The 72,089-nt window shown below is 36.8% G+C and overlaps 3 protein-coding genes across 4 annotated transcripts; all 3 read right to left on the bottom strand.

Moving 5' to 3' along the window:
• Positions 1-18,006: 18,006 nt before the first annotated feature.
• Positions 18,007-50,994, bottom strand: cdh16 (cadherin 16, KSP-cadherin). The gene is given in 19 exon segments (XM_058783630.1): positions 18,007-18,430; positions 18,532-18,624; positions 18,627-18,647; positions 19,867-19,983; positions 22,988-23,227; positions 25,083-25,213; positions 28,248-28,489; positions 30,965-31,156; positions 34,344-34,420; positions 34,875-35,087; positions 35,177-35,327; positions 36,569-36,694; positions 40,446-40,642; positions 42,683-42,841; positions 46,186-46,315; positions 46,691-46,825; positions 49,997-50,092; positions 50,187-50,244; positions 50,849-50,994. Coding segments are annotated over 18 exon segments (2,478 nt in total). The 5' UTR covers position 50,244; positions 50,849-50,994; the 3' UTR covers positions 18,007-18,329.
• An 833-nt stretch (positions 50,995-51,827) lies between these two features.
• Positions 51,828-54,224, bottom strand: rrad (Ras-related associated with diabetes). Of its 2 annotated transcripts, none has more exons than XM_058783632.1 (5): positions 54,072-54,224; positions 53,610-53,966; positions 53,384-53,457; positions 52,849-53,053; positions 51,828-52,627 (listed from the first exon to the last, which is right to left on the bottom strand). In XM_058783632.1, the coding sequence occupies exons 2-5, from the start codon at positions 53,950-53,952 to the stop codon at positions 52,350-52,352; spliced, it is 900 nt and encodes a 299-aa protein (XP_058639615.1). In that variant the 5' UTR covers positions 53,953-53,966; positions 54,072-54,224; the 3' UTR covers positions 51,828-52,349. The 2 variants fall into 2 exon arrangements, with proteins under 2 accessions (XP_058639615.1, XP_058639614.1); XM_058783631.1 differs by having other exon boundaries at positions 53,610-53,962; positions 54,072-54,191.
• Positions 54,225-56,881: 2,657 nt separating this feature from the next.
• Positions 56,882-59,552, bottom strand: ciao2b (cytosolic iron-sulfur assembly component 2B). The gene is made up of 5 exons (XM_058782067.1): positions 59,290-59,552; positions 59,063-59,142; positions 58,843-58,968; positions 58,699-58,744; positions 56,882-57,452 (listed from the first exon to the last, which is right to left on the bottom strand). The coding sequence occupies exons 1-5, from the start codon at positions 59,414-59,416 to the stop codon at positions 57,352-57,354; spliced, it is 480 nt and encodes a 159-aa protein (XP_058638050.1). The 5' UTR covers positions 59,417-59,552; the 3' UTR covers positions 56,882-57,351.
• Positions 59,553-72,089: the final 12,537 nt, after the last annotated feature.

The raw sequence follows: 72,089 nt of genomic DNA, 5'->3' as shown, positions 1-72,089 counted from the left end.
GAGGCGTTACAGCAATCTGTCACTCCACATTAAACAGCACCAAAATGGCATTTATTTTTAATACTGTAATAAAATGGTAAGAATTTGAAATTTGAGACCTATCAAAAGTAACCAAGCACAAAGCTGATTGCAATTTATTGGATGGGAGGTGCGCTACAATGTTCTGTTCATTAACGGAAAACAGGCTAGATTAATCGATTGTTGGGATTTAAGAATGGATAATTGTTTCGTAAAAATTAGAATAATTAAAATCAATATTTTTACCCAGCCCTCCTAATAATACCAGCATTAAATGATTCAAAGCCTTCACCATCCACCCATCCCTTCATTAGACAGGCAGTGACATCTCATTTTTAAACCCACTGACTATATTTATATATGATTTCCTCTCCCCCACACATTTAAAAATGGTTTTGTGTGCATGCCATACACCCAGATAGAGAATATAGTTTATTTCTGTAATGCTGTGACTGTTGAATTCACTCAGGCCAACTCAGTGATGGGAAGAACAAAGTGGCCACCATGTCTGCTTTCTGTCAGTTGAAAAGCCGCCCTCTTGAACATGCCATCACATTAACCTTTCACCCAAAAAACAACACTCAGATGTGTCAGAATGGTCAGTCTCCCACTGCACGGGTCACTTGTCTATTACACTGTGCTCACATTCTCAACTGCTTTAAATTAATTAAACATGTTTGGATGTTCCGAAGGTCAGTAAGAGGTTTAGCTTATGTGTGTGAAATATATAATGGGTTCCTGTGGATCAAACAGCACAGCAACACTAGGTCATGGGTTCAGTTCCCAGGAAAGATGTGAACTGATAAAATATACATTGAATACAAATTTAGGCTACAAAAGTCACTTTGAAAGTGTCTGCCAGTGTAAGCTAAAAATAAAATCTTGCTATTAAATATTATTAAAACAAATAAATGTTTGGGCAATCAATTAAATAGTTTTAGTTTTAATTATTATTATTATATTTTATTACCCATTTATTGATCCAGGGTATTGTTTCACCTTATGTTTTATTTTATTATCAATTTATTGATCCATAGGGTGTTGTTTCAACTCATTTTAATATATTTTAACTAAGCCTTTTATTTTATTAATTACTGAGTATATTTAATGACATTTCGTCTATAATCTATAAGCCTCACACCACATCTTGCTCCCAATTACAATGCAATGTAAGTTTTTCCGCAAGTATCTGCCTTTGCATATTACATTACATATTATATTTTTACAATTAATTGTTAAAGCAATAACAATAAATCATTAAATAAATTAGATGACTTGCATGGACAATTAATTAAATACGTGTTTATTATAATAAGTACTAATAATAACTAATAAGTATTATAGTTCATTATTCCATGGTCTGTCTGAATACTGGATTCTGATTGGCTGGAAGGTATGCGGTAAAACCTTTTAATGCACAGGTTGTTCCATATCAGTTTAATCACCGTTCCATATTAATGCGCTGCTTTAATTGATGCACACAAACCCACACACATCACTCACACACACACACACACACGTTTGTTTTTGTGAATTGTGGGGACATTCCATAGGCGTAATGGTTTTTATACTGTACAAACTGTATGTGCTATTGCCCAACACCAACCCTACACCTAACCCTACCCCTTACAGGAAACTTTGTACATTTTTCCTCTCAAAAAAATCACTCTGTATGATTTATAAGCCTTTTGAAAAATGGGGACATGGGGAAATGTCCTCATAAGTCACCTTCTCTTTAAAATACCTATGTCATACCCATGTCATTATACAAATTTGTGTCCTCATATGTCACAAAAACTCGTGCACACACACACACACATACACAAAGATAGAGAGAGAGAGAGAGTCGGAGATCACTGATTGCGCTGTTGTAAATCTATATAGTTTTAACTGTTTATATTTAAACCTAAACTTCTTTTATTTCAGCAAATTGCCAAGGCATTTTCATTTAGCTTAACTTGTTGCACAAAACTTAAACTGAAATAAAAATCAATAAAAACTACAGACATATTTAAAATAAAGAAAAACTAATAAAAATAACAAAAAACATAGCATGTAAAAAACTTTTATTTGAATCAAAATGTAAAATATGAAAATAGTAACATTAAAAAATATTCATAAAAATAATAGTTTTGCATTATACTAAAATAACACTGTCTTACAAGGGTGAAAACCATTCTGTACAACTTAAGATTTGTACCTTTAAAAAGAAGTTGTTTTTTTTCCCATGAACGGGAAATGAATCTCATGCTTGTCACTGTCATATTGTCATTTTACTTGACTGTGAGGTTTTCCTTGAGGAACTCCACCACAGGAGTCCATTACCGCAATAGCATTTTATCATGGACGGCCTCCAATACATATACAGACTTTGGCTGCAGTGTCACTCACTCTGCACCAAGCACTATCTCCCAAAACCCCAGCCACACTCAGGCCATGGGGGTCAGTCATGCATCCATCAGAAGTTTCCATCAGAAGACCGGTTAGTCAAAAAATAGACCCCTCTGCCTTTTATAAATCAAAGCATCCCTATAAAAAGCGTAGCTGGTTGGTGGCGATGGTGATGAGGCCCTATCTTTAGCTTTATTTATGCACTGGTGTTGACAGTAGCACTTGCATGCTTTCCAGTCACCATTCAATAGGTCACATGTCTGCAAGGGCTTTGTTGCTGGAAAGCACCACCTTGCGAGAAAAGCTTTTGCACGTGTTTTTCACCAACAGTCGTAACCGTAACTGCACCAATTTTAACTTAACGACAAATCAGCTGCTCACATTCTTTCCATTCAAAAACTGCTTCAAATACAAAGTACTTAATTAGACAAAAAGTGGGGGATAATACTAGAAGTGGGGAGTTATACATTCTGACTGATGTGGTTTCTTTAGAGTCAAACATGTAAATAAAAATACATTTCTTAAAAATGTATTTTAATTGACAGGACAAAATTATATCTCTCTAAGATAAACCATAAATTAATGAATCAAAATAATATAATATAAAATATAAAAAATTAAAAAATAAAATAAAATAATATTAAAAATTAAATAAAATAATCAAACACAGTAATCATAAATGCCATCTATTGTTGTTCTGAGTCTAAAAAAAAGAGAGACATTAAGCTGTCTGCAATCGAAAAATGGATTCTGGCTGATCTCCATCCAGCTCTCTTGTCACCTGTGTCTTTATCTGTGTAGTCAATGCAATCAATTTTTCAAGTTTACAGAGAACGTGCTCAACAAAATAGCCAGCATCTTATCACCTGCTGACATGATACAGGAGTACATGGCAATTTCCGCAGCTGAAATCATGGGGCGCGAGTAGGGTTACTCCTGGCTCTTATTCTGTTTTTCAACTACAGCGTTTCCTTGGTAACATCTGAAATAACAGGTGACCTGAAGTCTTATTTATGGAATGCAGGATGGCCAGCCAGTCCAATGTATTGTACAGCTGATTTCACTGAAGTCAAGTCAAGTCACCTTTATTTATATAGCGCTTTTAACAATACAGATTGTGTCAAAGCAACTTTCCAATATCAAAATAGGAAAATAGTGTCAATAATGTAAAATGACAAGATTAAACACTCAATTTTCATTTACAGACATGTCATTTTTGAATTCAATGATGTCATCGTCCAGCTCAGTTCAGTTTAAATGGTATCTGTGCAATCAAGTCGATGATATCGCTGGAAATCAAGTGTCCCCAACTAAGCAAGCCAGAGGCGATAGCGGCAAGGAACCAAAACTCCATCGGTGACAGAATGGAGAAAAAAACCTTGCGAGAAACCAGGCTCAGTCCGGGGCCCAGTTCTCCTCTGAACAGACAAACCAGCAGTTCAATTCTAACTGCAGCAAAGTCAGATTGTGTAAAGGACTCATTTAGTTCCCGTGGTCTTGTCCCGATGGCTGTCTAGGTGACGAGGTCCTCACTGGGGATCTGTCTCTGGGGCTTATCTAGGTGTCCTGATCTCCGTTGACGTTCAGGGCTGTAGAGGTCATCTCTAGGTGCTGATCCACCATCTGATCTGGATCCGGGTGACTGCAGTCACCTCTGTTTTTTCAGAATTTAGCAGTAAGAAATTACTCGTCATCCAGTTTTTTATATCAACTAGTATTCTGTTAGTTTCTCAATTTGGTGTGTTTCGCCGGGCCGCAAAGAAATATAGATCTGAGTATCATCAGCATAACAGTGAAAGCTAACACCGTGTTTCCTGATGATATTTCCTAAGGGTAACATGCAAAGCGTGAAAAGTAACAGCCCTAGTACCGAGCCTTGAGGTACTCCATACTGCACTTGTGATCGATATGATACCTCTTCATTCACTGCTACAAACTGATGGCGGTCAGATAGTACTATTTGAACCATGATAATGCACTTCCACTAATGCCAACAAAATTTTCTAGTCTATTCAAAAGAATGTTGTGGTCGATAGTGTCAAACGCAGCGCTAAGATCCAGTAGTACTAATAGAGAGATACAACCACGACCAGATGATAAGAGCAGGTCATTTGTAACTCTAATGAGAGCAGTCTCAGTACTATGAAACGTTCTAAATCCTGACTGGAAATCCTCACAGATACCATTTTTCTCTAAGAAGGAATATAATTGTGAGGATACTACCTTTTCTAGTATCTTTGACAGAAAAGGGAGATTCAAGATCGGTCTGTAGTTAACTAGATCTTTGGGGTCAAGTTGTGTTTTTTTAATGAGAGGCTTAATAACAGCTAATTTGAAGGTTTTATGAACATATCCTAATGACAATGACAAATTAATAATAGCCAAAAGAGGATCTATGACTTCTGGAAGCACCTCTTTAGTAGTTTAGATAGAATAGGGACTAACATACATGTTGTTGTTTTAGATGATTTAACACGTTTATACAATTCTTCCTCTCCTATAGTAGAGAATGTGTGGAATTGTTCCTCAGGGGATCTATATTGTATCTGATGTGATACTGTAGCTGACGGCTGCATGGTTACAATTTTATCTCTAATAGTATCGATCTTTGAAGTAAAATAGTTAATAAAGTCATTACTGCTGTGCTGTTGGGAAATGTCAACACCTGCTGATACTTTATTTTTTGTTAATTTTGCCAGCACTAACTCTGATAGAAAATCAGCAAATTCTTTAATAAAATCTGTATGGTGCCCTGGTGGCCTTTATACAGTAGCCAGTACAAACCTCACAGGGGATTTATCATTAACACTTGTTTCTCTAGATAATGTTATGTGAAGCACCATTACTTCAAAGCAATTATACTTAAAGCCTGCCCTCTGAGAAATACTGAGAACATTGTTATATATTGTTGTCACTTAATTTCTAGCGATTATCGTCGATTTGATTGCACATATACTATTTAAACTAAACTGAGCTAGACAATGACATCTCTGAATTCAATAATGAAATGCCTTTGAAGTGCTTTGACACAATCTGTATTGTTAAAAGCGCTATATAAATAAAGATGACTTGACTTGACTCATAAATTGTAGCAACACCTCCCCTTTTGCCTTTTGGACACGGTTCATTTTTATAACAGTAATCTTGGGGGGTAGACTCGTTTAAAATAATGTATTCATCTGGTTTTAGCCAGGTTTCTGTCAAACAGAGCACATCTAGGTTATAATCAGTGATCATAATACAAAAAGCGCTTTCGTAGAAAGGGACCTGATATTCAGTAAGCCAAGCTTTATCATTTGTTTCTCTGTATTATATACATTTTTTATTTGTTGAATGTCAATTAAATTGTTACTCTTAAATTGGTTTGGACGTTTTTGAAGACAGAAACAGCTTATGGTTTAATGCTGGTTAAGGAGCAGTTTACCATTCAATATAATGCATTGGTGGGTGCTTATTTGTGACCCTGGACCACAAAACCAAAGTCTTAAGTTGCTGGGGTATATTTGTAGCAATAGCTAAAAATACATTGTATGGGTCAAAATGATTGATTTTTCTTTTATGCCAAAAATCATTAGGATATTAAGTAAAGATCATGTTCCATGAAGATATTTTGTAAATTTCCTACCGTAAATATATCAAAACTCAATTTTTGTTTAATATGCATTGCTAAGAACTTCATTTGGACAACTTTAAAAGCGATTTTCTCAATATTTTTTTTTTCTTTTTTGCACCATCAGATTCCAGATTTTCAAATTGTTGCATCTCGGCCAAATATTGTCCTATCCTAACAAACCATACATCAATGGAAAACCTAGTTATTCAGCGTTGTGTATTGGTGTATAAATCTCAATTTCTAAAAATTTCTACCCTTACGGTTTTGTGGTCCAGGTTCACATTTGTGCAACTCATTAACAAAACTCAACTGAGAAACTGATTAAATCAACTAAGAATTAACTTATTTGAAATTAAATTCATCATTTAGCTTTATAATTTGGAGTCCCTGTAGTTCTTATATATAGATTATCACCATGTGGATGAGCAGCCACCATATAGATGAGAGCAGGATGTCTGCTGGTCTCCAGGGTTTAGGAGGGAGGCAAAGGCAGGGTCCGGCAGGCTTTACAGGAGATCTAAGCTGAGCAGCTGTCCAACTGGCCTGTCTAAACTTTTAATGCAGCCATATTGGGGCTGTAGTTTCTGGAAGAGCACAGCAAGATTAAAACCACTGATAGTTCCCTCACAATGGGAGACAAAACGAAACTCTCCAGTTGAGCTCTCAGCCTGCCTGCTCGTAAATGAAAGGGTCAGAGGTCAACTGTTTAAGGGAGGGCCTGAGCAAATGGAAAAACTGAGTTGAAGCCATCTACTTGTCACATTTAGGAGCCATAAGGTTCAAGGCCTCTCATGGGGGACATACAGATGATCATGAAGGCTGAGTGGTGTTGCAGACCAGTGTTACTTTAGTATTATTTTTATGCTGCTCATTATGTGTGTGTGTGTGTGTGTGTGTACCTGTTTTTCTATTCAGGTGGGGACTTAAACCTGAATATACACAGACTCATGGGGACTCGTGTCACAATGGGGACCTAAATTGAGGTCCCCACGGGTAAACAAGCAAATAAATCACACAGAATGAAGTTTTTTGAAAAGCAGGGTTTTTATATAATGCATTTTAAGTCATTTTAAAGGCTGTTGTTGGCTTAGGTTTGTTTTTATAACCACAAAAAATATTATCTTAATACTTTTTTGTATATTATTATTTGAAGTAACAAAACCATGGTTAATTTGCGGTTACCATGGCTACAAGAACCATGTTTTTTGTTGTTGTTTTATTCGTGTTAAAACCATGCCTAACTTTCATTTGGGAACATGGAACCTCGGAGAGAATATTAGATGCGTTGGTGGTGGTGAAATCATTACCGACATTAAAACACGTTATTAACCTCAACACCCAAAAAAGTACACTATATGTATTGATAATTTACACAGTACACACATATATATTATATATACAAAAACTTTTATTTTGGATGCGATTTATCATGATTAATCGTTGCCCAGCACTAATAATTAGCTTTAATTTCTTTTTATTTCTTTTTTACTTTGTCATTTTAATACTTCATCTTACTAAACTTATTTTATTAGTCAAACCCGTAAGACCTGCACCACATGCATGCATCGTGGTACTCTTATGAATGCGCAGCGGAGAATGACATGGAAGAGAGGAATTGTTGAATAAAGTCATTATTTTTGTTTTCTTTGCACACAAAAGTATTCTTGTAGCTTCATAAAATTACAGTTGAACCACTGAAGTCACATGGACTATTTTATCGATGTCCTTACTACCTTTCTGGACCTCAAACATGGTAGTTGTCTATGCTCTCGGATTTTATCAAAAATATCTTAATTTGTGTTCCGAAGATGGGTTTGGAACGACATGAGGGTGAGTAATTAATGACAGAATTTTCAGTTTTGGGTGAACTGTCCTTTTAACAACAACACTGTTGTGGACGACAGCAACAATATATTGTGTAATGTAATTAAAGCAACAATTCACTCAACACTGAAAATTTTGTAATCATTTATTCATCCACGTTGTTTTAAAACCTGTATGACTTTTTCTCTTAAACACAAAAGAAGATATTCTGAATTGTTTTTGTCCATAAAACCATGAAAACGGTATAATTTATTCACCCTCACGTAACCGCTATATAAAAAAAAGTCAATGGGTATCAATGCTGTTTTGGACCCCATTGACTTTTATTATACAGGGGTGATAGTTTTCTTTTTTGGGTGAACTATTCCATTAGTCATTAGTCTTCCCATAAAATATTCAAATTTATGCAGTATGACATAATTAACTGTAAATGGGCAGCTTTATACTACTGCTCCATCTTGAGTCATTTAGAAAGCCAAATCGAACAGAATAATAAAGAATGAATCAGTGCATTATTGGAATGTAACAGCCAGTATCACAATGATAATGCACTTGGCACACATGCGTTCAGACTCAGAGTAGTGGATGTAATCCCACACATAGCAGCTATATGTCTGCTCGTGATGGCCCGCATTCACACCACCTAGTAAAGACTCAGACAGTGGGCGGTTCGTGTGGGTGACTGGGCATATGACTGTAGTAAGACTGAGCCCAGAGAGCTTCATTACCATTGGCAAGACAGAGTGGCCAGTGTGTGTAGGTGGCTATGCTGTTGCTTTCTACAATCTGGCTCACTCAGGAAAGAGTGATGAAAAAGAGCTATGAAGTGAAAAATACACATATTGATCTGAGGACAGAGCTGTATTTGTCCTGAGCACTTCAGCCTTGTTCTGTGTCACATGGTGCACATAATAATTGAGCTGTAGCTCTTCATGTCTGGCAGACAGTCAGGAATGAAGCTTTTCATTTTGCAGAAGGACGCTTTTTGAGCGCACTGTCAAAAGGTGTGGATAAACGCAGTTATTTAAGTGCTAGTTTTGCTCAGCAGGATATCTTCAGCACAAAAGAGAATGACATACAAAATAGCGTGTCGTTCAAAAGGAAAAAGAAAGAGAATCAATCTGAATTAAAGCCCCAGATTTGCGCTGTTTCTATGACAACCGAGACAATGCCGCGGATGTGCCCACAGAAAAATCAAACTTCCTATTCAAGGTACAGAAGAATAGCATAATTTTGCTTTTTTAGCATTAAGATCACCCCTTGAGTAGGGGTATTCACTATGCAGCACTGCCCATAAAAAGATTTAAACAGAACTAATGTCTGCCTCCTAATGTGGAATACAACACGTAATGAGGCTATTATGTTTGGGTAGTGCTGTGCTCTCACATATATCTTAGATTTGCTACTTCCAGCCAGGCTATGAATCACACCAAACTATTTCTCCAGCAGTGTGATCACGCCTTTATGTTAGAATCAAGCCAATCACAACAGCCACACTGTCATTGGCGCTTATGTCACCGGTGTTGGAGCTTATTTCATCAGTCATAGAAACAGAATACACAGTACACTTTTAACTAAAGCTGAACGTCACTAAGTTAGACTGAATAATGAATACAAAAAAGTTTTGTTTTTAATTTGATTACTCTTTAAAGAGTAAAATTCTGGCATACTTTGATAATACATAGAGAGGAGACTCTTTAGGGCCATACCAGCCAGTTAAAGGGATAGTTCACCCAGAAATAAAAACTCACCCTCATGTTGTTCTAAACCTGTAAGACCTTTGTTCATCTTCAAAACACAAATTAAGATATTTTTGTTGAAATCCGAGAGCTTTCTGACCCTCCAAAGACAGCAAGGGTACTACCACATTCAAGGCCCAGAAAGGTAGTAAGGACATTCTTAAAATAGACCTTGTGACTTCAGTGGTTCAACCTTAATGTTATGAAGCCACGAGAATACTTTTTGTGCACAAAGAAAACAAAAATAACAACTTTATTCAATGATTTCATCTCTTCCGGATCTTCTCTTCCGTTTAATAAAGTTATTTTTGTTTTCTTTGTGCACAAAAAGTATTCTCGTAGTTTCATAACATTAAGATTGAGCCACTAATGTCTCATGGACTATTTTAATGACATTCTTACTACCTTCCTGGGCCTCGAACGTTTCAGTCGTATTGCTGTCTATGGGAGGGTCAGAGAGCTCTTGGATTTCATCAAAATTATCTTAATTTGTGTTCCGAAGATGAACGAAGATCTTACGGGTTTGGAACGACACGAGGGTGAGCAATTAATGACAGAATTTTTATTTGTGGCTGAACTGTCCCTTTCAGAGTATACTTTCAAACAAACACGGCAGGGTAATCAGAAGTGTTACTATGCTTTACATACTATTATGGTATTTATTAATGTTTTGGAAGAGATTTTACATTTGTAGTTTTCATTTTTATTTTAGTTTAAGTTTCTCATTTTTAGCATTTTAGTTTCTCATTTATTTATTGTTTTTAAGTTTACGTTTTAGTAAATTTACTATTTATATTATTTTGGTTAGTTGACAAGGCAACATTTTTAATGTTTGTTTAATCACTTAAAAATGTTTTTCATACAGTATTTATGTTTTATTTCAACATTGTTTGAATGAATTAAAACAATAATAACAACACTGTTGATTAGAACCCAGACCTAGGGAAGCTTGTTTCCACCACAGGACAAACAAACACACAAATGTTTATTTTACACTTCAAACTTCTAACAATTCCGCATTTATATCTCAGAATTATTGTCTTCTCACAATTACAAGATATAGTCTCAGAATTGAGATGTTAACTCTTTTATTTTATCAGAACTGCAAGTCTGAATTGTGAAATATAAACTCACAATTGTGAGAAAAAGTCAAAATTGAGAGATATAAAGTCAACATTACCTTTTACGTGTTACGAGATGAAAGCTCAGAATTTTAGACAAAAAAAGATTGCATGAATGTTGTGAAATAGGGACTGTTACTGCATAGGCGGTACTGCTGTACAGTCAACCCTTCTGTTCAACATGCTGGCATTTAGAGATCTTGACAAAGACAGACCATCTGATATGTAAAGCATGTTGCATTCTCCACAGTGTAAACGCACTTTAATGCAGTTAGCATGGCCAGGCACCATTTTCACTGAACAGCAACTAGCCGACATCGTAATGCAATAACAGAAAGGTCTATTCTATTAGCCCCAAGTCTGTAGCTTTCTTTGAGCGATAACTAGGGCCATTAGCTGGCAGGCATTTTTAAGCAACAGGACCTCTTTCTGAAAATAGCAAATCACGCGACCACCTAAATCACAGTAAATGCCATCTACAATCTCATCATTCTAACTATAAAGTCTGCAGTGTCTTTATGACACAAATAATAATAGAGGTGCACATACGGAAGATCAGGCCGACAAGACAAGAAAATGTCATTTTATTTTAAATATAGGAAAAAGGAAATTACAAACCAATGCAGAGGTTCACATTCATGGCTTTTGTCCTATAATACCACTCCAACCCTCAGTCTATTCAAGCACTTGCACGTGTAGCCTAACAATTATCGGTTGAAGTGGCTCTGAAGTGAGTCTTTTTAACTGTAGTACATTAATAGTCGTTGCTAAGGACCTCTAGAAATTATAGTCAACACCCCACAGATGCAATATTAATCTGCCTGACATAGTACACTTATGCAGAAAAGTTAATGTTTGTACCAAAATTTATAAATATCTCAAATATATTGTTGAGTGCTTTAGCCAGTTATCAGTGTACATACACAACAATTAAGATTCTATTTATACAGTGGGGCAAAAAAGTATTTAGTCAGCCACCAATTGTGCAAGTTCTCCCACTTAAAAAGATGAGAGAGGCCTGTAATTTTCATCATAGGTATACCTCAACTATGAGAGACAAAATGAGAAAAGGAGGTTTTCACTCAAAATCTCACGATACATGGCCCCATTCATTCTTTTGTTTACACGGATCAGTCGTCCTGGTCCCTTTGCAGAAAAACAGCCCCAAAGCATGATGTTTCCACCCCCATGCTTCACAGTAGGTATGGTGTTTTTTGGATGCAACTCAGCATTCTTTCTCCTCCAAACACGACAAGTTGAGTTTTTACCAAAAAGTTATATTTTGGTTTCATCTGACCATATGACATTCTCCCAATCCTCTTCTGGATCATCCAAATGCTCTCTAGCAAACTTCAGATGGGCCCGGACAAGTACTGGCTTAAGCAGGGGGACATGTCTGGCACTGCAGGATTTGAGGCCTTTGTTACTTTGGTCCCAGCTCTCTGCAGGTCATTCACTAGGTCCCCCCGTGTGGTTCTGGGATTTTTGCTCACAGTTCTTGTGATAATTTTGACCGCACGGGGTGAGATCTTGCGTGGAGCCCCAGATCGAGGGAGATTATCAGTGGTCTTATATGTCTTCCATTTTCTAATAATTGCTCCCACAGTTGATTTCTTCACACCAAGCTGCTTACCTATTGCAGATTCAGTCTTCCCAGCCTGGTGCAGGTCTACAATTTTGTTTCTGGTGTCCTTTGACAGCTCTTTGGTCTTGGCCATGGTGGAGTTTGGAGTTGGACTGTTTGAGGTTGTGGACAGGTGTCTTTTATACTGATAATGAGTTCAAACAGATGCCATTAATACAGGTAACGAGTGGAGGACAGAGAGAGTCTCTGTACAGTTACAGGTCTGTGAGAGCCAGAAATCGTGCTTGTTTGTAGGTGACCAAATACTTATTTTACCGAGGAATTTACCAATTAATTCTTTAAAAATCCTACAATGTGATTTTCTGGATTTTTTTTTCTCATTTTGTCTCTCATAGTTGAGGTATACCTATGATGAAAATTACAGGCCTCTCTCATCTTTTTAAGTGGGAGAACTTGCACAATTGGTGGCTGACTAAATACTTTTTTGCCCCACTGTATCTATTTGTGTCCTTTAAAAAGTGATACTTTGCTTTAATATCATAGCAGGTGGCTGTTCGCCAGACCTTTCATTTAACATTTTAACCTATCATAACCTAATATATGAGCCCTTTTATTCTGGTTTTAAATTTAGTTTTGTTGGAAAGGAAAACATTATTTCTAACGAAACCTGATCTCATTAGCTGATCATATTAGCTGATATTTGTAAATGAAATGTATTTGTACATTTGGAAATAGACTGAAATATCAAAATATATATTTACAGCATTAGAAAAACAAATCTTAACAAACTTCAATATTACAAATATTTTTGTATAGTTATATTTTACTATTATATCTCAGACATCATCTGTCAAGGGCCAATTTACAGATACAGAGAATTTGTGACAGTAATGACCGATGCAGTATGTCTGAATTTCATTCATACTATTCATATTCATACTATATAGCACATAAGGGTGCAAATTCAAATGTAGTACCTACTCAGACAGTATGTGATTTCAGACATACCGAATGTGATCGCCTAAATTGGAGCTACTGATAATGACAACTGCCCAAACATCTTTTTTATTTAATGTTGAAAACATCACGGAATCATGGTAGATTGAAATGAACTAAGATCAATATCATAAATATTGTACTCCATTAACTAGCCCCTCTAATGAGGCATTTGTGTGGATTATGACCCGTTGGGACCCGATGTGAGATGCACCAATCAGAGAGGTTCCTGAATCTCAAACTATTTTTAATTGGTTAAAATTAATGGAGAATATCTTGTGTTTTTCTTGTGATCTGCATCTATGATTAGGACCCAGTACAACCCCTGCAGTGTGCCAGTGCCAGTAAGCACTACTTGTATTATCAGTGCTGGCCAGTATAAGGTGGTTAAATTTAGATCTGGCATTCACGTAGTTGCAAAGTCTAACAGTACGGAAACTCAGAAGTACATGCCTCACAGCATGTTGCAGAGTAAATATCTCATGTGCCTGACTGGTGTTAACTGTGCAGAACAGAGGATGACCTGTGGTGAACTAACTGTGCAGAACAGATGATGTGATTTTGTTCACAGACTATGTTAATAAAGGCTTCCGTTAGAAAAACAGAAATGAGAAAATCAGGAACGTTTGCTCATGCAAGGTATCATTTTTTTTTTTTGTGGATAATTTTAGCAGTGTTCACTAAAAAACTTAGCTGCCTAAGCTCAATAAGGCCTATGACCAGTCAGTTCCAAAAAGAAAATCAGTGCTAATTGAAAAAAAAAGAAAAAAAAAAAAAAAATAGAATGTAGCATGATGAGCATAACATTGGTTTACATGCAATTTTAAAAGGCCGGTCATATTTGACAGAGAACACCAAATTAGGAAAATGATTTTTAACAAAGCAAAAGCATTAAAAGTGATGTGGCTTCTTATCACAGAATGAGGCAGAACATAATTCTATTATGTAATAAAGTCGATTAGCAATGAATTATAAATGTATTTAAATATGAAAATACTCGAGATGGCTTGAAGGACACACATAAACGATACATCGTCGCAGTCGCGGGTTTATTGTCCTTATTTTTAATCAGTTCAATCGTTTCTATCTTTTTTTTATTTAGTCACAGGGATTAGGGATTTCCTGCAGCGTCATGAGTTCTATTATTATTCTGTGATGCATATGTGCAGTTTCCGCTTGAGGGACAGTAGTTTCAATGTAGCTAGCTACTTTTTGGCAGTAACTTGTAGTGTAGCTATACTTTTTCAGAAGGCTAGCTTGACTGTAGCTTAACTACTTTAACTTATGTGTATCTTGTAGATTATCAAGCTACAGTTTCAGAGTAGCTTCCCCAACACTGGTAATAACATTGGACATTTTAATGTTATTTTGACTGCTGAAATAGAAATGCCCTAAGCTGATTACCTTAATTTAACTGAAGGTAACATTGTTACATGTGCATACCTTACTGTTATGCATAACAGTGATAAAATGTGACATTAAGTCACAAGTCACCCCCGAAAAAAAAACAAACACTATCATTGGGTAATGAAAATGTAAATGCTGAAGAGGACAACTGGATGAATATACCACATGAGGTTGTGCTGCAGGGTGCAATAGGGTGATCTGAATCTGAATCACTGACTAAATTGGATTTCATGCTTGTCCCTCTTCACAAAGCTCCACTGGAGATTGCATCACTCAATGTGGCAAGATTAAATATGCATCAGATCAAGACAATTACAGGTTTTTCTGGTTGAAGGAGGCCTCTCCGATTTAGACGGCTAACCTTCACTCGCCTTTTCCAATCTCAGCTGCAGTAAACAAGATGGGTCGACAGGGAAAAGTGGAGAGAGGCTAAGTGGCCAAGGCCCTATTAAATTAATCAGGCAGGCGAACACTTGGCTCATTTTGGACAGATTAAAAAGGATTATAAATAGAAAGATGCAGTGCACTGCTGATGTTGAATCCTGCCCAAGTGTGAGCACATGGCCTGTGTGGAAGGGTGTTGCTGAAGCTGGCAGGGGCAAGAATGGCCAGTCTTCATGCTGGCCTGCTCACTGTGGCATCGCTTTCAGGTCACCAGTCTCAGCCTCCACATGTGTAAACAGCAAACGATAAGAGCTGCCGATGCGCTGTGATTGTGAACCTTTACACTCTCTGGAAAAGTGGTGAGAAATGGAGGAAAGGGGACACTGTCCAGCTCTGGAAATGACAAATATTTTCCACAAAGTCATTTTCCGCAGACCAAAAGCCTCATGGGTACTTCATCACCCTGAAACGTGTTTATATGTCTCATGTAGACATCACAGCTGCACTTTTCCTGGCCAAGAATAGAAGCAGGACTTACAGCTGACTGAGACATTTGGCAAATCACTACAGGACTCGTGCAGAAAGATATATATATATTTTGAACCCAGGCTCATTGGAAAAACGTGCCTGTGGACATTCCTGCAAAATGATATTATGCTGCTTCTTGCACATTTAGTGACACTATTAAAGTGGAAAATGTCCAGTGAGTGGTGTTAAAAGCAATTTGGAAATGAAATGTCTGTTGTGTGGTGCTAAAAGGTCAATGCTCCATTGTGTTTGAAAAGAATGTTCCACCTAAACTCTACCGATAGCCTTAACAAAAGTAATCATAAGATCAATACACATTTCCTGAAACATCCATGCCAGTTTAGCTTGCTTCTACAAAGCCTTTAAGCTTTTTTTTATTGTGATCCATGTCATGTTTCATGGGACTCGTACCCAAGTGCAATGCTAGGTGAGCTACTAAGCAAGCTTGTCAGAAAAGTCATACATATGGAGTTGTGCCAAAATATGTTAGTATACAGTTTGACTCTATGCAGGGAATTTGTTTGAAAGGCAATATGACCAATCATGATGCTGAAACTGACATTTTTGTCCGACAAACAAACCAGAGAGAAGAGAAAATGAACGATGGTGTGCTTAACTTGAAAAATGGTGTGTATTGACATCTTTCCGCGGTTGAAACAGGACACCTTCTGATATTAATTCATGTATATGTCATACCACAACTAGTAAAGAGGAAGAGATGATCGGTTCACTGCCGCTTGAACTGAGGCACTACAGCGATCTGTCGCGACACATTAAAAATTCACAAAATGCTATTTATTATTAGAATTTCTTAAAAAATTTGCAAATTTTAAAGCTGACACTTTGTTTCATAACTAAAGTAACCTGCTCTGTCTTGTCAGTTTCCCCTTTTTTCTCTGTGATGCATTTTTCACGGTGTGAGTACGTGATGTGTGGCGTGAGAGCACCATGGATTGTTATATAACAACAGTAATGAAGGGGGCTTTGCGAAGGGTCAATTATGCACTATGATTTTCAAGTCATAACATAGTATTGATCTATATATAACTATTGTTCTATAGGAACCAAACAAAAATATGTCTTTATTAATCTGTTTTAAGCTGTGATCATAATACAATTTTCAGTCTGTATTTCCCCTCTTTATAACAAAATAGACATAAATTTTACAGAGGTTAAAAGTTAAAGCTGGTTGATAGTTTAATCTGACCTGTTAGCCAGCTGTACCGATTTGATCCTAACAGAACTAAAACAAGGCCAAATAATCTAAATATAGACCCTGCCTTTCACAGTATTATTAGGCTTGACCTACGAATGACTGGGTCTTTTTGTAAACATTCTTTTGGGCTACTGCCCTTAATAATACGCAACCATAACCATTCATAACCCTCATGGGGTTGTTCGTATTAAAATAATGTGTTGACAGTTCCAAAAGCAATTCATATTTTGTAGCATTTGCGTACATGTTGTATTTTTAAGATTACATTAGGGAACATCCTGAAAACGTCTGTATTTGGTACAAATAACTTAAAGGTAAATAATCAGCATGTTGTTTTTGGACATTACAATTATTTCCTTACGCCCCAGTGGAATGAACAGCCCGGGATGTGATATTATGTTTCTATGCTTTAATAGCAGAATACTCATGAAAGAGATCCTGGGAGATTACACTGTTCATCTGTTGCCTGTGAATGAGTTCCTCGTGGCAAGATTTAGCAGCAACATGAGAGGAAGAGCATGAGGCAATGTGACACGCTTACCGATATTTGAAAAGAGCACCTAAGGCTGGGAACACGAGCAGAACGTAATAATGCCTGCTATACATTCAATGCCAGGCTTCGTTTACAGTCGTAGCGGGAAGGCTGCTGTTTGGCATCACTTAGCGGCATGGCTATTTTTGGCGCACTGAATGTCTATATATAGCATACTTGTAAGGTCATCTGGGTCACGTTCGCCAGTGTCATCTCAACGTAAACAGGAGATGGCTGGCTAAAAGGGATTGTGGGTAATCTTTCCTGTCTCACTAAATGTGAAACTGTTTCAGCCTGGTTATTATCCCGGGGGATGGGGTTATTATTCTCCATCTCTAAAACAGCTTGGCCTGAAGATGGCCTGAAAAAAACATGAATGAGGTTAAGCTCTCTCTTGCTTTCTTCTACTTTCTTCTCTATTTATATGAGACATCATCAAACATAGATTGTTTATTATATTTGAACTAAATCGATCATACTCCTCAGAGGCGAAAAAATATTTAAGTATCATTCCAAATGTTTTAATCGCAGGATATTCTAGTTAGAGTAGATTGCATACAAATAACAGAAAATCTGAAGCTCTGATGAAGTTCATTAACTTGAATTGTTTTTCTCAGTGTATATGAGTGATCAGACAAGAGCTTGTTTTCTGATTGTTTTTATTTCAGTTCATCAATCACACAACTCTGAGAAAAAAATAATTAACTGATCAATTTATCGATCCCACAAAGTTTTTAATCACCACTAATTATTATAAACTATGATTGCAATAAAGATAGTAACTACATAGATTAAAAACAAATAAATAACATAGAAATATCACATGTAGAGAGAAGTTTTGAATTCTTCACAGTGGTACTGATCTATATATACTGTCTAATATGTTACTTTTCACTAAAACCAAAAATGTATGGTATCAAAAGTTGATGCTACTTTCAAAACTGTAGTGACCAAATGGTCTGGAACGCTCAGATGTTAGAGAGAGACTTTAAGTGGCACTCGTTCCTGGCAGCCTTTGTTTGGTGGTGTTGAATTTTGGTAGGACAGTCTCACAAATATAACAATCAGTATGACGCCTGTAAACAAGAACATAAAATGTGATTGCAGGAACTGCAAATTGTGTTATCCTTTTCCAATCATTTCAGGATGTTCTGAATGAGCTGTGTACGTGTCTCACCTATAACTCCCAGAGTTCCGAGCAAGATGCCCACTGTTGACTGAATAGTGGGCATGCCCTGAAGCTGTTTTGGTGCTGTTCTACAGTTCCCCTCACATTGCATGGGCAAACCGTCACTGTGAGAGAAATAACGACCATTGAGCTCTTTTTAAATGCATTAGAGGGGCAATCGTTGCACACAGGAAAACAGGACATATTTATGGAGCACTAGGTGAGGGTGATTGCATCGGTGAGGTCTCGTGGGAAACCAGCATGAGAGTCAGACAAGATGAGACCGTGACAGGGAAAGAGAGAAAAGCCATGCACCTGTGGCCATGCCATGCATCACTGGAGACTGCGCGAACAGGATGTTTCAAGAGAGAATCTATTAAACCAATGAATGTGAATGCGTGACCAAGCAGACACAAAAACACACAGCATTGCTTCTCAACCTTTTTGACTCAAAGATAATTATTTCTGCTGTAATTACAACAACACCGCTTGTTTTATGAACTTTTTTATTAACTGGTAGTGTTGATATATTCAATTAAACATGATTCACTATATTTGATTGTAGATTATATCTTGTTTTTTAGCATTTCAATTGTTTTATTTTTTATATAATTATTAATTAATAATAAATTAATGTTAAATCATCCTGTGGACCCCTTGTTGTCAGATAATGTACTTAATATGCACATACAGTATGTTCAACATAAAAATGATCTTTTTATTCAATTCAAATGTTTTTATTTAATATAAATGAATCATATTTAAATGTACTTTTCACATGATAAGACCAATATTTTTTTAATTAACCTGTATGCATGTTTTATTTGTTTTTAAATGAATTAAACTTCAACTGCATTAATCCACTTTTTACAATGTAACTTCCAGAGAATATGCAAAAGGCAAAATCTAAATAAACATAGATTTAACATGAAAAAGTCTCACCTATTCTCACAACCTCACATCAGTAAGCTTAATGAGAAAACAAGGCTCCATCATTACAGATACTGAGTGACATTCGTGCCAAATTATTTGTTTCACAAATATCCTCTGACTGAACAGTCATTAAGCTTATTTGTACATTTTTAATAACGTGAATGATGTGACTCTGCTTGCTTTATCATGGAAATGTGGCTTAATTGCGTTTTTTATGTGTCGGGGGAACATTGTGAGAGATCTAAATTTAAAAATGTCATTTGTGGCATTACAGTCTCCAGTGAGCCCATTTAACACTGTGTTCAGACAGTGAAAGCAATGTATGAATGTAATGACGTACATGGTTTTGTTCTTTACGTAAATATGCTCTCTTTTCATTCATTCAGTTCTATGTCAGCCCCTGTGCGTTACCTGGCAGATTGATGAATGTGCTTCTGGGTGGAGAGCTGCTGTCTGAGATGGTAAAGGGTACAATGTAAACCTCTGGAGGCAGGTATGGGACATTCAAAGACAGGTTGGTGTGAGTGTCTGTGGAAAGAAATAAGATCCCAGCTTATATTTCCGTTAATTAGTCATAAAGGACAATGCTATTGCTCTGTTGACTTGACAATATTAGCAATGCACTAAAATATGCTAGCATCAAGTTAGTAGCCCTAATGTTACTAAAAAATGCTAGGTAGCAACATGCTAATAATGTGCTAAAACATGTTAGCAACATGCTAACATGCTAGCAATGTGCTAAAACAGCTAAACAATGTGCTACAACATTCTAATAACGTGTTACAATCTGTTAGTGACATACTAAAACAATGCTAGCAGCATGCTAAATCTTGCATTCAGTGCCAAGCTAGCAGTATATAACTATCAAACTTTAAACTTTCAGATGAGGCTTTGTCAAGCCAGCATCAAAATGTGTCTGTACAAACATTATTTTATCTAGTTATTAATACGAGTTATAATATTTACCCTTGACATTAACAAAACTAATTAGGTGACAGAACATTAAGCTAAGTCAAGCAGTCAAGTGTAATGCTGCTGAGTAAATGTAATGGAAAAACTCCTCACTCTGCCCAATCAGAATTTGGCCGTGTGACGCAAAAGCAAGAACTCAGTCCAGTAAACAAGGGGCTGTTATCAGTCTCTGCTCACTCTTATCAATGGTCCAAGAAGCCCCACTAGAGTCCTTTAATGTGCTAGTCAACAGGGGACTAAAGGGGTCACCAGTACTAAACTAGTACAGGATTATCTCTCACAGGTATCTCTCTTGTCAGAGGTGACCAATATGTTGCCCATGGCCTCAACATCAAAAGCTTTCTGGTGGAAGCACTTAAAGAAATTTATTTTACACAATATAGACAGTACACTACAACTATCTATTGGGCCTATTCATAGTTTTCATTCACGTGACTGGCATGGAGACCGGGAAAACTGCAAGTGTCTCAATTTTCAAATCTGTTTCAAACCTTGAATATTTAGATCACCTCTCAAACGAAGAAAAACAAATATATGTGAACAGACTTCATATTTTGGGCATGTGTAATCCATATACAGCACCTAGTATTTCAATCACTAAAAACAGCTGGACATTCTGAAACTCTTAACATGAAAAACACTTAACGATGAGATTTTAAAAGATCAAATTCAGTGTACACCTTACTGATGATGCATACTAAATACAGGCAAGCAGATGATTGAATCTTACAATTTTGAATCTTTTTTTTTTATCCTTAATTCAAATTCAGCTCAAATTCAGGAACTGAACTCCATCAGACATTAAAGAGGATGTGCTTGTGTCATGAGAGGACACACACATCACACAATCAAAGACACGTGATCAGGGTGAAATATAAATTGAGACCTACAGACGCCAGGCTACGTCATCCCTCACCATCATTCTCGACACGCTTTCATGATGGAGCATGTAAAGCTGGATGAGTAAACAAAGAAGAGAGAGAGATGAGTGTGGTAAAAAAAGAAACTCACTGTTGGATGTCTAAAGATCAATTAGATGAAGTCAATGGAAGTACACTTTTAGCCTCTCAACCAACCGGCCCCAGCTGTGAGATCATATCAATTAAAGGCAACATAATTACCCCATGTCACTAGAGGGAGCCTTTTATCCATTAAAGGGATACTCCACCCCAAAATGAAAATTTTGTCAATCACTTTCCCCCATGTCGTTCCAAACCCGTAAAAGCTTTGTTCGTCTTCAGAACACAATTTAAGATATTTTGGATGAAAACCGGGAGGCTTGTTACTGTCCCATTGACTGCCAAACAATTTTCACTGTCAAGGCCCAGAAAAGTATAAAAAAACATCGTCAGAATAGTCCATCTGCCATCAGTGGTTCAACCGTAACGTTATGAAGCTACAAGAATACTTTTTGTACACAAAAAAACAACAACAACTTTATTCAACAATTCATCTCATCTGTGTCAGCATAGCGCCATTTTGGAGAGTATCTGCTGGACGCAAACTGCACGGCTACGTCTTCTATGTTTGTTCACGCTTTGATTTGAACGAAAACAGCTTATCCTTGCGGCGCGGCTGACATAGAACAGCGTACGCAGTTTGACACAAATGAGACGAATTGTTGAATAAAGTCGTTTTTTTTTTTTCCGTACAAAAAGTATTCTCGTAGCTTCATAGCGTTAAGGTTGAGCCACTGATGACAGATGGACTATTCTGACGATGTTTTTCATAATTTTCTGTGCCTTGACAGTACAAATTGTTTGGCAGTCAATGGGACAGTCACAAGCCTCCCGATTTTTATCCAAAATATCTTAAATTGTGTTCTGAAGACGAACAAAGCTTTTATGGGTTTGGAACGACATGGGGGTAAGTGATTAATGACAAAATTTTCATTTTGGGGTGGAGTAACCCTTTAACAACAAGGCAAAAAAAAAATCTTGAAAAATACTTACAGACCGAGAAGAAAGAATTGAGCGTGAAAGAAAAGGAGTGAACAACAGAATCAAAATCTATTGGATTCTGGTACGTGACTCAGATGCTGCAACCAAGTCAACCTGCTCACCGGCATGAGCTTGGCACATTAATGATGCCTGAAGCTACCAGGAAGAAAGTTATTACGCTTATTACATCCAACACAGATTCGTCTGAATACACTAGACATGGAGGGCAATTTCCTTCTTTGTCAGTATGCTCTTTTCCCCAGACCAGCACTGTGTGTGATTCAGCAGGTGGAAAGCATTACACCCAGTTCTGATGACGTCTCAATTTGACTGCACGGATGTTACAGCCACAGAACATCAGTTTTCAAATCTCTAATTTTATCCACATTGACGTCATTGCTAGAGGAGTTCAACATAACCAGGCATGTCAGCGCAATTGTGATTATAGAAGGTTTGGGCCAATTAAGATAGTCTGACATGTATTTTTAAAATGACTGACAGACAAATAGATCCTTAAAGACGGGTCATGTAGTTCTTGGGCGATAGGGGAGATTTGTCACTTCACATTCAACTTATTCAATACGTAGAAGGGCTGGAAGTGGGTAAAGAAAGAGACAAACCATTGATGGGAGTGAGCTTCCAGTTGCGGCGGACAGTGGCATCACTGCGGAGGGAGAAGTTGAGCCTTCCTCCATGCTGGGGCCCATCGCTGTCCCGAGAGGCCAGAACCAGAGCCTGATCCTCCCAGCGAGGTGTGCAAAGATACTTCCAGGAGTAATCTCCCACCAGAACTGGGCTGTTGTCATTTACATCCAGAATGTGCACTGTCACCAGCGTGGAGGCCGACAAAGAGGAATTACCTGAAGGAGAGAAGAGGTGGCACAACATATTAATCATTTTCATCTTGAGCTGTATTAAGTGTGCATTTCAGTATGTTGCGGTTTGTAAACTCTTACATGAATAGCTCACTCAAAAATGAGGTGAGCATTAACTTCCACTTTATGCACAACAAGAGACTGAGATTTTTCGAAATATCTTCTGTTTCAGATAAAGAAAGTCATACACGTTTGGACTGCCATAAGGATGAGTAAATTAAGACAAAATGTCATTTTTCGGGTGAACTGGCCTTTTAGAATCCATACTATATGCCATGCCTCAAATGCTTTATTATACTGTGCTCAGCTGATCAAGCCATGCATTATTAATATACTGTCCATAAAGAAATATGCAACTTCAGCCATTGCTCAGTGGATTTGAATTGTTGGTATGAATAAGCTGCTGCTTGTACTGTTTCTTCACTATCTTCAGACATTAACCTGATGCTAAATACTGGTCAAGAGCTGTATCAAACGCTGTGCAGATTGAGATTAGTGCTACAAAGCCCAATGTCATCAGTCTGCGTTTAACCAAGAGCGAGCTACAGTATTATAAAACAATTAAAAACTGATTTGAAAAGAAATATCCAACTTTACATATTTATCTTGCAAATAACAGCTCTTACTGCCAGAATCACAACAGATGAAAAACTCCATAGACTACATGATTTTACAAACTGCATGCAAGAGGGAGGAGAAAAAAGATAAAAAGGATAAACCCTAATATTCCTGAAGGTGTTGAAAAATCAGAACATCTACTAGCGAGCACCAGCACACTAATAAATAAAACTGCAACTAATTTCAGCTGAACTTCTTTAACTGAGTGTTTGCATTTTAAGCCTGTCCTGCAAAAACATGCATATGGCCATACTTTATGTATTAACGTATTTTGTTATGACACCTATATAGCAAAGACATTAATATATTGACCTGAATTTTACCCTCTAGAATACAGTATATATATATATATATATATATATATATATATACACATACAAATATTCATGCACAAAATGATCTGAAAAGCATGTGGCATAATTTCCTTCCTACAGATTTGTAGCACTTTCTGTCTGTTTGTATGCATCTCTTTCAGCAGCTCAGAGTAAAATACAATTCCTTGAAGGTCAGAAGCTCTCAGATACCAAGGTATATTATTTTTGTCTATCATCTATAGTTTCTTTATTTCTCCCTCCTCTACCCTCCCTCTCATTTTCGACCTTGCTTCAACACTCAAGACCATGCAAGACAGGGAGTTGTGAGTCATATCTCTTGTTCTCGTCTCATCTCTCTCCTTTTTTCTCCCCCGTAAACATCTGTGACTGAGCATTCAGGACTTAACTGATTTCTCATCTGAGAGCGCTGATGGGAGCAGAAGGTAACTGGAGGGTGAACCGTGTGACCTTCACACCTCAAATCTTTGATCTTCGCCCTACGTTCAGGTGCAGAGGAAAGATTTGGAGTTCTATACCACACACACATACATTGCTCACACGCCGCAACATCTCAGCTGGTGACTCATTCACTGCTAGTTACAATGTCTGAGATTTCACTCACGGCGTGTGGATGTGGCCCAGAATTTTCAATGAGATTTAATACTGAATAGAGCCTGTCACAGCGTTTTGAAATGTCAAGTGTCTCGGCAGCACTGATGATTTTGAAAGAGAGAAAGCAGAGGGATGTTGATTTTCCCCAGATGTCTCACATTGATAGCATCTTCTTCTTCTGCTTGCTCTGTATAATAACTTCAGTTTGATGGACATGTTTATTCAAACAAACAACATGAATTGACAGCCCTCCACAGTGAATGCACAGCATGGGGAAGGGGTAAAATATCTCTTACGCCCATCTTCAGCCACCACCTCCATGGTGTAGGTGCTGTTCTCCTCTCTGTCCAAAGCCTGGACCGTCTTGAGCTCTCCTGAGTACTTCCCAATGGAGAAATATTTCTTAGTGTCTCCTCTCAGCGAATACCTGAGGAAACATCAGTGAGAATTTGAATTAACATATTGTCTTTCCTTATGAAGCAATTATAACATTATGGATTATAATACACAAAAAAGATGGCTTTGATAAAACAGGGTTCCAGAAATGTTACAGTTTTTCTCGATTGCTTAAACACATTTCTTGAAAGTATGCCTCTTTTTTGCAAAACTTCCCAAACTTTACCCAAACTTCCTATATTCAGGTCAAAATGAGGCTCTCCACTTAAAACAACTCAATCTTGCTGAAAAAACAAACTTGCTCTCAGACATGACACACAAACCCTACAAAACACACACACACTACAACACAGTCTTACACACTGATTAGATGAATTCAAAACATTTATACAAAAAACGGTAATAAGTGTTGCTTGTGGTCTGTAGAGTACAGTACAATACAGCAAACAACAGCAAAAATAATTATTCTGCGCAGCATCCCATCTTTGGTCTGGGACAGGCCAAAGAATCTCTTCAACATCACAGGCTATATTGGCCCTGGCCAGGCAGCGGTGGTAAAATCCTCTTGCATGCCTGATCCAACCCTGGTACTCATCAACTAAAATATACGAGACTGCTTGTTTTCTTGCCCTTGCCCTTCCTCTTTCTCTTTCTCTTCCATGTTGTTGTACTCCTCCTCCTTCTCTTCATCCTCTTTTTCCTTCTCCTCTTCCTCCTCTCCCTCTTCTTCTTCCTCTCCACCTCCTACTCTTCCTCTTCCTTCATTTTTTTCTCTACTCCCTACTCTTTCTCCTCCTCCTCTGTGGTGTCCTTGACCTCTTCCTTCACGTCTCTCTGGATCCATTGTTTCAAACCTGAATACAGTTTTTCTCAGTCGCTTTGGTGCATTTCTCGAATCATCCTTACTGTAATATTTGCAAAGAAGTATGTGCATTTCTCAAAACAATTCGTACAAACAGCACTACACAATGGATTTCCTGCAAAAGCCTGTAACTTACTCAAAATCTTTAGTTCATCTCTCAAAAGTAAGTATTTTTTCAATGAACATGTCAGTGCAATCAGAATAAAAAGTCCTTGTGTCATTGTTCACAAACAAGATGCTTAGTCATGTTGTCAATATAACACTGCACTCTTAGTATTACCTGATGTAAATTATGGCAAGAGTTTGGATGACAGTCACTGTATTGAAATGCAGAAGGCTGCACTTCTTATGCATGCCATATATCCATTTCAAAAGTACAAATTTACACATTACTGAATGTGGGCTATTGCTTGAAAAAGACTGGATATGATTCACAGTTACACTTTTACTTGTGGTCTGACCAAAAAAAAAAAACACATTACAATGTCATTGTGAAATAGAAAAGAAAAAGAAAAGAAAAATGAGAAAGTCCATTGTCAGAATTTGTAACTCTTGTGTTGTCTTCTGTCTATATGATTTCCAATTGAAGGTTCATGAGATGCACCTTTGAGGTATTTCAGAGAACTGGTTTATAATTGGTTGATCTATATTCTCTTCATTAGTGAAAGTCAAGATTCACTTGAATAATTCATGGCAAATTTATAAAAAAAATCTAATAGAATTGTGTAGAAAATATGCTTGACAGTATGACAACTAGATCAACCATTTTGCATTTAATGACTTATACGATGAACTAATAACTAGATGTTTTGAGGGCTAAGACTATAGCACAGAGAACTGTATAATACATTTTGAGCAACATAACAATAGCAACTGATGATGTTGGAAACCACAGACAAATGTATATAATCAGTTGCATGAATGAACCAAAGCAATTGCAACTTGTTCAAAAGAACAAGAAACTGCTTTTATGTTGTGCACAAGTGTCTAGATGATGTGGAGGTTGAACAAGTAGTTTTGAGAATTTCATTTCTGATCTGAGAATTGCACCAAAGCAACCGAGAAAAACTGTAAGCTGACTTTGGCCCTTTTATTTATCCATCGAAGGTTCTGATTGCTGTGTGATAAATTTTGGCTCCTAGTGTTTCCACTTGGGTAATTGTGTGCTAACTGAGCTCAAACCGTGCAGACTTGAATGAACAATATTGAATGCTAGTGCTTTCTAAATGACCACATGGTGTAAGCACTGAGAAATGTAGGGATTTGTGTGTAGAGTTTTGCAGTAACAGTTTACCAAATCTGACTCATATCAAAGCAGGGGAATAGTGTTTATAGTTTAGGGAAATGGGTGTGCTTTAAAAAAAAAAAGAAAAGAAAAAAAAGGTGTTATGGTTTTGGAATTTTAGTTCAAAAGCTTGGTTATAGTGTTTTACCAATCGAGAAAAACTGTAATGCTCAACAACAAAGAACAATAAATTGATGCTTTTATTCAGCAAGGATGCATTAAAGTGATCAAATGTGACAGTAAAGACTTGTTACATTTATACTTGTTACAGTTTTTTATTTAAAAACTCTCTCTATTCCTCAAAGAATCCTGAAACCAGTTATTTTAAATTGTAATAATATTTCACAATATTACTGTTTTCAAAGTATTTTAGATCAAGATTCAAATTCTTTCCCACCTTCCAATGGAAAATGTATAATTGAAACCTATATGAACAAGTAACTATTCTTGAGGCAGTCTTCTCAAATCACACCAGATGCCTGCCATTTTACGCACTACTTCCCCTGCTGTTTAGCCAAGAAACCAGAATCAGTCACGTCAGGTACATGAAATTATGTTTAACACCTGCTTGTACATTGTGTACAATCCACAACCTGAACAGACCACAGTAATTGACAATGACAGTATTTGTGGACACAGACACATACAATATATTAAATTATGCTTTAGCACATTTACATTTTGGTGTACGCTTCTGAGTTTTAGTTTTTAAGCAAATTGTGAATTTCCTCTGTGTGGTTTAGATTTTGAGAATGTGGTATTTGTGTCAATTGAGATTTATTAATTTGGGCAATCTCTCATAGTTTGTGAATGAAAGGGACAGCTGGAAAATGTTGCAGGGTGGGAATTGATATATAGATACAATTTGTATTGTGATAGGTAGTTGTACTAATTTAAATGAGTGAAATAAAACCTTACCTGATTGGATGAGAGTCAGGGTCATAACCTCTGATTGTGGCGATAACACGTCCTGGCTCCTCCCCTTCTCTGACAGTGACTTCATAATGGCTTTGAGACAAAACGGGCCCTTCATTGATGTCATCGATAAAAATAGTGACAGTTGCTGTGGATGCTGGTCCGTATCTGCCTCGGACCAGAGCCACTGGGTTCTGAGCGCTCAGCACCAGTATGTACTCGTTCTCCCGCTCAAAGTCCAGCACCTGCACACACATGAACACACCGTTAGTACAGTATGTTTTTTTTTTTTGATGCATGGAGGACGGCTTCAAGAGAAAATAATGACACTCTGTAATTATGATCATTAAAAAAAAGAACAAAAAAGCAATGCTCTGATTTTCACAGACAGTTCTCTTCATCATCTGCACCGGCACAATAGACCAGGACAAAATCACACCATTTGAGAGCGTCTCACTAGTCATCTCAATGTGTCAAACTGCATTTCTGAAGGTAAAATGTGTTCAAATCAGGTTCTGTATGCTCTGATGTCATTCATCAAACTGAAGGTCAGATATTTCGGTGGATGCGCACAACCTGCTAACATCACTCTGACTGTATTTCATACACTGGGTATCTTCCAGGAAAACAGGGCTGTAATACAAAAGGTAACAGAATGCAGATAAATGTCGATCTGAGAGTGTCAAAACACTCTTTGTTTGTCCATACCTGAAATTGTCATCTTTACATTTTCATTTCTCATTTAACTTAATTCTAAAGGCTTCAGCTTTAAAGCTTGTTTTTGTTGAAAAATCAACAACAACAAAAATCATTTTGACTATAATTGAGAACAAATGATGACGTCAGCGATGATGCAAATGTTGAATCTGTGTTTATGTTCCCAGAAAGGAGAAAATTAGAAAAACAGAGACCGAGAGAAAAAGACTAATGCTACTGACTGGAAGTGAACAGCATCACCATTTTTTTCCACTAGTAATATTACATCCAAACTTCACTTAATTTAATTCATTAAGTCACTTAATTCACTTGTATTTTAAAGAACAGACAGCATTCTGACCAGACCCTGATGTTCTGCCATTCTTTGCCCTTATTCCAGATGTTATCTCAGTCAACCAATCAGTCAACCACAACAACAGTGTCCTGTACAACTAGGATCTACAAATCAAACGGCAACCAGAAACCTGGCGGTAGTGTTTTGACCAGTTAAGACTTCATTCAACTTCAAGAAAATGAGACCCTTTTTGTCATGTTACTTTGACCTCCTTTTTTTATAATTCAGTTTAAGAAGCTCTCTTTTAATCGCAATGCATTTCTAATAATGTTACATTATTATGCAAAATTCTTTTGCTCCACTCAGAACACATGAGTGTGTTTAGCACACTTCACCATGGACAAGAAATGAGCTGTTCTGCGAACACAAACAAATTGTTCATACTAGCTCCTGACAACTGTAAAAACACACTCTAACATGCTTCAAGGCAACATCGAATTCCATTTATCACTGTTGTTTACCTAAAAACAGTTCTTCTACTGAGAAATACAAAATACATGTGGTCTCCAGCGTCGATTGCCCATGCTGCAAACATGACATACTGTAATTAGCGCTTGCTAATTAAGAATACAATACATCTGCTTAATTACTGAGCCACCGAACAACAACAGAGAGAGCTGTGCAGAGTAAATGAGAACACAGATGAACACAAGGAACAGAGCCATTTGTTTTACCATATAAGTAAATATAAGAATTCAGAAACCCAACTCAACTCCCAGCTTGCAATCTGACAAAACACGAATAAACGATGTTAGGAATGGATCAAACTTGGTGTATATCACATATAGAGTGGACAGAGTCCAAGATCAAGGGAACCAGTGACACTAATCAGTGGAACAACTGCATCACCTGAAGGGAATGTGGGACACAGTGTGGATCAGGTCTTGAGCCCTGGATGAATGGCCTGCTAAATAATGACTTAACTGTTTGTTTTCATATGATGACCTCAAAAAGTATTTAAAAAGCTAAGCCCGACATAATATGTATAAATTTAACTGCGTCTGATCAAACCAAGTGGCATTTGAAAACAAATGATCCTAGACATTTTCTGGTAATTTATTTACATGAGCCATTTTAACCAACTGGGTTATTTTTACTGTATTTTTAGTTCACACCGGTGTTCGTTTATGAACAGTATATAAACTCTTTTTGTGAAATATTTTGTTTGAAAAGTAGTGTTTGAACTCGAGGGCTGAGTGGTGAACAACTTAACACTTAAACCTCATCATGTACTTAATATTACCTATAAAAATACCAGCTAGTATAAATGAAACTGTTCAGCGAAGGTAAACACAGAGATAATTATAGTAACTCAAGAGTATGAACAATCATACATTTTGACGATTTGACGATGAGTATCTGCAGTGTCAGTCCCATTCTGTAAGCACTTCAGTTTAGAACTTTCCGACAGAATATCATTTTCAGATCACAGATTAAAAGTTGTATAAACAAAGAACAATCACATTATGTCAGGGTGATAATTCAAGATTTTTTCCCTAATTCGGTGAAAAAGAACAGACCACTGAGAGTTATTTTTTTAAATCCTCAGCTTTTCCCAAGCCCTTTATTGAAAAGTATGCATGTGCTTTAAAAGAGCATTCTTTAAAACAAATGCAACTTGGTTTAATGTTTGTCTGTATGGCTGGCAGTATTGGGCCAGAGACGATACCTTATCAAGGATGAGGGCAGCTTCATTGGTCTGTCTGTCAGTCACCAGAGTGAAAACCTCCTCCTCGTTCCCAGATTCGAGTCTGTAGTCCACCTGCCAGCTGTCTCCACCCCACTCATCCGCATCCCATGCTGACACTACAGTGACTGTGGTGCCCACTGAGGAGTCCTCAGCCAGGTGGAAGGGTCCATACTAGTGAGAGAGAAATGAATAAATGATTTTGGTAACACTTTATTTTAAGGACCAATTCTCACTATTAACTTGCTTGTTAACATCCATATTACTAGCATATTGGCTGTTTATTAGTACTTTTAAAGCACATATTGATGCCTTATTCTCAATGACCATATTTTAGATCCCTTCCTACCCAATACCTAAACTTAACAACTACCTTACTAACTATTAATAAGCGACAAAATAGGAGTTTTTTTTGTTGTTGTTATTAACTCTTAGTTAATAATGAATATGTGTCCCCTAATGTAAAATGGAGAATAAAGAAATCGATAAAAAGTGTGTGATCAGAAAATATAATATTTGTGACAACTTTATGGTCAGAGCCTTTAAATAATATTTAGGTTTCTAAGGCAAAACACAATGAACAAATGTCTGCATAAAATGTGTAATTTTTGAGTGTTCTCCAGTATAGGAAAACAGAACATGTAATGTAATAAAACATTAAACACTACTGTTCAAAATTTTGGGGTCAGTAAGGTTTTCTAAAAAAAATAAAAAATAAAAAATAAATAAATAAATCTGTCATCATTTACTCACCCTCAAGTTGTTCCAGCATTCTTTAAAATATCTCCTTTTTTGCATAACAAATTAAAGAAATTCATATAGATTTTGAGCAAACTTGGAGTAAATGATGACAGATTTTCATTTTTGGGTGAACTATCCCTTTACCTTGATCAAAAGTAACAGAAAATACATTTCTATAGTTACAATTTTATTTTTTTTTTCAAATAAATTCTTTTCTGAGAATCCTGAAGAAGATGTATCACAGTTTCCACAAAAATATTAACTAGCACAACTGTTTTCAACAGTAATAATAATACAAAATGCCGTGGCCCCCAATAGCTCTGGGCCCCCTGCACTCAGTCCCACTTTTTCCCTGAAGAGCTGTCAGTGGAGAAAGATGCTTTCTGAATTCAGATGGTGTATTTACAACATCTACCAGCAGGAGCTAACAACACCTAACTAGACAACCTTGACCACTTGGTATAGTGTTGCTGACATTGAGAACTTCAGAGTCTTAAAAAGCTGTATTCAGATGCTAGTCTAGTCCCAACCAAGGACTCTCAACCCCCTGACATACAGACATGAGCTTCTGAAAATGTTTTCCCTTTAAGAGAGAGTGAAATATAAATAAGTAAAGTGTCTCGCAAGAGAGTGGAAAATGTGTGTTTGTGTGTACTGTATTTCTGCAAACAATGCTGTTCATTAATGTAAGTCCAGCACCATTCATCAAAACATCAAGTTTTGGCTGCATCATAGTGCCTAAAATTAATTGTCAACTAAATTAGGGGATACATAATGAAAATGAAAGGCACACAGCCAGTGAAGAGTGCTTTATGGATGTTTCCAGAATGCAGAACAGGGCATGTCTTCCTCTTCTTTCAAAGCGGATCTAAATATACCTGCTGAATTCAAGCCAGCGCTGATTTTTTACCCCACCACTGCTGCTGCCCTCCATCTTCACACCAGCACTCTGTCTGCACCCACGTACATCTCCTGTATTATTCACAACACGTAGGCGTAAACACGCAGGGTGTTTTCCAGAAATCAGGGACCACTGCCTGCCTCCATCCTGCATCTGCTCTCCATCTCTCCCTTTGCTCATCTCTTCCCGTCACTGTAGTCAGTGAGCACCTCACTGTTTATTATTCAACTCGGCTGCATCAGTGAACGAAGATGATGACATAAGAAAGGCGCTTAAGGCTGTTCTACATATGCGCTCATGTACCATAAATAGATAGTGCTACAGATTAGTAAGTGGTCATATTTAGAACATCACCTCAGGATAAGACATTTTTCCAAAAATAGGAGAATCAGACATGTTGTGCAAACATTTGATTTTATGGTCGACAATAACATCACAGCACAGTCTATTATATTTAATTTGTTTACTCAATGCAATTATGTACTCTCATTAACATTCTGGCCAATGTAGATTAGATTAGATATAGAAAAATTATGTTATTGTTCTGGCTGATAATTAAAAAAATAACTATAATTTATATTTATAACTTTTCCATAAACTAAAACTGAGATTACATTTCTGCACTATTTTGTCTAAAAAAAGAGAAACCTAAAAACTTTAAATGCTACAAGTGATTTTGTTTGTTTATGGTTTAATGGTTAATGTGACGGTTAACTATTACCTTAATAGATTTATAAATTTATAGACCTAAAGACTTTACCTTCGCCATCACACACACTCACTCAAAAAATACATTTCTTTCATGATTCACTCACCCTCATGTCATTCCAAATCCATTTTTTTTTTTCACATGTGGAACATAAAAGAAGATATTTTGAAGTATTTTGGAAGAAAAATAATACTGGTAAACAAACATTTGTACTGTAAATACAATAGAAGTCAATGGGAACCTAAATTGTTACCAACATTCTTCAAAAAATCTTCTTTTGTGTTCTGCAGAAGAAAGAAATGCATGCAGGTTGAAATGAGGGTGATAATTTTCAGTTTTGGGTGAACTATCTCTTTAATCTAAATATAAAAACTACGAAAGTATATCCAATATCAACCGAAAATGAAAAATATAATACAAAGTTGGCTGATAATTGACATGGTATGCATCATTCATTCCTAAATGTAATATATTTTCAGGTAGAGATCTAGTACCTTGAATATAACAATCTTGAAAATAAAATAAACCCATAACTAAACATAATAAAAGTGAATGAAAAATGGCTTGTAGGCAAGCAATCAAAGATCTGAGATCATTACTGGTAAAATGCAGAATTCATCTGAATATACTTAATTGGTGTCATCCAATTATAGCTGTGAACGTTGTCCATTTGTAGTGCTCAAAACTAAAAAAAGAAACACTCCCAGCTAAATTATTACATGTCCATAAGCCTGAGATTAAAGCATGGATTCCCCCTGAAAGCTCTTTATCTCATCTGTCTCTGTAAATCACATTTTCTAGAACACAGGTCTTGTACAAACACACACACACACACACACACACACACACACACACACACACACACACAAACAGATAAAGAGAAATAAAGAGAGAAAAGATGAGATGACAGGAAAAACATCAACAGTGTCTAAAGGGAATTGATCTCAACCGCAAAACTGAAAATACTATATAACAGAGACATAGCAGTACCCATAGTGCACAGTCCATACCTCATGATGGGAAAAGATTGGTGGGTTATTGTTTTCATCCAGAACTTTGACTATGACAGTGCAGGAGCTGTTTAGTCCTGAGAAGCAATCAGAGAACATATTGATTATCTATTAATAACAATATTGTTAGTTCTGTTGACTGCCATTAATATCAAGTGATATAAAATGTCTCGCAAGATCTCATGTTACTGTGTGACAGCAAATCAGATTCTACATGGCATATTATTTATGTCAGCTGACACACTAGTCACACTTTGTGTGTGGAAAGATGTGACATTTTGAGAGTCATTAGTTGGGTCCAGAAAATTACAGAGATCAATTATAGCAGCTCCATCATGCTGCATAACTACAGTAACTACCTCAAGTGTTACATGAAATTATGCTTGAGCATCACAATGTGAAATCTGAAAAAAGGCATCTCTAATCACACAAACCAATCAGAGAAAATTGCACAAAATGACACCTTTTTAATTATATGGTGCCATTCTACTAGACTAATTTAGCATTGAGCAGTGTTGGGGATGCGTCGACCTTTAGCGTCCTCTGCCGTGATGGTGAGTGTGTACTGTGGAGCGGTGCCCTCCATGCTGTCCGCCTGCACTGTGATCACTCCAGAGTCCCGGTCCACTCGGAACAAATTCCGGGGAGTCTCAGGCATCTGGCCCACCAGCCGATAAAATATACGCACGTTATCAGTTTTTGGATCATCATTGTCAGCTGCTTGGACTGTGAGAATCTCTGTACCTGCGAGCAGAAGATCAAACCACTCGATAAACCTGCTTTTTTTAGTATTTAAATAGCATTTATATAGTGTGTGCGTATGTGTGTTTCACCTTTAGTCGCAAGCTCCTTGACCACAGTGTGGTACTGCATCTGTGGGAACGTGGGCCTATTGTCATTGGCGTCCCCCACCATCACTCGCAGCTCCACAGGCTTAGCAATCTCTCTGCCATCTGGCCTCTCTACCACTATGTCAATATGAAACTAAAGGGAAAAGGGATTCTTGTGAATTCTCATTTGCAAAAAAATCAGTATGGCCTGGAGTACACGATGAAAAGAAATCCTGCTTGCTCACTGAAATCCCAATTGTAGCCTACTACATATTGAACAGAAAAATGATTAAAAACTAAATAAGAATGTATGGAAAATATGTTTGTTTCTCTGTGCCTAAAACACCTGTTGGGTACATCCAAAGGCTTACATATTTACACTGGAACATAAGACAATTAGGCTACGTTCACACTGTCAGTGTTTGGGATTGACAACTGCATTTACTTACAGTGTGAGTCTTGAAATGTTCTGTTCGTGATAGAGGCTGCTGTCTGTATGAATGTGCAACTGAAGTCAAGCTTGTATTATATTTGCGATCACCTTTAACAATAGTGATTAAAGTAAATAATCAAAGATGGCGACATCCAAAACTGCAAAGTCTTATCACATGTGACACGACAACAGTTCAACTGAAGCGTTCCACATTAATTAATCAACAGAAGGTTTAAACTTTATACCTCGGTAAGGAGGGGGTTTGAGTCACACAGAAACCAAATAAACTGCCTGGAGTAGCTCTGGTAAAGGACGGTGACTGGATTTAAACCTTCAAATAAGACCAAGATCATAGCTGCATCTCTGAATATTACCGGAACCATTCATGAAAAGCCACAACATGCCGCGGAGGGGCTCTCTTGCACTGTATAACGTAACAGACAACTGGTTATGAGTTTTTGAAAATTTACTGGTGTGAGTTCAGTTATAGAATGAGGCTGTCACTATCGTAAATAACTGAAATTTGTGTGAACGCAACCATATTAATGACTCTAACACAGCACTGGCAACTGTATTCTTCTGTGTGTGAATGTGGCAGTAGAGGGAGTGAAGTCATGTAACAACACTGTGTGATTAATAACAAACGACATTAGCTTTTAGTCAAAAAATTAGTCAGAAACTGCACAGAAAGTGCAGGACTCGGCTCAAGCATTAATATCCCAGCTGGACTACTTGATTAAAGAAATAAATATAAATGAATACAAATTTGCGTCAATAAATAATACTGGAGTGTAAAAATGGGGTTGGAGCAACAACAGACTCTTTTAAAGATTTAAAAGCAAAACAACAAAATTACATAAGAGTTTAACTATTGCTCATTAGAGTTTCTCTTTTCATAACATTCAGACAGGGTTTTGCAGATTTAGTACTATAAAAGTATGATAAAAGTTTTTATCTTTTACCTGATCCTGTGTTTCTCTGTCCAGAGGAGCATTTAGGTAAATGATTCCTTCCCTGTTGATAGTGAAGAGCATTTCTGGAAACTCTCCCTCAAGACTATACTCAACTGGACTGCCACTCCACTTCACCTGCAAACACACACACACACACACACACACACAACATAACCAATCAATTTCACTGTAGTTAACTTGAATGAACGTGTATACCCAAAGGCTGATGTTAGAATCAAGATTGCTTTCCTTATACAATGTGATGGCACCATCCAAAAGGCTTGGACATCAGATTTAAACAATGATGAGATACAATGTTTGAGGAAAACCCTGCATGTTTAGGCACTGCTGATAAGTGCGGTGAGGCCGGCACCTGCCAAAACAAACCAGCTGCCCTCACGATGGAGGGATTTTCCACTGTGCTGCGACAAATGATGCAAACGGTCCTGGAAAGGGTGTGGAAACGCACCGAAGAAGGAGAGGACCCTGTAGAGGGGAGACATGTGTATCTCCTCAATACCTCGCCCTCCAACCGTTTGTTATGGAGATGGCTCTCCAAACTCAAGCACTTTGTATACATCAGCGGGCCTCTGTAAAGATGACCTGCCCACACTGTTATGAACTGTCAAGAGCAGAGCTTTGAAGAGATTAATGTGTGTCGCCCTGCTGTTCTAAAAATGGCGAGCACCAGCTAAGGTGATGTCATCTATTTAGTTTCCACGGACTGTTTTTGACAGAAGTGATAGAATCCTCTTAGGACGAGTCAGCCTTTGATGTTTAGTGCCGTGGACTGACAAGAGAGAGTGTTAACAGTTGGAAAATATATTCTTGTGATAAGGAGTCCATCCATGCACATTGAGGAGCCCTAGGAGGCCATTATTATTAAAAAACAAAACAAAAACAAAAAACACTCACCCTTTCTCTGATTAGAGGAAATAATTTAATCACATCTGTCAAATATCATTCTATAATCATGCAGGTGTCCCTGACACTCGAGCTGGCTAACAATTAAATTGATCACATGTTCTCAGTCACTATTGTGTCTATGATGATAGTTGTAGCCTCCTGCTCCTCCTCCTCAAGTGTTACTGCTTTGGAAATGCTCCATCACTGAGTCATAGGAGTGAATGTCTTGATCAAAGTGTAAAAAAAAGTAGTAGAAAAAAAGCTCATCCATGATGCAGCCATATATTGTGCATATAAATGGAAAAAAAAAAGAGAGAGACAGAAATCTTTTAAGTCGAGATATGATAAATAACATTTGTTGTGTTGAACACCAAGGATGAAATAACCCATCATTTCACAGAAAAAAAAGATATAAAAATTGCAAGATATAAGCTCAAAATTATTTTATTTTCTTTGCAATTCAGTTTAAAATAAATAAATAAGTTTATATTTCACAATTTTGAGTTTATATTACAATTGGAAATTGTGAGATATACACTTGGAATTGTGAGAAATATGGACAGAATTGTGAGATATAAAGTCACAAGTACCTACCTTTTTAATTTAATTTAATTTAATTTAATTAAAAATATATATATATATTTTAAGCTTCCATATCAGTATCACTGTAATCATTGTCAAATTAAATTTTTTTTTGGTTCAGCTAAGGTAGTCAATAAGAATCCACCCGCCTTTAAAGAGCTCCAGTAGTGGTGACTCTGGTGATAACCCCTCTGAACTGGTTCCTTACAGACGCTTGTGTGAAGGACAAACGATCAGGCTTCTCCTGAACTTTTGTTTAGAACTTCATTAAAATGCAGCACAGTGAAATCCCAGCACCCTGAAGCGTGTTTAAGCAAGACATTTTTAAAGCACACCAGTATCTTGCAAAATAAACTACAGAGTATCACGGATCACAGATTTACTGGAACAATGCCATTTTTTTCAGCCTGAAGCTGAACATCCTCCACAGACTTGATTTAAACATGCTTCTGCTGTCAGCCTATCTGTCTCTCATACGCACTCAGTCACGAACACCAAATTATGACTCTCGAGCTGTGATTTGTCATGTAAGGTCAATTTGAACGAAAAAAAGGAGAGAAAAATGTGATTGCACTATTGTGGCATCAGCTAAACACAATATGGATGAAATGGGGATGAAGAATGGGTAGCTGCTCGGTTCAGCTGCTCTCCTGAATTGTGTCACCCCTGTATTTGGTGGATTTGAGTGAGAGCAAACAAACAAAGCTGACATCCCAAGCTCAAGTCATCCACTAAGCATTATGATCAAATAAAGCTCTTTATCTGAAATACCAAAAGTGTTTTGTAGGAACACATGGAGTTAAGAGGATTGAGATCAACTTTTTTAGGTTTATTTCTGTGGTGTTTCAAAAATAGAAAAATTGAGAAGGATGAAATGAGGAGAGCACAGCTGATGTTGTCCGGCAGTGTTGCTATGAAAGAAATACACGACCCGCAGACTCCGAGTCCTTTATGACAACTAATCTGTTTCATAACCAGTGAAACTCCAGCCACCCACATGCACATCACAGCACACACGAGTGGGTGAGAAAAGGCTTTTCCCATTTTAAAAAAAGAAAAAAAAATCAGACCCAGCACACTGTAGCACACGTATTATTGTTCCTTATCTGACTAAATTCATTTAAATGTAATACAATGCAATATCAATCCAATGTTCCAATACAGCATAGTTTGTATTAAGATAATATTGCTTATATCTTATATCAAGATTGCTATTTTTATATTAAGATAAGTTATATATTAAAATTCAGTTAAGACTCAATTGCATATATCAAAACCAATACTCTAATTGCAATACTGCATTCACATCACTAAAATTATTTTTCTCATAAAAAGTATCAATGTGGTAAATAATACTAACCACTAATTAGCAATAAATAAATAAACTCACAAAAGCGCATACATTCTTTTACAAATGTCATTCACAGGAACTCACTTGCAATCATGATTATTTCTTGTAATCTATCCCTAATATATTTACATTTAAATTTTACGTTTAAAAAGCAACATAGAAATCTTCCACCCTGCTTGAGTACATATAGCTCTGGTTGGGAAAGGAAAGCTTTTTGTGTGTGTGTGTGTAATGCAGGAATTTTAGTGGGTGGAAAGGCGTTGGTGTGTGTAGGAGGCACCCACGAAGGAGAGAGAGGAGGATCTTTTGCCACAAACCCACGAATAAGTTGTGACTGTAAAAGATTATTCTGCAAACACATATCATATCCACTGCATACTGTGCAATTTTACTCAAATATCACTGGCTGTATTCAAGCATTTCGGTCACACTTTATTTTAACGTCCAATTCTCACTATTAACAAACCAGTTTACCTCAATAAACTAATTTGCTGCTTTTTAATAGTTAGTAAGGTAGTTGTTAAGTTTAGGTATTGGGTAGGATTAGGGATGTAGAATATGGCCATGCAGAATATGTGCTTTATAAGTACTAATAAACAGCCAATATGTTAATAATAGGGAGGCTATTAAGCAACTAGTTAATAGTGAGAATTGGTCCCTATATTAAAGTGCTACCAGCATTTCTTACTACAAAACTTTTTACAAAAGATCTCACCTTTGCTGTGGAAATAGATGCAAAATTAACTAAGCATAAGTGCTAAGAGGTAGAAAGTAGATGCCCCACATCCACTATCATGGCATCAGGTGTTTCATAGACAGTAAGTGTATGTTATGATGGTAGTGAGTCATGACTAATATAAATTCTGAACATCAAGCAAAAGGTCATGTCATGATGAAAGCCATGTGAAATTGTGGGATGCTGCCACACTCGCCTTTGAAGAGGATGAATGCAATATAAAACAGACTCCCCTATGTTAATATATATACACACACAGGGTATCTGTCTCATGGCGTCAGTGCGCCTAGAGTCCTCTGCTTTCGTCATACCTGCGAGATTGGGATGGGATATGGTCCAGGCAGATTCTCCTGCAGTCTCACAGGGTCAGGTGAGGCCCAAGCGTTCCCAGTCACCTCCACTAACACAGTCCCAGTGGAGAAGAAAGCGTTGGCCTTCCCGGCCATGTCCTGTACCATCACAGACAGCTTGTAGCGGCCACACATTTCTGGATCGAGAGTTGAGGCACCTGGACAGATGGACACATTAAAAAAAAAAAAAAAAGCACAAAGATCAAAAGGGAAAATATGTAGTAACTTTTTGAATGAAGTCTCTTATGCTTACCAAGGCTGCATTTATTTGATTAGAAATGAAGCAAAAACATTTTTGTATCACTACAATTTTAAACTTGCATTTTCTATTGTAATATATGGATCCACTTTATATTAAATGTCCCTAACTACTATGCATTATGTACTTATTTAAATTAATATTTACATTGCACTTATTTGAAAACACCATCCTGTAATTACATCTATAATTAATTTCTGTAGTTACATCTATAATTACACTGTTGACCTTACTTACACTTTACACCTTACCATACCATCAAACCTGCCCCTAAATTTACATGTTTCCCCCCTCAATAGCAGAAAAAGTGTTTTGCAATTCAACACAATGGATACACAATAAACAATTTAAGGGGAGACACTGCAGGCAAAAACACTGTTTTTTCATGCACCTGTCAATTTTGAGATTTTGGGCTTTTTGGTTTTTCATAAAGTGTTTTTTCAGACTAGTAGAACGAAAACATCCAAAAGACACTGTTAAGTGTTTCTTTTATAGCACTTTATCTATTTGTGTCAATAGATTTCAATTACAATACATATTTTTAAAGGCCGTTTTCTCAAAATGAGTTTTTTCTCCTACACTGAGCCATAATTCTCCACTTCAGTAGCACTTACAGAAACCAAACTTCACATTTTTATTCCTGTCTATATCCTGAAGGTTTTTACAGAGGGATTTGTTCATATATAATTTGCTTGATTATATACAACATTTTAATTCCCCCAAAATTGTCAAAATATAGTGTTTTCTGAATTATGGAGTGACAAAATGAGATATCCAAAATTCCCTCTGTAAAAACTTTTGACTGTAATATGTCAAAAAAATTAAACAAGAATTTTGAAACTGACTTCATCCAGTGTTTAGATTTTTGTACTAGAAAGTTATGCAAATTAGTGCATATTTCATTAAATAATGCCTCATTTGCATATTTAAACCTAACATTTTAGAAAACTTGTAATACAAAAAATGTTTGCAATTATCAATGTAATCAATCAACTAGGTAAGTAAGGCGATAACTATTAGTAAAAAAAAATACCCTATTCACCTGCAGTGTCTTGCCTTAAATGTTTTTCAATTGCACAGTTTCAGTTCTTTGAGGGCAACTGAACTGTATATATATATATATATATATATATATATTTTTTTTTTTTTTTTTTTTTAAATTCAGCTACAGGTTTTGTTTATCACCTAACCATTCCAGTTTATTTCTCAGGAGTGTTTAGCACAAGGTATATCACCCTGTGAGCAACTCAAAGGCAGCAGTAAAGACCTACATTGCAAAACCATCTATTGTCTTCACTACCTCATGAAAACACAGTGTACAAACACTCTCTGAGTGTATTAAGCCTCTGTTTTTATCTCTCTCTGAGCTAATGCCAGGCTGCTCTGGTTATATTTGAACCAGAATCCTCTGAGCTGACCTGATGGCTCGGGCTCTCGATGACTCATTCAAATTAACCATCTTTCTTTTCTGGCTCTGAGGTTTGGCACTGGTTCAAAATCATTTTAATTTAGCGGCCATGTTTTAAAAAAATCAAAGGGCAATGTTGTTAACAGCTGATTTAACAATGCAATAAGCATGCATGAGAGTGTATTGGATTGGCTGAGTGAAAGAGAGAAAGAGAGAGAGTTATTAGCTGATTTCATGGTGGAATTGGGCTGAGAGGAGTAAGGACGAGGAAGGGAGACAAAAAGAGATACTGTCTTTTAATTGATACCAAGACACTAAAAAAGCATGAGGGCACTAGCACAGAATTCACAAGAAAGGAGATATTATTCTATGCCTTTTCAGGATTTGATTGACTGATGCAATTGGCATGGTGTTTAGGAGACACTGACATATGTAATACACATTATTAATTATTCTTTGCCAAATATATCAGTCTGACTATTCATTTAATTCATCCTAAACTTAGTCACACAAGCAGGAGTAGTTTATTACCATCCTCTGTAAGGGACACTTCTCCAGTGATGGAATCGATGGAGAACATGTGGCTGGCAGGGATGCGTGGTATCTGGTCCAGAAGACTGAAACGCAGGTCTGCGTGGGCGGTGTTTCTGTCGTCTCGGTCCAGCGCTTCCACCTGCATGAACGGGATTCCTATGACAATGACACACACACACACACACACATCAATACACATCAGAATTATTTATCACAATCTACATGAACCGACTGAACTGACGCATTTAGATTTTGACGAGCAAATGGTGGTTATTTGCATATTAACAGAAGTGAATTTCAAAATAGTTTTTTTTTTTTTTTTTTTACAATTATATCATTTTATTAATATATACAGTGTGAACAGAGACAGGAAACGACAGCGAGAAGAGGGAGGAATAGGACTAGCTATATAATGCGCAACATGTCAAAGCAAAGTCGTTGATTACCACAGAAAATAATTCTGTAATTATTGGCATGAGTCGACAGCTGGCAATAGAGTTTAATTTTGTTGAAACCAGAATACATTCTACTTTTTTTAATTGCCCCATTCTTAATGTTTGATTGCAATCAAGTGATTGCAAAACAGCTTACAATCTCACAACTAGCCTGACATTCAACACAGGTCATTATTGATGTTCTATATTCAAATAATTGCCAATGTGTATTCAACATAAGAGGATGACTTCACTGCACTGACATACAGTGCCCTCCAAAAGTATTGGAACAGTAAAGACAAAATTGTTCTGTTGGCTGTGGAGTCAAGCCATTTGCAAATACGAGTAAAATATGAATATGAGACAAAAATACAGAATGTCAAATTTTTTATTATTAGCCGTTTCAACACACACATGTTTTACCAAATAAAAAGAACAGCACTTTTAGAGTTCATCCCACTCATTGATGTGAGCATAAGTATTGGGACAGCTGAACATAAGGCAGATATAAAAGATTAAAAGCTATTATTTAGTTGCAGATCCCTTGCGCACAATCACAGCAGTGAGTCTGTGACCCATAGACATCACCAGACTCTTGGTCTCATCCTTTGAAATACTCTTCCCAGCCTTTAATGCAGCCAATTCCAATTGTTGCTTGTTTTGGGGAGTTTCTGCCTTTACTCTCCTCTTCAGCTGGTGAAGCTTCAGCTTCACTTTCCATTTCTCTGCCCTTATAAATTCCTTGACTGAACTGGCAGGGTGTTTTGGGTCATTGTCCTGATGCAATATGAAGCATTTCCCAATGAATTTGGTGGAATTTTCTTGAATATTGGTAGGCAAGATGGTTTTGTACCCTTCCAAATTCATTCTGCTACTGTCATCATACATTAACTCATCGGTAAAGTTGAGAGGGTCTGTTCCAGAGGCAGCCATGCATGCCCATGCCATACACCACCTCCACCATGCTTTACAGATGAGGCTGTATGCTTGGGATCGTTGCAGTTCCCTTTTTTCTACACATTTTTGCTTTCCCATCACTTAGATAAAGGTTCCAAAACTCTTTTGGCTCACCTTTGTGCTTTTTTGCAAACTCTAATCTTGCCTTTCTATTTTTGGAGCTGGTCAGATGTTTGTATCTTGCTGTGTAGCGTCTGTAATTCTGTGTCAAAGTCTCCTGAGGACAGTAGATTGTCAGAGCATCACCCCAGCTTTCTAGAAGTTGTTGGTGATTTTACAGACATGTCTTTTAGGATTCATTTTCACAGCTTTTATGATTTGTCTGTCATCAACTACTGTTGTTTTCTCAGCCGATCAGGTAGTTCTTGGTTGCTGGTGGTTTCCAAACTCTTGATTTCTCTGTGCCCTTTGTTTTTGCTAGAGCTCTAACTGACTTCCTCTTTTCTTTTAGCATCCAAATTGCTTGCTTTTCTCTCAAAGTCAGCTCCCTCATCTTCATCCTGGGTTGTGTGTGTCATCATCGAATGCAAGATTCAGAATGCAGAAGTGATGGATATAACTTGATACGACACATTCCCTGCTTTTAATATCTGAAGAATTAATGCAACAGGACACAGCTGATCACTTAGAAAGACCTGTGAGGCATCTGTTCCAATACTTATGCTCACATCAGATAGAGGGAAGAAACTCTAAAAGTGCTGAACTTCTTAGCTGGTAAAACATCTATGTGTTGAATTACCCAATAATAAAATGTGACATTCTGTAGTTTTGTCTCATATTCATCTTTTAATCATATTTGTAAATGTCTTGACTCCACAGCCAACAGAGCAATTTTGTCTTTATTGTTCCAATACCGTTGGAGGGCACTGTACATGTTGAATCATTATCAACATTTGCTTCTTAAAGGGATACTCCACCCCAAAATGCAAATTTGGTCATTAATCACTTTCCCCCATGTCGTTCCAAACCCGTAAAAGCTTCATTCGTCCTCGGAACACAATTTAAGATATTTTGGATGAAAACCGGGAGGCTTGTGACTGTCCCATTGACTGCCAAACAATTAACACTGTCAAGGCACAGAAAAGTATATATATATAAAAAATTTTTTTTTCAAAATAGTGCATCTGCCATCAGTGGTTCAATCTGAATTTTATGAAGCGACGAGAATACGAAAAGACACAAAGTGCGTACGCTATTCTCTGTCATCAGTAATACATGGATACGTACTGTACGTTTATTTACGCTTTGATTGGAACGGAAACAGCGTATCCATGCGTTACTGATGACAGAAAATAGCGTATGCACTTTGCGTCCATCGGATGCTCTCCAAAATGGCGCTACGCTGACACAGAGAGACAGAGAGGAGACTAATTGTTGAATAAATGTCATTATTTTTATTTTATTTGCGTACATAAAGTATTTTCGTCGCTTCATAAAATTCAGATTGAACCACTGATGGCAAATGGACTATTTTGATGATGCTTTTCATACTTTTCTGTGTCTTGACAGTGGTAATTACTTGGCAGTCAATGGGACAGTAACAAGCCTCCCAGTTTTCATCCAAAATATCTTAAATTGTGTTCCGAGGACGAACAAAGCTTTTACGGGTTTGGAACGACATGGGGGTAAGTGATTAATGACAAAATTTGCATTTTGAGGTGGACTGAGTTCATGAGTACACGAGTCTCTTTATTGTGATGTTCTAAAATAAGAGATGAGTAATCTCTGAGCATTATTGGGCAAAATCATTTTTCAATTTAGTCTTGTTATTCACTCCAATCTATGTTAGCAATTCTGAGAAAAAACATTCAAGAATGTGAGTGTTAATGATTCAAGGGAATTTCATCAGTCATCACAGTGATGATGTACAGGTAAAACAGCTTGTCCTCACATCTAATAGAAATATAAAACTCTTCATGTGTCTCATTATGGAAAAAAAACGAAAAAAAACATTCAATTACGCGTGTAAGAAATGTGACATTCAGACTAACAGTTTATCTCATTTAGCATTGCACGCCTGTAGAATTTAAGAAAGTCAAGGCAATTAGGATGAGCATCAAGCAAAGGAAGTTCTCTGGCGCAGGCCTGCTGTGCTCTTCTCTCACCCACCTTTGAGAAGCCTCAGCTGCACGCTGCCTCTCATGCTCTCTTCCAAGAACACCGGCACGTTGTCATTCTTATCGATGACGCACACCTCGACAGTAAAGCTCTGAGTGTGCATGGACTTTGTGAAGGACACCTGGGAAAAAACAATCATGTCAAAGCACTCAAGCAGCATGTCTTATTAGAGCTCAAACCTTTTTGCTTCACATTTCATTGGCTAGCAGTTTTCGTCAGCATTTGTTATTTTGGGCTGCCACCAGATGTATTGGACGTGGATTTTTACATGCTGAAAACTGAACTGAGTGGTGTAGGTTTCATTTGAACATTAGGGAGACACTCAAGAAGCCATGTTCTATAGCAGTCAATGCTGAATTTTGGCAAATGTTAAAAGAATGAATGACAAAAACAAGTCTTACATTAAAGAAACTTGCATTAAATATGGGTTTAAGACAAAGGAACATTTCTTTATTGATTGATTTTAAACAAATGAAATTCCTTTATGATTCTGCACCTGCAAGGAGTAAGACGGCTGCTTCTCTCTGTCCAGAGGTTTAAGGGCATACAGGAAGCCTGACTCCACCCCAAAAATCCCTTCATCGTCACCGCTTACAGTCAAATCAGAATAGGTCAGGGGGAGATCTGGCAACTGTAAAATCAAAATATGATTAGTATATAAAAACACAATCTTTAAATATCCATCTCAGTGTACTCGTCTTAACGATATAGTCATCATATCTACAAAAAAAACACAAACCCCACCCACTCCACCAAGGGCTTTACCGGGTCTGATATGCTCATGCACCTGATTTATTTTTAAAATAATCACTAGCTTTTCACATGAATGCTACTTTGCATTGGTGTCATTTCTTTGGTTGTCAGTGCCTACATTTTGCAGTGTATAGATGACCAACTGTCTTACAGTTAACAGCATGAAAAACTTTCTTTTCAAATAGTGAATAGTTTGTTCGCAGACAAACACAAAAACATTCCCATTATAAGCACTGAAGCTATGAATCACTTTAGTTCTGCACTTTCTGTTATCTACAGAAAGTATACCTTATTTACATTATGTCTGTACTTTGCTGGTAACAATAAAAGTGTCTGCGCTGAGCAAAACTGGCATTTTGAGCAGGTGACATTCAAATGCATCCGATTGGCCATTGTGTCAATGCGCTCTGTAATTAGTTACAATGTTCCACTCTGCAAAATAGCACATTGAAAATAACATTTGCCGCAGTGGTACTATATTTGAACAGAATGCTGGTTTATCTGACACTTTTCACAGTTGCGTGAGCCCTAATCATAATCAGGTTTTTTTTTTTTTTGGATTAATTATTGAGCCATAATTTAACCAGTTATCTGGCTACAGAAGCTTCTTTATGTGGACAAGTTAAACAAGCTACGTTCTAATTGGCTGATGATACGAGCTGCTTGATTAAATCACGGTGACCACATTTTGCTGCCTTCAAGTGCACATGCTGGAAAACTCAGAGTCAGGCAGTCTTTACAATGACCTCATGATTTCAAGTTGGAAACATAACATGGAAGTACCGTAAACAAAACAAATGAATTATATTGTAAGTAATAAACCAACATAACAACCCCATAACTGAAAATGATATATTTTGCAAATATTAATTTCTGTCGCTTACTTACTGTATAGGGTATCACAACTAGGCCTATATGTGAAGCAAACCGTGAAAGTTGAATAATAAACACCATTCACTACAGACTTGCTTTCTGTTCATTTGCTTTCTGATCTCTTTATAGATTATAAACATATTATCCATATTTAGATCAGTGTTTCTGCCATGTTTCAAATTGGCGTGTTCCTTCCAACGTCACAACTCGGCACCTCATGTACCGTCTAGTAAATACAAGTTCCCACTTGTATATATATAACTTGGTTTAGTCATTTGTGTGCTGGGAAGTCGCAATTATGATATTTACGAAAAAGAGCACTTGAAGAGCACATTAATGGCTGTTAGTGTAAACACTGGTTGCATAGTAGAAGCGGTCAGTGAGACGGTAATGATGTTTGGCTGACCATTTTCTAAATGTCTGTGAATGAACATGGCTGCTACTGTTGACAGCAGTTATGTGGCTCAGTGGTTGACACCGATGCACATAGAGATTCAGAATTAAGCTGGGCATGAGGCACCAAATGCTCTGTGTTCAGTACTGGCAACATCCAATACAGGGTACAGTGTGCATGTGGTCACATATCTTAAATGGCACACAAATCTGAGCAGTCAGTGTCATGTCAAAGATTCCCATCTTCCTGGCCAGTGAATTGTAATTCTTTTGCCTGGTTCCTGGAATGTATCTCTGGATATATATATATATTTTTTTTTTCCATGCTTGCCTAGCATATTTCGAATAGCATGCCAGTGAGTGTTTATTATGGAAGGTAAAGATTGATTGAAGTGCTAATTGCGCACACAATATGACTCGCGTGGCACTTCGTAGCTCGCCTTTCCCCTTGTTCAATCTGAAATGCTGCCTACACGCCTGCACAGGATATCAAGGGAACAGTCTTTTAAACCCATTCTTGGTTGTTTTGACTGACTGTGGTAAAAAAGCTAGCAAAAAATTGATCAGTTCTATCTATGGCGCCTGCAGCCAGAACACAATACTCAACTAAAGCTGAAAAAAAAAGCATCAGACCTCATTTGTCACTTATTTTTGTAAGCCTAAACAAATATTATGTAGCCATCATTCCGTTCTTTCAGTGATCACACAGGGGGCGCGTAATTATCCACCCACTCACATGTAGGCCATTATACTTGATTTGGACACTGAACAGAGACTGTTTTGATAGCATGGCGTCAAATGCAGAAAATGATGAGCGAGAAGCACTAGGACCCAAACAGTCCTTCAGAAATGCCACCAATTACAGTGTCAAAGTGAAAAGCTTTTTGGAGAGCAACCGGGCTATTACTAAACAACATCTGGTAAAGATGTCTGACACAGGGTTTGAAGTAAGGCATTGTACAGGAGCACCATATTTAGTCTGGTGACGACTGGTTTGTGCGTGAATGCCTGCTCATAATTACACCTTGAGTTCTGAGTGCTCTGGGAAGTGGGATGTAGGGTTTATTGAATAGCATGTTCAATCCACTACTTTTCAGTCCTTTCTCTATGTTGCTCTTAGAAGCAGTCATTAATACATTCGCAGAACTCTTTAGTCATTCGCAACACCACACAAGGACAGTCCGTTTTAACCATCTAAATTCAGCCTATAAATAACATACACAGCCATTTCTTTCACTCAGTGGTACTTTACTCACCTGATCTGACAACGTGTCTCCTAGTAAGTCAGAACTGCTTATTAAAATTCTTATCCTACTGAAATGTTCAGAACCTTGGTGTCACATCCGCACACTTTTGAAAATTACATCAGTTCATCTGTCTAGACTGAATAACGGTACACCTCCGCACCACACGTAATATGAAAAAGGCTTGCATTCTACATGCCTTCATCATCTCCCGTCTTTATTACTTGAAATGCCATTTTCATCAGTCCAGTCAACAAAAAAAAAAAAAAAAAAAGAAAAAGAAAATTGGCAACCTGTATAATCTTGTATTAAGTGCAAAACACTCCTCTTAACCTTCTCAGCTCTTCATCTGTCTACACATCTACACAGTCTCAGTTACTGGATTACCTGCTTCAACTAAGCCTGTAACAATAATAATAATAATAATTATTATTTTATTTAACTTTACTTTTGACATACATAATATAAGCCAGGCTAAAGCTTCTACTAATATGTCAACTTTCCAAAGTCATTTTTTCCTCCTTACAGAAAGAACTCACCTTGGTGAGGTACCATGGGAAAATACCATCATAGTTTTCTGGAACACCAATTTTAAGATGAGCAGTCTCAGAAAGCAAAATGTTCTGAGACAGCACCTAAAATAGAAAGCAATTAATTGCAGAAGGTAAATCATGTTGAGTGATAAACATTTATATAGTGCAGACAAAAAGGCCAACTAAGAGAACTTACACTCAGTGCAATAAACCAAGCACTCAGAGATTTCATCAAGACAACAGTGGCCCTCATGCTTAAGACAAAAAACAACATCAGTTTAGAATTCATGCTTTTCTTCAAAGTTCAGCCTATTTTTCTTTTGATGTATTTTTTCTTGTCCCAGCATACAGTACTTTTAAAGTTCCTGAGACAGAAACCGACTAATGGATTTTCTTTTAAAGGTGCACTTCTAAGTTTGTGTTGATATATTTTTATTTTTTTCTCAAAGCCACATACAGCGTCAGCTGTCATACTGTTGGTTCGTGTTGTGATGTAAATGTATATCAATCTAAGGGTATTTCTCCAACATTCTGATCATTTATTTATGTGTGAAACTTATAAAAACTTAAAAAAAAAAAAAAAAATATATATATATATATATATATATATATATATATATATATGTATATGTATATATATATATATATATATATATATATATATATATATATATATGTATATATATACACACACACACACACATACATATACATATATATACACACACAACACCAAGTGCACCTCAGAGAGAAAGTAATAGTCTGAGCGAAAAATAATAATAATAATAATAAAAAAAAAAGTCAAGCGTGCCATCAGACAACTTTTCCCTTCAGTTAATGTTAAACTCGAGTACTTACACCTCATTAATGTAACATCACGTCAGGCGTCGAGTTACTTCTGCAGCCTACGCATTTTCAGGGATAGGTAGGCTACAGGATTTAAGCTAAAATTTTCTTCTTCTATTTTTTTTTTAATACAAACATGATCATAAAACAAGATACCCGTCAGGTATTAGAATAAATTCTGCGCGTACCCAGCGATTACATGAATGAAAACAAACAAACAGAAGTATGTAGGCTACTCTACAATTACGTCTGTAAACAAAGACAAATAAATTAATAGGCTATACGCCTTACACAACTAAATAGTCTTTGTAGCCGAACTTTTAAAGAAACTCATTAAGCCCCTGCAATCAAAGTAACGCGGTTGTTTTAAACTGGATAATGCTAACAACGCAAATTATTTAAAGCGACAACACAACTCTGCAAATTAACGTCACAGTGGACTGTAACCAAATCTTACGCGCTTCTTTGTTTATTGATCAGATGCTGTTTAATAAAAGCAGCTCTTACCTCCAGTCCACACTTCCCGTGAGCGAAATTGAGAATGGCTTTAAGTGTTAGAAGAGCATTGCATCTGCTTTGTAACGGATTAATGATTAGCTTTCTTAATTTGGCTGAGAAAACTTTTAACTACCTTGTTTCCTCCAATTACACAACTGAGCAAGTCCCTCGCTTGCATATGTATGGGGGAATAAATTACATGGTATAATAGCCTCGAGTCTTAATGTGTATTTTGTGTTTGTAGTAGATGGAACACCATGTAGATTGACATTGTATTTTTTTTTTAATTATTTTATTATAAAACCAATTGTAAACATGTAACAAAATGAACAACTCAATAATATTAAATGACATTAAGTGCAAATCAAACGGTTTTAAAAACAGCTCACAACACATAATTTATTGCTTCTATGTCGTTCATTTGCACATGGAGCATAGATGGCAGAATAACCATATCAGACCTCTTATATTGAAACATCCTATTTATATTGCCTCTTGCCCTACCCCACCCAACCCAACCCAACCCCCCAAAAAAACCAAACCTTCTAGTTCGGTGTCTTGGCTGAGTTACGAACCTGCGCACTCAGTTTCAAGTAACATTTGATTCCATATGTCATTTCAACAAGAAAAATGACTTGTGCTCATCCCTCAGACATCTGATACAGCTCTAGTCCACATAAGGAAAAGAACCTATTTCTTTTGCCTTTCTGCAAACATACCCACAGGTCTCCAAAGGGAACATTGTGATTTGTGGATTTACCTCCTATTTACATGCGCCGAATTTGACAACTATACATATTAAGGCAGCAAAACACAGAAAAAAGTAACATAGCAATAAAAAGCCTCATGCCGGTCAACATAATCAATTTGATTTTGTCAGCTTTGTTTCATATATAATCTCTTCTCAGTTTACAAAACAAGTTCATATTTGTCTGTACAGCTAAATAGTCCTCATATTAGCATGAAAAACACAGCTTCTGGTCGTGGGTATCAGAGAGTATATAAGTCCAGTTTTTTATAGCACTGACAGGTCGTGACAGGATTTGGATTTCTGTCTGAAGGCCATCTTCTTGTTCTTCCGGGCCACGATGCGGCCCAGGAAACGTTTGGCCTTTTTGCTGATGCTCTCGCGGCGCTTGCAGTTGGCCATGCGGCGGGCATTTTCTTCCTTGCTGTCCTTGCGTAGGCGAATTTGTCGGACGATGCCCTCGAAGAGGTCACGCACATTGTGATGTAGGGAGGCTGAGGTCTCAATGAACTTGCAGTCAAACACAACGGCACAGGCACTGCCCTCTAGAGAGATGAGGCAAAAAAGACGCATGTGCAAGTGAGCATTAACGCCATTACCAGAGGGATGGAGGCTATGTGTCATCTTTGCTATGCCTCTTGGCTGTTCCTCAAAGCTCAGGAGACTATTTATCCAACAGTATTTATCCAAAACATCTACAACCAGACTGCAAAGTCTGTTTCTATCTCCCATATTTAAAAAATAGAGAAGTTGGGTGAAATCTTACCATCTACAGAAACTTCTCGGGACCGCACCAAGTCACTCTTGTTTCCCACCAGGATGATGGGGATGTTTTCCGACTGCCGAGCTCTGCGCAGCTGGATTCGTAGCTCTGAAGCTTTCTCAAAGCTGGACTTGTCTGTCACTGAGTACACAATGATGTAGGCGTCTCCCATTCGCATGCACTGATCTTTCAGCCACTGGCTGTTATCCTTTAGGGGGGAAAAAAAGAATGGTTATGCATTGCAAAGTTAATGCTGAGCATGATTAGTGACAATGACATTACAATTTGTAATGTTTTTTTTTTATTATTATTATTTTTAATTCAGTTAAAATATTTTATTTTAAACATTTTGTCACATATATATATAGTTTTAATCAAGATTATTTATTTAAAAAAATATTCAATTTAATATTTTTATTTATTTTAATATTTAATTGAATTGAATTTAGTTTCAATATTTTATACTATAATATTTTTTAATATAGTATTTATTTGAATTTATTTCAAATAAATATTTCTCTTAATTCCCATTGCTTACCTGTTCCCATATGTCATAGAGAAGGATTGATGTCTCCTCATCATCAACCACAAGGGATCTGTCATATGTGTTTCCTGAAATGAAGGTGCAAAATACATAATTACACATCTGTAACGTTACACAAGCTTATAAATAAAAAAGCACCACATCACTTGGACTTTCCAGAAATGATTAGCTTGAAGGGGAAATCTAAATCAAGCACTTCTGAATGAACCAAGACATTTACCTGTTTCCTCGCAGTCGCTGCTGTCTTCAACTCCTCCAAATATTCTGGCCAAACTCGACTTCCCGACGCCGTGCTCGCCCAGGAGGACCACCTTGTAGATCTGTCCGTCTGAGTCGCTGCCGGACGAGATGACTGAGTCAGAGGAGTCGGACACGCAGCTGTTCCTGTGCTCCTCCGCCGGACTGAAGCGCAGGAGGCTGGGCTGAGCCTCGGGCATCGAGCGCAGCTCTCGGTCGTCCACAGGCATGCTCCTCCTGTGCAAGTTCTGCAGGTGCAGGGGAAACGGCATGCTACCTCTCCTCTTGTCCATGTTCCTCAACTTGTCTCCTTTGTTCAAAGTCATGACTCCAAACCTGTCTGTGTGAAACTGCCTTATAACAACTGTACTGAATAACGCCTTTGATATACACTATAAAACTAATATCGAGAGGAGTTGAAAAGATATGAAAACACGATACTTACATGTGATTGCGGCTACAACGTCTTCCGTTTAATGTCAAAATTCCAGTTAGTCCGTTTAACGCGTCGTCCTCCCGCTGAGGGTTTCTCTCTTGATCGCTGATGAGACGGATCCCGTATTTAAGCGAGGGAGTGACGTCAGCCCGAGGGAGGGCTTGCCTCGGAGGATCACGAGTCTTTCTCTCTTATAGTAGTAACATCATTTTGAGGGAGAGGCGGGATCCAGCGTGATTCACAATTCTGCGAGGGTCTTCCCTCCCCTGCGCGGACGAAGGGCTGAATCATGTTCCGCTTTTACTACAGCCATGAGATGCGTTCTTCAGTGTGTTTAGGCGTACAGTCCGAACGTGACAAATGGTTAATGGGCGGTATTTATTATGGTTACTTTTAATCTTGCTTAACTGGTTTAAGCTGGTCTCTCAACCTGAGCTACCTTGTAAAATTCGCAGTTGTAAAGGCAAAAAAGTGAAAACGCTGTGAATTCGTGTAGACAAGACGCCTATAACCATATATGGTCAAATATATTTCAATGGACATCGTTTTACTGTCAATGAATTTAGAAGTAAAACCTATGACTTGTGTATTGTATTCAGTAAACCATGTATGTATTGTCTTTGGCGTTCCCAAAATTCCCTGACCACCATTTGTTTAGATTTTAATAAATATTATTTTGTACACTGGGGTGTTTTATTATATGTTATGCCATTATTTTAGAGTTACGAGTGTTTCCCTAATGATTTTTCCTTTGTTTGTGCGGTTAATTGTGCTCTATAGAATGATTATTGGTTCATCACAGCTGCTGGAAAGGTCAATTTTGAAAACATCATGACTTTTAAATTTACAGTAACGAGATTAAATGGCTCTGACAGGTTGGTTAACATTAACATTATATGATTTCATAACACACAGTTATGAACTGAAGTCACCAAAATGTCATGTAATTCTTGAAACATCATCAATTTGAATTTCTTTGCAATTCTATGAATGACAGAGAATTAGCCCAAACCAGCAATTTACTTTTTTTTTTTTTTTTTTTTCAGCATTCAAAAAGTATCACTTGAAGAGATATTCTGATTAGAATCAGAATTAGTATCCAGTGTCAGATTATCATTTATTATATTTGCTGCATGCTAACGACATGATCCTAATAACTCTCAAGGGCAAAATCCCCTTTCATCATATTGGTGGAGTACATTTATAGGTAGTTCAATGTTGCCATCTAGTGGCATATGATAGTATTGTCAGGGTCAGGCATTTACCAGCAGGTGTATCAACTAACTTGTGCCTAGCCAATACAATTCTACTTTATTATTCCAGTTATAATAGAAGATATATTTCTACATTTTTGACTGTCATTTAACAGCTGACTGTATAGTACAGGAATTACATATTACAATTTCTTCATGCTTTATCAGATCTGATTCTATGAGGGTTTTTTTTTTATTTGCACTTATATGTACAAACTGATTCTTGGAAACAACTTGAAATTAATTTGGAAAGTAGGCACCACACATAAGCTTTTATCCATGCTAAGCTGATTCCAGACTTATGTTGACGAGGTTTATGTATTGCAATGACTTGCTAAAGTTATGGGATTTTTATAGCCTGCTCTAGCTGCTAAAATTCAAACCCATTTCCCTCATTTTTTACACTACAAAACATTATATGGTAAACATAAACACACACACACACACACACATATATACATAGAAAATGTACTGTTTTATTCGGACAATATATGTTTTCTTTTTTGTGCTGATATAACCTGACATGTCTTTTCTACTTATAGCACAGATGCACGACAAGCAAAAATTTCAAATAAATAATCATAAATTAATGACAAAAATTAATATTTGAAGTTCGGTATTTATTTTCATGACTGGACCAAAAAAGACTTGCAACGTTAGCTAGTCTGGTAATTTATAAAACACAAAACTATTGAAAAAGAGTTCTATTACGTGAAATAGTATCTATCATACATTTTTAATGCATGCTAGTGAAAGCACTTTTGTGACTTGAAAGCCAAGCAAGTGTAATCTAAACAGACTCCGCAAACTATTGTGCTTATTATAGTATCTGTGTATCATCACTTCCTTCTGCTTTTGGCTTAGACAGACTATTACCCTTCAGACTTTATAAGACAAACAAGTTTTAAACATAACTTTATAACACAGGTCATGTATTAAAGACTATCATTTTCATAAAAAATCATAAGAACACGTGATTCTTGTCATTCCCTAGTTTGATTTGAACATTTATCTCTCAAAATGGAGTAATATAGAGTGCACTATCAGTTGGTCAGTGATGAAGGTTAACAATGGCTAAATCTACAGAAGTTACCCTGCCTGTATTATGAAGTGTCTAGTGTAAAAGTAATGATATATCCATATACCAGTGAAGCCATTTATCTGATATATCTGTGGAAATGAAATAGTGGTTGCACTTTATTTTCAGTATGTGTACTTACATGTACTTTCAGTGTACCTACCTAAGAAAGTTCTGGTAATACCTAGTAAGTACATGGGGTAGGGTAAGTTCAGGGTTAGTACCTAGTTATTGTAATTAATATAATAAGTACATAGTATGTACATGAGGAACAGGGCTGTAAAATAAAGTGCTACCGAAATATTTATACCACAGTATACAAAGTACGTCTATGTATTTTTTAACTTTTCAAAACCGTTACCTACTAATCACTATATAGCTGAAACTTCAAAGCACTCCTCTGCTCTACAACTGGCCATAGAAAAATACTGTTTGCTTATGGTTAAGTGATTGAGCATTTTTAATTAAACTAATAAAACTGATTTAACATATTTCAATATTTTTTTTATTGGCAAAAACAAGATGTACAAAACACTGCAGTGCAAATTATTTCTGTTGTACACTTTCTCCATTTTGACCAACATGAATTTTCTTTGAAAAGTCCACCACCCTCTAAAAGTCATTTTGTACATATTCACAAATATATGGCATAATTACAGAATGACGTTTCTTTCTGTATTCACATACTGTCAAACGGGAAAAATACTGTTTCCACATAAATTCTCTATTACCATTGTTTCTTTTCCTGATACATTTTTAAACTCAATTTGGATGCATCGCTTACTTTATGAGCACTAAACAGTCCTCCTGATCTGGTGCTGCTTATCGAGTACAGCACTAGATATATAAGAGAAGCAAAAAATATTAACGCTGTAATTATCTCTCAACTCTGGCTTGCCTGTAAGAGTTCAATCCTGATCTGTCAAAGGACTACACGACAGCGCTGGGATTGTTGGGATCACATGGTTCTGGTGGACAGACACTGGTTGACCACCTCCAGCAGCTGAGAGTTCTCCAGAGCTGCTGCCACTCTCTCTTTGTCTGCAAGCTGCTTATTGACTGGAGGAAAAAAACACAAGTGAATTTTTATTTAAAAATAAAAACAGGGTGCTGTGTAATAGAAACATATTCCTGACCTTAACTATATACAGCCTGCTGTATAATGTTTTACACGTGAATTTCTAAGGCCTCTAACGTGATCAAAACTTGATGCTGACAAACCAGTTGCACACAGTTTTGTCATCTAATTGATAGTTTATACTTTTATTAGTACATAAAAGGCCTTTTAGTGTAATTCTACAACCATACAGCTTTAGGTCTTTTTGTTTTGAAATATAATGATTTTTTATAAAATAAACATAAGAATCATTTTAATATTGTTAATTTTAAGATGAACAATTAGCCTACTGGATGGAAGCAACTTAGATTTGCTTGATTATCCACACATCATTTGTTAGAAAAATCACATTAAAATTTATGTATAAAATAAAACACTTTTGAGGCGTCTGAATTGCATTTCATCATGTTTTGCCCCCAAAAAGCATTGAAATGTAACATATATATCAAGACATATAAGACACACACACACATACATATATATATATATATAGATAGATATATAGATAGATAGATAGATAAATTATATGCATATGCACACAACATTCAGTATTCTGCTATAATTTTATAAAGATCTCATTGATTCATAAAAATAGCTTTTAGAAATTGATCTTACATTATGGGCATATAAATAACAACATATGCACCAAATTGCATATTGTTTTTCTCAGCTTGGGCCTTTAAATTAAATAGACTTGTTTTTCATCCACGAGCATGTGAGCTCTATATTATGACTGTATAACTAGGCCATAAAAGCGTGATGTATCAAATATGATACGAAACATAAAACACATTCGCAAACTTTTTTTTTTTTTTTGATTTTGTCTAAAGGTGCAATAAACTGTTCCATTTTCATTCCATTTCACATGTCTTAGACTTTACAGGGTTAAAGTTCAGCCAAGAATGACAAATTCTGTCATCATTTACTCAACTTATTTAGTGTACTCATCATTTACAGTTAATGGTCCCCACTGACCTCCACAGTATCCCCCACCCCCATACCCCCATATTGTGGAAGTCATCAGGGACCATCAACTGTTGTTAACCCACATTCTTCAAAATATATTAGTTTGCGTTCAACAGAGAAAACAACCTCATACAGGAGGGTGAAAAAATGATTACAGAATTTTCATTTTTGGGTGAAGTGTATCCATTTAAACTTGTTTTGAATTGTATATCGGGCATTTACCTGCATCCTCTGAGGCATGTGTGCCAGGTGTGATGTGAACATCAATCTAACAACAAAAAGAAAATAACAAATGACTTAACGTAAGATGAGAATCCCAAAAGCCTAATGTAAGCTTAAATGTGTTTGGCTGCTCACTAAAATGACCTTAAATCTGTCAGGAAGAGAGCGCAGAAGCTTGACTTTGATGGACAGACCAATGAGTGTGGCCATACTGCAGTGTGGGATGGTCGGTGTGAACTCCACAGACACAGCGCTCTCCTCATCATTCACCTACTCAAACACATTGTAGAAAAATAGAACGATACATAGATAGATAGAACGATAGATAGAACGATAGATAGATAGATAGATAGATAAGACTCACATTGACTCGCATTTGTTCCACGACATTGAGCTCTTCGAGGGACAGTGGGTGCTCGGGGTCATTGATCGATCTGATCAGATGTAAAGATGTTAAGGTCTGACTCAAAATGCATTAAACGGGGTTTCTGAGCTAACGCAGTTTGTAAGTACAACTGTCATTATCGCAAATAATTTACAGCAACGAGGCTGACATGTCAAAGTAGTTAGTTTCGTGCTTTGAAAGGATATCGAAGATCTCCCTGTCATCGATGGGATCTGCTACATCCTCATCTTCATCAGTGGCAGTCAGGAGTCTTTCCCCCGATCGCTGAAATATCAGAGGATTGGCGTTCTCCAGTCGAGTTCCCCCCGACATTATTACCTCCTCGACGATAAAATTATAATACAGCTGACACACAACGATCGATACACTATATCGTTAGTTAACTTAGCCAACTCTGCGAAGTCGAAAACAAGCAAGCAGGAAGTCGAGCTAAAAAAAACAAAACGGAAAGACTATACGCTTTTTTCAAAATAAAAGTTTTATTTATAAAAGTCAGATACAATGTTTATTTAAACAACACATAGAACAACAACAACAATATAATAATAATAATAATGGCATTGTACAGAATAACTTGTATCAAAAGTCTTGAATTAAGAGGGGTGATAGTAATGTTATACAACATAACAGGAGAAGGAGAAAGCAAAGCTCTTTCTTCCTTTAAAATTGTTATTTATTATTATTTTTTTATTACCGTATTTTTTTGGGGTGTTGCACGAGACAGTGTATGATGCAATGGAACGCAGGAACGCGGAGGAAAGCCCCACCCACTGCACCACCGCTGAGGGTGAGCTGAGGCAGGACTCGGGAGATTTAATTGATTTCTTTTCTGAGTTACCCAGTCTTCCGTCATCTTCCTGTCCTGATATGGCCATGGAGGCCATGAATGAACTGTCTGTCTGCCCTGATCTCTCTGCCTGCCCTGTTATGGCCAAGGAGGCCATTTATGAACTCTATAAGTCTGCCCTGAACTATCTGTCCATCCTGAACTGTCCATCAGTCCTGTCTCGACCGCTGGGGTCGTTTCCCTATTACTGGCCCTCTCGGTACTGGAAGTGGCCTTATGGTGTGTGTGGACAGCACACACTGTTCCTAAGTCCCCTGAACATCATGAACTCCCACCAAGCCTTGCTCTCCCACCTCCCCTATATCAGTCCTCACCATCGCCACCACTGTCTCCTAGCAGCCCCTCTGCTCACCCTGTGCATCTGTGCGGTGGGATCGCCGTGTGTCTGCCAGTCTCCATCTGTGTCGTGTCTGGAGGATCCCTTGTCTCCGCCTCCAGCCTCTGAGTCCTGGACTCCGCCTCGGCCCTCCACCACAGCTCCTAGCTCCCTCCTCTCGTGGCCCGTCAGTCCACCAGCTCTGCTGGGCTCCCTCGTCCCTCCGGCTCCGCCTTGGTCAGTCGTCGACCATCTGCTGCCTTGGGACTTCACTCCTCCGGCTGTGCCTCGCATATATATTTGAAGATTTGTACTTCTGTGTATTTTAAAGAATCATCCTAGAAGTCTATTGAAAAACCAAGACTTTGATTATGTTTGCTTACACTCCTTATTGAATGAACTATGCTCATTTAAACAGTGTTCTATTACACAGTATATATAAAACTAATGTTATGGCATTCTGAGATTAAAATAACTGCATACAGTAGATACCACAGAGAACTCATATGTTAGTATTTCACATTTGCAAGTTATAGCTTCTTATTATGAGTTTGCTGTATTATAGCATTCATAACATTTATTATTATTTTTATTATTATTATTATTATTATTATTATTCTTAGAATAATAATCTCTGGCATTTTGAGAATGCAGTGTGTGCATTATTAAATTACAGATCACGTTAAACTAGCACACTACTATTTGGCCACTACTTCAGTTCATTATGAGTCTTTTCCCGAGATGCTGAATCATCCACACAAAGGATTTATAGACAAAGAGATTATCAAGAGAGTCACATGTTATATTTAATGGACAAGTTCTTTTATTTCAGGCTCTTTTCCAAAGAATGAGGCTATAAAGTGATTGCCATTAACCTGCTGACAGCTTCTCTGTGTGCATCTATCAAGGTCAAAGGTTAACAGTATAAGGTGCAAATTAACAAAGTCATTTATTCATGCCTGTCTTCTTTCCAGGAGGACATTTTTACATTTCTAAATTCACAGAGGTGCTGGTATTGACAAAACCTGTTGGGTAAAATGTTAGCAATGCTGTCCCACATGCTTGAATAATGTGCACATTTGTTAATATGTTCATTAGAACTACACTTATTTCCATTGTTACCACTGCCACTACTTCAATAATCTGATATCAAAATGAAAATCCTCACAATATTTATAAATGCTTTGATCTGGTTTTCAGGACCTGACTTTAAATATTCCAACCAAATAAAGAAGAAGTTAAAATAACAACTTATGACTCTTTGAGATGCTCCCACTTTACTGAATTAATATATATAATCTACACACTTGTTCCATTAAAGTCCCAATTACTGTCTGTCAGTGCTGTCCTTTCTCTGCTATTTAATATAACTCTCATTTGGAGGGAGAACAGACTAGTATAATTTTCAGAGACAGGCTAGTCATGTCAAGTGGAAAACTAGCAGTTTGATGGATAGATAGAGCAGGGGAGGCTGCGTATGAGGGGTGAGATAAAGCACAATGAGCTCTACATGCAAATACATACAGAGAGCTTCAAGAGTGGGAGGTCTACTAGCATGTCTGAAGATCTTAGCAAATGATTCATTTTCTCCAGAGTGAATGATTGAACCCAAGACATCTGAGTGAGAATGTGAAAAAAAGAGGCCTTTTGAGCTGATTTTAATTTTATCTCAGCATCTCAGTTTATCTGAGGGCAAAGCGACAGCAGAAATGATTCTGAAGCCACAAGGGGGCAGTCTTGCCACATGACAACAACCGCCATTTATTCATGATGACAAGGACTGCAGCATTCTGCACTCGGTTTAATGCCAGTTGATAGGAAAAGCAGATAATCTCTGACATCCTTCTTTCTTCCTTCCCTCATTGGTTGAACACAAATAAGAGGATTATTTAAGGTAATGTGAAAACAAACTCTATTTCTTCCTACAATACCAGAATCGGATCCACTGGTGGACTCTTTCAGTGAGATTTGTATTGCTAAACAAACCAAGAGGTACTGCTGACTCGAAATGGCTAAACTATTCATTTTTAACAGATGTTCAACAAATAGACACACCTCTCAATACCACTCAATTTAACAAATAAATATGTGACCACATGTTCCTTACCATTGTCACCTTTAGCTTGCTTAGTCGGGGTTTAAAAGACAAGTAATGTTCAGTAATATTATTACGACGGCGTTTTAGTGCCTCGTTAAAAAAAAAAAAAAAAAATCTAAGATTACGAGATTAAAGTCGTAATATTTCGAGAATAAAGTCGAAATACTACGAGAATAAAGTCGAAATGTTTCGAGAATAAAGTCGAAATACTACGAGAATAAAGTCGAAATGTTTCGAGAATAAAGTCAAAATATTGCGAGAATAAAGTCGAAATGTTTCGAGAATAAAGTCAAAATATTGCGAGAATAAAGTCGAAATGTTTCGATCATTTAAATCGTAGAAATTAAAGTTATAATATTTTGAGAGTATAGTATGGCGCATGCAAATGGCCCGCGTTGAGAGCACCGGGAGAAGTTGCCAGACCACCGGAATTGATTTGAATATTGTTGTGTCCAAGCAGCCGCATTGCTGGGATGTCAGTTTTAAGGACTCGCGGGAACAGCTTAATATCAAGAATATGATATTTATTAACAGACTGAACAGGAACAACTGTTTATTTTAACATAAACTCACACACTCAATCGACATTTCTTTGGGGGGCGCTGTAGCACTCTTATTTAACCCCTTTTTTTTAAATACACTACATGTGGGATTATTAGCAGAAATCATACCATGTGTCATACTCGCGGGGACAGTATGCTTGGAAATAATATTTCATGTCTTCCATTGCATTCATTATTTGTAGTGCGCCAGCCACACAATAGCAGCTTAAGCTTTGTGCTTTTAGTGCTTTTAATATAAAACAAAGTCTCGGCTTTCAAAATCAGTTTTATAACGAAACACAAATTATGTGTCTTACAATAATGTGATTTTCAAGATCTTTCACGTGGCGAGACAGATCGCTGTATTTATGTGAATAAATTCATTACATTATTGTGAAAATTCCACCACCTACTCCGCAAAACCTGTGGCCTCCAAACTTTCATTCCTCACATAGCCTGTTTAATTAAACAGCAATAAAACGTTCTAAAGGTTGAAGTGGACTCAAATTTGTTAACATTGTTGTCTTTTTTGCTGTAAACGTTAAGTGACTATTCACAAACTGTTTTATTCATGGTATACTGTAAATGAGGACATAATATTTAACGTCTTCCATTCATTATTTGTAGCTCGTCAGCCAACCAGTAATCGCAACAATTTTGTGCTTTGTTGCTTTTACACACAGCTCAGCTTTCAAATTCTGCCAGTTTTATAACGAAATACAAATTATAAATGTGTTTTTGCTCTTTATTTCAAGTTTATAGCAAGATATAAATTGAAGGAACATAAAAAAAAAGTTGAGCCTAATTTATAAAGAAAATGTCTCGTCGTTCGTTATTGTAATCGGAAAGATGATTGACTCACATGCCGTTTAACAAACACATTATTGCAATATAGCCTACATATTGTTTGTATTTCGCTGTAAAACTGACAGATTTTGAAAACTGAGATTTGGAATATCTCCCGGTGCTCCCAATCCGGGCCATTTGCATGAGCAAAAGGCTAGAATAGCCTATCTCAAAATATTATAACTATATAATCTTTATTCTCAAAACATTTCGACTTTAATCTCGAAACGTTTCGACTTTATTCTCGTAATTTCGACTTTATTCTCGTAGTTTCGATTTTATTCTCGAAATATTACGACTTTAATCTCGTAATCTTAGATTTATTTATTTTTTTTATTTTTTACCGAGGCACTAAAACGCCGTCGTATATTATTGATTTGATTTCATATTTGATGAAGTTTGCTGTATAATTCTGTATATTTCCTCTTACATACTGTGAAACTGCTTTGGAACAATCTGTATTGTATAAAGCGCTTTAGAAATCAAGGTGACTTGACTTAACTTGACACATCAGGACTTTCTTGAAGGTCATCTGACTGCACCCCACTGAGAGTCACGACCCTCACACAAAGGGCCAGGAATAAAGCTTGAATCTGGGCCTGTCTTGGTCCTGTTGAGTGCTTTTGACATTTTAAGTGCAAGCAGGTCTGTCATTCTTTTATAATAGCAGAAGTTGTTCAAAACTTTACAGGGAGAGACTTTAAAATCCTGCAAAAAGCCTTGAGTGGCTGGTTGTTATGAATAAAGAATGAACAGGATTGATATAAGAGGTATGAGGTACAATAGCCGACAGAGTAAGTGAGGGACACATACAATTTTAAAATGAGGGCATAACCTGGTAGGAAACAAGTCATAGATTACAATATCATTGTCAGGGTTGGTGAGCATGAGGAGGAGGTATATTAGTGGAGAAATGTGTGCCACACAGATACTAACTCAACAGTACTGACCTATTTAGCTGAACGCTGCCATAACTATGAACATAATGACTGTAGCATCCCTTCCCATTTAGTCAGAAAGTCAAATACCACTTAACCAAAGTCACATCTGTTCACAAGTTCACGGTTTTGTCTGATATATGTTTTTGCAAATGACTTTGACAGAGATTTTAGACCATATTTGGCGGGCCATACTCTCTCAGAGTGCCAGGGTTAACCACAGGTTTTTTCTGAGGGTATTACAGATATTCAGTCTTGCAGTAGATTCATTTGTTTACTCTGGATTTCAGCCACACTGCTGATTAAAGACTCAGATTGCTGGTGGAGAGCCAACTTGATGCACACTCTTTGAAGCGCAATGAGCCTATGTAGCCTATCTGATACACTTGTATCTATTCTACTTGAAGAGGTAATGATGCTGACTAAAGAACACAATGACAACTACAAATAAACAGTTTAAGTACCAGATAATGTGGCTGGTGATTATCAGAAAATAAGCCCATAAAATAGAGGTTCCAAAAAGGGATTTTCACAGTGATGTTAAGGAAGAACCATTTTCGGTTCACCAACGAACCTTTTGGTGCATTATTAAAAATAAAGGTTCTTTATAGGCATTGGTGGTTTAGTAAAGAACCTTTAACATTCATGGAATCTTTCCTTTGAACAAAATGTTCATTGTAGTGGAAAAAAAAAAAAAAAGTTCTTTAGATTATTAAAATGATCTTTACTTTAAGAAAAATGGTTCTTTTATGAATTTTTTAACTGAAGGGTTAGGGAACCCAAAATGGTTCCTCTATGGCATTACTGCAAAAAAAAAAAAAAAAAAAAACCCTTTGGGAACAATTATTTTTTAAGAGTGCAGCACTTAAAATAATCTTTTTTGTTTGTTTGTCTTATAAAAGTTCAAATGACCTTTTGTGCACTGGAAAGGGTGTGTGAACGTTAAAGGTTCTTTGTGGAACCATGAATGCCAATAAATAACCTTTATTTTAGGAGGGCGATAACAACCCTGATGCAGATCAAAGGCTGTTTACCTAATACATAAATACACTGAACAAAATTATAAACGCAACACTTTTGTTTTTGCTCCCATTTTTCATGAGCTGAACTCAAAGATCTAAGACTTTTTCTATGTACACAAAAGGCCTATTTCTCTCAAATATTGTTCACAAATCTGTCTAAATCTGTGTTAGTGAGCACTTCTTTGCCGAGATAATCCATCCACCTCACCGGTGTGGCATATCAAGATGCTGATTAGACAGCGTGATTATTGCACAGGTGTGCCTTAGGCTGGCCACAATAAAAGGCCACTCTAAGATGTGCAGTCTTATCACACAGCACAATGCCACAAATGTCGCAAGTTTTTTTTTTTTTACTACAATAGCTGAGACAACAGCATTTATGTTTGTATTAAACAAGAGAATGATTCAGTGAAGTAATATGAGAGACGTGAACGCATTGCCGTTCCTATACCTACTTAAATATAGCCTAAATACTTAAAACTTAAATTGTGCACTTTTTAACAATTATGTGCAAAATATGCTGACTGCCATGCAGACTTAGGACCGACAGTGAAAATGCTGAGGGTGTTGGCATTGGGGATGTCACTGTGTTTTTGGTGCCTTCTCCAGCAGGGTTGACAGGCTGAATCACTGGGTTGAAGCAGCTGCTGCCAGTTTCTTCAGCAGTTCAGCTGACTGGGCACAGAGGGGAGGGGAGAGCGAGTCACTGCTTTCATTTTGTATCGTTTTTGAATTTTCAGAGTCAGACCAAACTGAAATATTTGCTCTCACTATTACCAATCTATTAACCATTAAAAGTGGCATAACAAGGTTATGGATATATGCAGCAGCTTTTAATTTTCAATGGGCATAAAGCTAGGAAGCTATGTATTGCACATTTTTATGTAGATATATCAGTAATAAATGGTAGTAGGCATGTATTTGATGTATAATGCTGTATATGAAATGTAGCTTCTGCAGTAACTTCCATAAATAGCATGCAACACTGAAGGTATGTTTGGTACATTTCTTTTAAGATGTTTTCTGCTGGATGAAGGTTATTCTACCTTGGGGAATCGCACTGGATAAACACAAACAAGGAAAACACTTTCATAACTTCAAAATGATTGTAAGCACATTATGCTTTGTATGCATGCAGATGTGTGGACCATTATGCACAAGTTTAATTAGAAAGACTCAGAAAGCTCCGCTGCTTTAGCATATTGAGCGAGGACTGCCCTCATGTGCCCTGCTAGAAACTCTTCACACTAATCACAACATTAATACAAAGCCAACAGCACCAGGGAAAAAACTAGGCTTTCTCAGTCCTGAAAGAGGAAATTTATATAGTTATAAAATAAATTTGCAATAATTACAATAATTCTGTTTTTCTGTGAAGGGAAAATAATAATACATGGAATTTGGCTTTACGTGCATGAAATTTATTTTGTTGCAAGATAAAAGCAAGCATGACAGTCTACTTAATTTTTTTTTTACAACTATAGCAGGTTTATCAGATGAAATAAAATAATAATCGTCCATATAGTTATGCTTATAATGCAAATAGTCCTATTTTGATCTTATAGCTTCATTACATGAGAAAGTAATATGCATGTGTCATTATCGTCTGAAGCAACTTTCACATTGTTATTATTAACATGCAGTGTGTGTGTAATACTGAGTGTAATACTGTATAAATAATTCTCAATGAATTCAAATGTTCAGTTAACATGACATGATATCAATCAAAATTGTTGTATGAGAAACAATTATTTGGCAAATATTTCAAAACATACTTGTCCCCGTGTCAGAGTTTCTTAGCTAAAATAAAAACAAACAAATAGAGTTGTGTATAAAACTTTCAAAATTTGAAACTGTTGCCAAATGTCATGAAAATCTAAAACAAATTTGTCCAGTTGGAATGAGGAGGCTATAAACAAAATCTTTTAAGTGCCTCATCACTCTCTTCATCCGTTTTCCACAAACTCCCACATATATTATTTATACAGCCCCAACAATTTTTCTTGACTTGTTGAAATTTTTTTTTACCGCTCTATCATTGATTGCCTTCATCTCAGCTGGATCCAGAAGATCTCTTTGCTCCTCCCCAGAGTCTGTTTTTTTTTTCTTTTGCTCTTTATAGGTTATGAGACATATTTGGTCAAATGGACACACAGAGATGACAGTGCATTTGTACCAGTCTGTTTTTGTGTATAAACAGACTGTCAAGAGACATTTTTCTTTTGGCTGAGCTGAGCTGACTAGACATTTCATTTTCACTTACACACACATAAAAAGGGAATAAAAAGTTAATGACTTTCCCTATTGAAATTTCATGTTATTTCATAAATGGAAAGTGCAAAAGTAAAGAGTAGCTTATTTTAATCTCAGATTTTCACAAACTGAAAATGATTATGTAATTTCTGCAGAAAGTCTCAGATGACTGAATTTGTATCTGTGGACGCTGCAAATCTGAAACAGTGTTTTATTTACACTAACAGACAAATGTTTGGACACAACTACTCTTTATTATTCTATCATATTCTACAATACTCGATACTACATTAATATTTATATATTGAAATAGCTTAAACAGAATTTAACAGATTAAAAGTCTGCTTTTATTAAAATATGCTTTTATTCTCAATCATTAGAATTCATTGACAAAACAAACAGAACAAATTTGATAAAGAATATGCATCTAATTGCATCCCACATTTGCATTCTGGGTAGATAAATGCACACATTTCCCCTTCTCAAGTGCCTTCTATTTTAGTGAGAGAGTGCATAAATGATATACCCAAAATAAAATGGTTGCTGCTTATGAGAATGATTGAAAAAAGTACTCAGTATATGGATACTAAGATGTTTGTTTTGATTTGTTAAACATTTTTGGTCACTCCATTATTGCCATCCCAAATTATATTTCTTAATAGGTTTGTTTGTCTTTGCATTTCAAATAATTCTAAATAAATGTGTTTTGTAAAAAGAAATAAATAACTGATTAAGTTCTGAACGTTACTAATTTGTCAATTTTATTCATTTTGTCTATCAGATGCTAAATTGTGAAATTTTCATTTCAGACAGATGCACCTGACTTAGTACTTCATTTGACAGAAATCAAAGCTGTCAGCAGTTGTTTCCTGATTTCAGACAGGCATATGTTGTGCTTTTGGGCTGTGCATGACTGATTGTGAGGAAGATGATACTGACAGTGGTGATGATTGCAAGTAAGATCAGTGACAATATTGACGGAAAATAAAAACATCAGTAGGCACGACAATAAAGTTTTTATTTTTATTGTTTTTAATTTCAGTGCACTTATCAAGAAGGTTTAAAATCCTAAATTTTATACACCAGAAAAAGGTGATTAACCTTGAAAAGTGTAGAAACTGCTCTATCAAAGAATGTCCTACAATTTTCATTTATTTAATTGAATTTCACCTTTCAAAGGAAAACGAGCGGTGACCTCATTAGCAGTAAAATTACACAAGAGCAGTTGTCAACTCAGAGTGAAACCACCGCGCTACAAAAAATGAAACAAATAGAAAAAGAGATTCTGATGCTAACGATGAATAATGATAGGGTGGTTCAGCTAATGACAAACCTAGATTCACATGGGAAGATAATAAACTCTCAGTGTCTCATTGCCATTGCTCTCAAAATGCTTGAAAGCAGGAAAAAAATCACACATTCTTTTCAAACGACTGAACCATTTTTCTCACATCTAAAAATGTTCACCTTAAGCATTTGCTCTTTTGATGTTGCTTAGAGAAATACCAATAACAGGTGCTCTTCTTGTAAAGTTCCACTTGCTAGCAATTGAACTATATCTCAGACAACAGCAGAGATTACAGCAGCGTAGGCGCAAACATCTTATCACTGGTGCGTGCGCAGAATGCAACAACCAACATGAACCAACGTGCTCCTCTATGGTTGCCATTATTCGCTCACATACAGACCATCTGTCTGTTGATTAATGTGCCCCTATTATGGGTTATGAAAGGTTCCTATTTTGGTTTTGGAAGTCCCCAACAACAGGTCGGCATGCATGCAAGGTCAAAAAACACTTTCATTTTCTTATAATATGCATTTATTTTTACCTTATTTGCTCAACGATTCGCTCAATGATTCATTTTTCCAAACCCCTCCTTTGCGTGACGCTAATCTGCAGTGATTGGTCCAATTGGTCGATTTCATTTAAAGCAGAGTGCAGTGCTGCTTTGTGTACAGCCGTTACCGGGGAAACAGCTATTTTTAATGCTCCAAAAGCTGCACCTGGTGGCAACAAGTGGGCCGGTGTCATGAGAAATCGAGTCCACCCTCGAAATCGGGTCTGCTTAGTACCTCAAGCGATACCATTGGCTCAAATGACTTTTTATAGGTACTCTCTTTAGTGCCTGAATACATGTAATGATAAATTTAAACTACGTTATAATGATAATTAATGTATGTATTTGTTAGCTTATGTAGCATACAGATACCTGATTAACTGCATAACTTATTTTATACAGGAATTTGCACTTGGAATCCTGCATGTGCTCACAATTATTATTTTTTAAATTATGTTAAATTAAGTGTTAAATGTCAAATGTCAAAAATCGTGAATACATGTATGATAAGTGCAAATTCCTGTATAAAATAAGCTATGCAGCTAATCAGGTATCTGTATGCTATGCTAGTACATAAGCTAATGAATACAGACATTAATTATCATTGTAACATAGTTTAAACGGCATTTACCATAACATAATTTTGTAGGAATTGTAATCAGGCACTAAAGAGAGTACCTATTAAAAGTAATTTGAGCCAATGGGATCGTTTGGGGTCCTAATGGGACCCGATTTCGAGGGGGGACTCAATTTGTCACCACACCGGCAATTTGTTAATGTTTCATATTGACGTCAACATGAAACGGCTTAAAATTCGTTTTAAAAAACGACTCGTTTCAATGATTCAGAGTCTACTCTTTCTTTTGAGAGACAATAACTTTATACACGGTGCATTATACATGTTTTCATTCACTTAGAGCTGTGTTACACACTGCATGGAAGGTAATTTTTAAAAATCCATAATAGGGGCACTTTAAATCACACAGGGATTTGTGGCGACCCGCCACATTCCCTTAACTGAACACTCTGAGCTTCTGATCTAGTCACGGATAATGTTATCGTATTCCAGAAAAAAATTACTGGTTTTGCTAGTTAGGCCCTACTATCTCTGACGGTTTTTGTGAAAATGGGTCAGTTGGTCCCAAGAAAGTATGAGAGTGAGTAATTGTTAGGCGGACCATCAGTTGCATCATGGGTATATTAGTTGGTATGGAGAAAGTTGTGTATAGCACGACAGGGGACAAAAGACAATGTTTCTTCAGCCAGGAAATCACTTTTTATGGAACAAAGCTGTCATTAGTAGCAAAGGGCTTTCAAAACCCCAAGACTACGGGTCTGATTTTCCTCTGCTGCTGTTAAATGCATGACCAAAATTGGAGCGAGCTGATTAGATCAATCTAATAGTGAAGGCTAAATGAAATTTCAGAGGGCCACTTTAGGGAGGTGATGGAAATGATTCAGCTCCAAAGTCAGGTGGGAAAGAAAGTGGAGGCATGTCTTTTCACGGAGATCAAATTAAAAGTATTTTGCCGTCTTTGCTGTCCTTCTTTCTTCTTCTCCTTGATGCAATGCCCTGTAAGTTCTTATTTCACTGCATGCAAGAATGAAAAATGCATAATGATTTTCTGATGTAGTTCAATAGTGTCCTCCAAAATCTATTTAACACTATGCGTTTTTGAAATGTTATTAATATTTGCAGTATTAATGAGATGGCTAACTGTGACATTGTCTTTCAAGGAATTATAATGAAGGAACATTGAGTACTAATGAATGTGTCAAAGGCATGAGAAAAATGAATATGGATGCATTGAAAAAATAAAAATAACAATGTAATTTACAAAGTAGAGTATTTGAGTGGTCAGGTAACAATGCTGTTTATTGGCTATATTGCCTCTGTTACCACATTTTTGTCTTCACTTCATCCCTCATGAAGGCATCAATCCCTGTCTGCCAAATGAGTGTTTCATTATGACTATTCATGTGCTGTGGTCTATCACTTTCAGTCTTATCACAAAATATATGCAAGCAATAATGTATATTAACTAAATTGTAAAATGAAATTGCAATAAAAATATTGATTCAGTATGCATTACATACAGTATCCATCTAATTTTTAATGCAACAGTGGACTTGACCATTTTTTTAACGTCAGTTGCTTCCAGTTATTTTAGTGGTACAAAAAAAGTTCATTATGCTGCGTGATGTTCCAAACTGGTGTTTGTTATCATATTGTTTTAATTTATTATTGCAATCATAAACACACAGTTACTGCATTTCGTTATTCT

This window comes from Onychostoma macrolepis, chromosome 07, assembly GCF_012432095.1.
Source record: "Onychostoma macrolepis isolate SWU-2019 chromosome 07, ASM1243209v1, whole genome shotgun sequence".
Lineage (NCBI taxonomy): Eukaryota > Metazoa > Chordata > Actinopteri > Cypriniformes > Cyprinidae > Onychostoma > Onychostoma macrolepis.
The sequence above is the reverse complement of the archived record's forward strand: the minus strand, read 5'-3'. Positions and strand labels throughout refer to the sequence as shown.

Bases quoted from the DNA above. Each gene is read 5' to 3' on its own strand.
- rrad (XM_058783631.1), bottom strand. The intron at 53,054-53,383 runs GTAAGCAATGGG...TCCCCCCTAAAG, and splicing joins TCTATGACATATGGGAACAG to GATAACAGCCAGTGGCTGAA. The intron at 52,628-52,848 runs GTAAGATTTCAC...TCATCTCTCTAG, and splicing joins CCGAGAAGTTTCTGTAGATG to AGGGCAGTGCCTGTGCCGTT.
- ciao2b (XM_058782067.1), bottom strand. From the start codon at position 59,416: ATGTCGGGGGGAACTCGACTGGAGAACGCCAATCCTCTGATATTTCAG. The intron at 59,143-59,289 runs ATATCCTTTCAA...TAACATCTTTAC, and splicing joins CGATGACAGGGAGATCTTCG to ATCTGATCAGATCGATCAAT. The intron at 57,453-58,698 runs GTAAATGCCCGA...TTTTTCCTCCAG, and splicing joins ACATGCCTCAGAGGATGCAG to TCAATAAGCAGCTTGCAGAC.